The sequence below is a fragment of the Nicotiana tabacum genome, chromosome 17 (assembly GCF_000715075.1).
Source record: "Nicotiana tabacum cultivar K326 chromosome 17, ASM71507v2, whole genome shotgun sequence".
In the NCBI taxonomy this organism is placed as follows: domain Eukaryota; kingdom Viridiplantae; phylum Streptophyta; class Magnoliopsida; order Solanales; family Solanaceae; genus Nicotiana; species Nicotiana tabacum.
This window is the reverse complement of record NC_134096.1, coordinates 62,276,636-62,348,724: the sequence shown is the minus strand read 5'-3', so window position 1 is coordinate 62,348,724 and position 72,089 is coordinate 62,276,636.

Here is a 72,089-nt window from a genome sequence, read left to right as displayed (position 1 = left end):
AGTTATAGTTCACTTTCAGTAATTCCAGCAAAGAATAAACATGCTTTCAAATCCAACATTTTAAGTCAAATCAGTTTTATATAGTTCAAGTTCGTGTAATCCGGATATAAAATCTTTTAGAGTATTTTACAACAATGACAGATAACAACTAAATGCAACAACAAATGAAAAGCAAGTACAACCTCTCAGGGCAACAATCACTCAACTCATCACAACAGCTCAACCACTCGACTCTCAGCCCTCAGCACTCACACTCAATAGGTACCCGCGCTCACTGGGGATGTACAGACTCCGGAGGGGTTCCTACAGCCCAAGCGCCATAATCCGCACGGAATACTCACGTGCTGAACGGACAACTCACGTGCTATAATATCCTGCACGGATAACTCACGTGCCATATATATCCTTACCTCACCGACATGCCCTCGACCTTACTTAGTCCTCAACCTCTCTAGTCTCCTGGGCTCTCGAAAATCATAAAGATCAGCCCAAACAAAGATAACATAGTAAATCAACAATTATCAAGAAAGACCGAGGTATGATGCTAAAGTAAAATCATGACTGAGTACAAGACAATAATTAGAAAATAATTCAACAAGTACGCGACCTCTGTGGGTCCCAACAGTTCTATCACATAGCCTAAGCATGATTTTTAACATGGTTTACAGTCAAATTTCTTTAACACAAAGATAGCTTATAGCTAACAACAGGTTATTTGACTTTACAGTTTCACGGGAAGGACCAAGTTACAATCCCTTCGGTGCACGCCCACACGCCCGTCACCTAGCATGTGCGTCACCTCCAAAATAATCACATGACACAAAATTCGGGGTTTCATACCCTCACGACCAGATTTATAACTTTTACTTACCTCAAAATATGAAATTCTTTACTCTGCTATGCCTTTGCCTCATAAATCGGCCTCTTAATGCCTCGAATCTAGTCACAAATAATTCGTTTCAGTCAATAAAATTTATTGGAATTAATTCCATAAGAAAATACTAATTTTTTTTTATAAAAATCCGAAATTTAGCTCAAACATCGCCCGTGGGACCCACATCTCGGAATCCAACAAAAGTTACAAAATTCGAAAGCCCATTCAACCACGAGTCTACCCATACTAATTTTACCAAAATTCGACCTCAACTCGACCCTCAAATGTACAAATCTTATTTCCAAAATTTTAAGTTCAAATCTCCGATTTACACCTCAAAAACATGTATTCTAATCGGATTATTTGATGATAATTCAATATTATGGAGTAGAAATGATCTCAAGGGACTTACCTCAAGTTTCCCTTGAAAATCTATCATAAATCGCCTCTCCTCAAGCTCCAATTTGTCAAAAATGGCGAATAGGATGAAGTCCCCTGCTTTATAATTCTGCCCAGACAACCCTCGATTCTGCCTCGATCCTGCCTCGATCCTGTTCCTCGATCCTGGGCCTCGATTCTAACCCTCGATCCTGGCCCTTGATCATGCCCCTCGACCCTGGCCTTCGATCGTGGCTTTGATCCTGGGCCCTCGATCATGGCCCTCGACCCTGGCCTGCGATCCTGCTTTCGATCCTGGGCCCTCGACCCTGTTTTCGATCGTGGCTTCGATCCTAGGCTCGATCATGGCCCTATTCTAGGCTCGATTCTGGGAGATGGAATTTGCAGCAGAAGGAAATTGCAGCAGCTATTTTAGTCCACCTTTTGATTCGTTAACCATCCGAAACTCACCCGAGGCCCTTGGGACCTCAACCAAATATACCAACAAGTCCTAAAACATCATACGAACTTAGTCTAGTCTTCAAATCACATCCAACAACACTAAAAATACGAATCACACATAGATTCAAGGCTAATGAACTTTGAAACTTTCCATTTCTACAAACAACGCCGAAACCTATCAAATCACGTCTGATTGATCTCATATTTTGCACATAAGTTTTAAATGACATAACAGACCTATTAAAATTTTCAGAATCGAATTTCGACCCCGATATCAAAAAGTAAACCCTCCGGTTAAACTTTTCAAAAATCCAACTTTCGACATTTCAATCCTAATTCCTCTATGGACGCCCAAAAGTTTTTTCGGACATGCTCCTAAGACCAAAATCACCATACGGAGCTATTTAGAATCATAAAATTTCAGATCCGAGGTCGTTTGCACGTAAGTCAACATCCGGTCAACTATTTTAACTTAAGCTTCCAACATAAAATTCATTCTTCCAAGCTAACTCCGAAATACTTTAAAACCAAAACCGACAATTCACACAAGTCATAATACCTCGTAGGAAGTTATTCAAGACTTCAAATAGTTGAAAGGAATGTAAATGCTCAAAATGACTGGTCGGGTCGTTACAATATCCAAATCCATACCATAACCGTTTTCAAATTTTTTTAGCCTTACGTCGTACACATTATATGTATAACTTTCTAGCAACTTTAACTTAGTCCATGATCCATTTCAATATTTATTCTTCTTAAATCATAAGGATTCGTTCACTCATAAGTTGACTGCTCTTTCAATATGGGGCACATATAGAGTTGCTTTGAGATCATTTTTCATTATTTCAACAGAATAAAATAAGACATACATCGACTAGAAAAACTCAAGATTATTTTTCCACGTCATTTTTTTCCTTCTCTAACAACCTATATTGCTTCTTATAGCTTCCAAGATTACGCCTTTTGTGCATCTCATGCCTTAATATTTTCACGCTTACCCATTTAAGTCCACATACTTATCCTCGCATGCCTTGGTATGCATCATTAGAGATTGAATTGTTTTTGTTGTACCACATTCATCATATGGAGGTACTCAAGGTTGTCATTCCCATCTTTTACATATGGTATGCTTCGTCTATCCTCAACTCGTACTTACACACAGTGTTTTAAAAGGCTTTTTCGGGGCGAGCCTTGAGGCGAGGCACACCAAAAATGCCCTGGGGCGATGGTGTGGGGAGAAAGTCTCAAGAGGCGTACCCCCGGGCCTTTGAGGCGAGTTATTTTAGCGAGGCGTAAGCCCCAGAGAGTTTTTCAAATCAAAATAAAATTTGTTGAATAAGTCCTTCATATAATACCCAAATGTTCAAAATTCAGCTTGGTAATTTCTCAAAAGTTTTAAAAAGGAACTAAAATGTATTAAATTTAAAAGTCAAGACCTTTTTTATTGATTGAAGCCCCAATTCATGGTCTTTTACAATTCTTTATCTTGTCTGCTAGTCTGCTAATATCTCCCAAAAGCAACGAATATTTAATTTTGTTTTTACAAATACAAAGAGAACTCCATTCTCCTTCGTAGCAGCAAGTTCAAAGTTCAAATTGAAGGTTAGTCATCATTTTTGTTCCTCCATGTAGAAAACTTAATTCTTTTCGACTCAAGTTACTTGAGCTTCTAAGTAGCGTATAATAGATTGTTTTGACTAGTTTTTTGTAGGGATGAAGCACATCTATATATATAGATATTTTCCCCATATATTTATAGTTTTCTTTATTTTTTATGTAATTTTAACTGCTTATAAATATTTACTGTAATTATATTATTTTATAAAATATTAAAAATTAAATACCTATGGGGCTTACGCCTCGAAGAGGCATATGTAAAACGCTTCGCCTTATGCCCACGCCTTTTAAAACACTGCTTACACATGTCACTTTATTTCTTGTGTGTCACTTATATTACATATGACACCATCATGACGATAACCTATCATGCTTAGGGGAAACCCGATGTCTAGTATAATTAAGGGTCATCTCTCTCGTCTTGTAACATTCCCCTTTCGGCTGATCAAGAAGTCTTTTTTTTTAAAATTTTGGTAAGGTGTCTTTGGTCATTATTGACACTATCTTAACTATGCCATACTTCTTATGAGTCATACTATGTTTATCACAAACTTGACTGATTCACATTCACTTATCAGTTAGATCCATATCACCTCTCCATATCTTGTCATGTTAATTTAAAATGCAACATCTTCATTTACAATATTTTTTTGTACCTTTGCTAAACTCGTTAATGGTGATTACCATAGTAAACAGTCGCTCCAACATCTTGACCAACAATCTTGAATTGAAATCTAGGGTCTAACATAGGTGCCCTTATTCGCATCCTTTAGTAAAATTCTTTATAAGTCATGACACCATCCTGAAAGTACTAGCTGACATCATCACCTTATTTTCTTTTATGATTTCTTAGTATTCGACTGATGATTTATTAGTATTCGACTGATAATTCTTATTCACCAAAGTCATACGCGTTGACTGTATCAGTGCCAATCTATTCTCAACTTATCCTTCCATTTTGAACAAATCTAACACTTTCTGGCTATCAACCCAAACATCTTGTATTATAACCTGAACCTTGAGCTTTATTCTCGTCACTTCTATATCTTCCTCAACAAGTAATCAATACAATAGAGAATCCGTACTCTCACTTCAGGCACAAGCGCACGATCTAGATTATGAAGAAAGTGAAACTACCTAGATGTCATTGTAGCCTCCCCGATATCAGTGTGGCCGGCAACACATTGATAACAGGGACTTTACTTGACACGACTCCATAGACTTCCTTGGACTCGACTTAGAACCTAGTGCTTTGATACCAAGTGTCACGACCTAAAATCCTAACATGTCGTGATGGTGCATATCGATGGTACTAGGCAAGCCGATTCTCAAAAATACTTCCAATGTTTCACAAAAGATAAGTCAAAAGCTTTTACATGACACCGTTTTCATAAAAACAGGAGTTAATCTCAAAATACAGTGCGGAAAAATAGCCCGAAACATCGGGTGTCACCAAGCCATGAGAATCTAAACAACCAGTCTAAGAAACAGTGACTACAAGATTCTGTGTCAAAATACCAATACAGAAAAGAAAAGATAACAAGGAAGGAGAGACAAGGACTGCGAACGCCGACAGCTACCATGTGAATCTCCGATACTCAACCACGCACGAGATCAACGTCCTCCGTGACCGAAAACACCTGGATCTGCACACGAAGTTCAAGGTGTAGCGTGAGTACACCAACTCAGTATGTAACAATAATAATTAAGGAACTAAAATGTAGTGACGAGCTATACAAATACAGTTCATTTCAGTAATTTCAACAATAAAAGTAGACATGTTTAATTCCGGCAATTTAAGTCAAGCCAGTTACACATTACCAAGTTCAGGCAAAATCGGATACAATATTTTCGAGAAGTTTTAGAACAATGACATAAATCATCTAAGTGCAGCAACAAATGAAACAAGTGCAACCTCTTAGGGAAACAGTCCCTCAAGCTCTCTCAATATCTCAACACTCGACTCTCAGCCCTCAATATTCATACTCAATAGGTACCTTCGCTCACTGGGGGTGTACAGACTCCGGGGGGCTTCTACAGCCCAAACGCTATAGTCCGCACGGACAACTCACGTGCTATAGTATCATATCAAGATCCACATGGACAACTCACATGCTACAGTATCATATCAGAATATACACGGACAACTCACGTGCTATAGTATAAACATCATGATCCGCACGAACAACTCACGTGCTATGGTATCAATACCTCACAAACAGGGTCTCGGCCCCACTCAGTCATCAACCTCTATAGTTTCATGGCCCTCCGTAATAAAGGGGAATCAGCCCAAAACAGAATGATATAATGTATCAACAGGGAATAACAAAGACTGAGGTATAATATGCAAGTAATATTACGACTGAGTACAAGTAACAATAAGCAGGAAGGTTCAACAGGTATCACAACCACTGGTTTTTTTTACAACACCAACACATAGCCTAAGCATGATTTCTAACATGATTCACTATCAAGTTTCTATAGCACAGAAAGGGCACATAGCTAACAATAAGCTTATTCATCTTTCCAGTTTTACAGAATGGACCAAGTCCCAATTCCCATGGTGCACGCCCATCACCTAGCATGTGCGTCACTTCCAAAATACTAACATAATACAATAATTCGGGGTTTCATTTACCTCAAACCGTGCAAAACTATACACCAAAGTGCCTTTGCCTCTCAAATCGGTCTCCAAACTCCCCGAATCTAGCCACAAGCAGTATAATACAATTAATATAGGCTAAAGGAATCAATTCCATAAGAAAAATACGAAATTATAAGCCAAAATCCGAAATTTGCTCAAACTGACTCCCGGGCACACATCTCGAAATCCAACAAAAGTCACAAAACCTAAAAAACCATTCACTCACGAGTCTAAGCATATCAAATTTATCAAAATCCAAAACCCTTTTGGTCATCCAAATCCCCAAAATTCACTCTCCAATTCTCTAGCTCTAAACTCCCAAATTTCACCTCAAAAACTCACCAACTAGGTGTAAAATCAGTGGGGAAACATCATTATTGAAGATAAATGGACACAAGGAGCTTACCTCAGAAATCACTTCAAAATCCCTCTAAAAATACTCCAAAATCCGAGCTCAAAGTGGTGAAAATGGTGAAAAATCTCGAAGTCCCGTATTTATATGGCCCAGGCCTTTCGCACCTGCAGAACCGCTTCTGCGGTTATACCTACGCTTATGAGGAAACCACTTAATCTACTAGGCTCGCACCTGCGCTCCAGGTCTCGCACCTACGGAGGCGCTTCTGTGGCCCTTCGTACGCTTTTGTGGAAATGCCCAAGCCTTCAAACTTCGCATCTATGGAGCCATTCACGCATTTGCGGGTTCATAGATGCGCATTCTCCTACGCAGTTGCGCCCCCTTCCCTTCCTGGATTTTCTCGCTTCTGCGGCCTTCCTCTTCGCTTCTGCGGGCTCGCACATGCGATTAAACTTCCACAGGTGCGATTACACCAGCTGAGTACAAACTTCAGCAGTCTTCCAACTTCAAAACTTGGTCTGTTAACCACCCGAAATCAACCCGAGGCCCCCGTGACCTCAACCAAACATACCAACATGTCTTATAACCCAATTCAAACTTTGTCGAATCCTTAAATCAGCTCAAACAACCTCAAAACACGAATTACACACGGATTCAAGCCTAATGAACTTCGAAATTTCCAAATTCTACAAACGACGCCAAAACCTATCAAATCACGTCCGATTGACCTCAAATTTTGCACACAAGTCATAAATGGCACCACGAACCTACTCCAATTTCCGAAAATCCAATCCGACCTCTATATGAAAAATTCCACTCTCGGTCAAATTTGCCAAAATTCCAACTTTCACGAATTCAAGCCTAACTCTACTACAGACCTTCAAATCACATTCCGGACGCGCCCATAAGTCCAAAATCACCTAACAGAGCTAACAGAACCATCAAAATTCAAATTCGAGGTCGTTTACACATAAGTTGACATCCGGTCGACTTTTCCAACTTAAGCTTCTAATTAAGAGACTAAGTGTCTCAATTCACTCCGAAATAATTCCGGACCCGAACCAACTAACCCGGTAAGTCATTTAACAGCTGTAGAAGACAAAAGAAGCAGAAAATGGGGAAACAGGGCTACAACTCTCGAAACAACTGGCCGGGTCGTTACATCCTACCCCTCTTAAATAAACGTTCGTCCTCGAACGTGTATAGAGACATACCTGAAGTGGTGAAAATATGAGGATAACTGCTGCTCATATCTTGCTCGGTCTCCCAAGTCGCCTCCTCGACCGGCTGACCCCTCCACTAAACCTTTATAGAAGCAATATTCTTCGACCTCAACTTTCGAACATGCATATCGAAGATCGCCACCGGCTCCTCAACATAAGATAAAACCTTGTCCAACTGGACTGAGCTGAAATCAACACGTGAGATAGATCGCCATGATACTTTCGGAGCATAGAAACATGGAATACTGGATGAACTCCTACTATACTGGTAGGCAAGGAAAGCTCATAAGAAACCTCACCAACACGTCGCAACACCTCAAATGGGCCGATAAACCTCGGGCACAACTTGCCCTTCTTTCTAAACCTCATAACACCTTTCATGGGTGACACCCGGAGTAAGACCCGCTCTCCAATCATGAATGCAATATCGTGAACCTTCCGATCCACAAAACTCTTCTGTCTGGACTGGGTTGTGTGTAGTCTATTCTGAATCACCTTAACCTTCTCCAGAGCATCCTGAACCAAGTCTATACTCAATAATCTAGCCTCGTCTTGCTCGAACCAACCCACTGGAGACCTACACCGCCTACCATACAGAGCCTTATACGGTGCCATTTGGATGCTCGACTGATAACTATTGTTTTAGGCAAACTCCGCTAGTGGCAAGAACTGATCCCACGAACCCCCAAACTCCATTATGCACGCAGAGAGCATATCCTCTAATATCTGTATAGTGCGCTCGGACTGTCGATCCGTCTGAGGGTGAAATGTTATGCTCAACTCCACTCGAGTACCCAACTCATGCTGCACGACTCTCCAGAACCGTAATGTAAACTACATGCCTTGGTCAGAGATGATAGATATTGGTACGCCATGAAGCATGACAATCTTGCATATATACACTTGAGCCAGCTGCTCGGAAGAATAGGTAGTCATCACAGGAATGAAATGAGCTGACTTGGTCAGCCTGTCCACAATCATCCATACTGTATCAAACTCCCGCTGAGTCCATGGAAGCCCAACAACAAAATCTATAGTGGTCCGCTCCCACTTCCACTCCGAAATATCTAACTTCTGAAGCAACCCACCTGGTCGCTGATGCTCATACTTCACCTGCTGGCAATTTAGGCACCGAGCTATATACTTCACTATATTCTTCTTCATTCTCTTCCACCAGTAATGCTGTCTCAAGTCCTAATACATCTTCGCGGCACTCAGATGAATAGAATACTGCAAACTGTGAGGCTCCTAGAGAATCAACTCACGCAAACTATCTACATTGGCCACACATAGCCTGCCCTGCATCCTCAATTCACCATCATCCCCAAAGGTGACCTCCTTAGCATCACCATGCTGGACCACATCCTTAAGGACAAGCATGTGGGGGTCATCATACTGACGCTCCCTGATACGATCATAAAGAAAAGATCGAGAGATCACACAAGCTAATACTCGACTCGGCTCAGAAACATCCAATCTAACAAACTAGATGGATAAGGCCTGAACATCCAATGCCAATGGCCTCTCTATTGCTGGAAGATATGCTAAGCTGCCCAAAATCTCCGTCCGGTGACTCAAGGCATAAGCCACCACATTGGCCTTCCCGGGATGGTACAAAATGGTGATATCATAGTCCTTAAGAAGCTCCAACCACCTCCGCTGATGCAAGTTAAGATCCTTCTGTTTGAAAAAATGCTGGAAACTCTGGTGATCAGTGTAAATCTCACAATGGATACCGTACAAATAGTGCTGCAAGATCTTCAAGGCATGAACAATAGCTGCTAACTCAAGATCGTGGACATGGTAGTTTTTTTCATGGGGCTTCAACTGGCGCGAAACATATGCAATCACTCTGCCCTACTGCATCAGAACACACCCAATACCGATTCGAGAAGCATCACAATACACTGTGTAAGAACCAGAAGCTGATGGTAGAACCAGAACTGGAGTCGTGATCAAAGCAGTCTTGAGCTTCTGAAATCTCTCCTCGCACTCATCCGACTACCTGAAAGGAGCACCCTTTTGGGTCAATTTGGTTAAGGGCGATGCGATAGATGAGAAACCCTCTACAAAACGACGGTAATAACCAGCCAAACCAAGAAAACTCTGAATCTCCATGGCTGAGGACGGTCTGGGCCAACTCCGAACCGCCTCTATCTTCTTCAGATCCACCTGAATATCCTCACTGGACACCACGTGCCCCAAGAACGCCACTGAACTGAGCCAAAACTCACACTTGGAGAACTTTGCAGATAGCTTCTCCTCCCTCAACCGCTGCAACACGATCCTCAGATGCTGGGCATGCTCCTCCTGGCTACAAGAGTACACCAGGATATCATCAATGAATACAATAACAAACGAGTCAAGATAAGGCTGAAACACACTGTTCATCAGATGCATGAACGCTGCTGGGGCATTGGTCAGCCAAAAAGACATCACAAGGAACTCATAATGGCCATACCGGGTCCTGAAAGTTGTCTTAAGAATATCCGAGTCCCGAATCTTCAACTGGTGATATCCTTACCACAAATCAATCTTGGAAAACACCCTCGCCCCCTGAAGCTGGTCAAATACAATATCAATACGCGGTAAATGATACTTGTTCTTGATTGTGACCTTGTTCAGCTGCCTATAATCAATGCACATTCTCATAGTACCATCCTTATTCTTCACAAATAGAACTGGTGCAACCCAAGGTGACATGCAAGGCCGAATAAACCCCTTATCAAGGAGTTCCTGAAGCTGCTCCTTCAATTCCTTCAACTCCGCCGGTGCCATACGATACAGTGGAATAGAAATGGGCTGAGTTCCCGGAACCAAATCAATACCGAAGTCAAAATCCCTGTCAGGCGGCATGCCCGACAGGTCTGCAGGAAACACATTCGAAAAATCTCGCACCACCAGAACAAAATCAATAGAAGGGGTCTCTGCACTAATATCACTCACAAAGGCCAGATAAGATAGGAAACCCTTCTCAACCTTCCGCTGAGCCTTCAAGTATGAAACCACTCTACTGGGAACATAGTCTATAGAGACGCTCCACTCAACCCTCAGCAGCCCCGACATCGCCAATGTCACGGTCTTAGAGTGACAATCTAGAACCGCATAACATGGAGACAACCATTCCATACCCAAAATCACGTCAAAATCGACCATACTAAGCAATAAGAGATCTACTTTGGTCTCTAGACTAATGGTCACCACACATGACCGATATACTCGGTCCACAATAATAGTATAGCCCACTAGAGTAGATACATGAACAGATGAAACTAGGGACTCACGGGGCATATCCAGATAATGAGCGAAATACGAGGACCCATATGAATAAGTGGAACCATGGTCAAATAATATAGAGGCATCTCTGTGGAAAACTGAGACAATACCTGTGATCATAGCATCCGAAGCAATGGCATCTGGTTTGGCAGGGAGAGCATAGAAACGGGCTTGGCCACCCCCTGATGGGCCTCCCCCTCTAGGGCGACCCCTAGCTGAATGAGCCCCACCCTGAGCTGGCTGGGCGGGTGGTAGAGCTGCTGGTGCTGGTGCCATCGGCCGAGAACTCTGCTATGGAGTCCCACTCAACAACCTAGGGCAATCTCTCTTAATGTGACCAAAATCTCCGCACTCGAAACAACCCCTCCTCTGACGGAATTGCTGCTCCTGATACCCCGAGGAACTACCCATAGACACCTGAGCTGACGAGGAAGGGTGAGAACTCTACACTGGCAGTGCACTGAATGAAGACTGGCCCTGCTGATAACTGTGTGAACCATGGCCAGATGATGCACCACGATGAACTGGGCGAGTCATCTGAGCATTTCTGAAAGGACGACCCCTACCATAGTGGAACTAACCCACAGAAGGAACACCTCTGAATCCACCATGTCCACGAGGCCTCTTGTACTCCCTCTCAACCCGCTCCTGGCTATGAACCATCTTAATCTGATGAGAAATGTCGACAACCTCATCAAAAGTAGCACCAGACAGTCTCTCTCTAGTCATAAGCAATTGCAGCTAAACAGTGAGGTCATCTATGAACCTCCTTATCCTCTCCCTGTCGATGGGAACCAACCAGAGAGCATGACAGGCCAACTCAGAAAATCTCATCTCATACTGCGTCACAGACATATCACCCTGACGAAGCTGCTCGAACTGCACAACTCCTTTATGCGGGACTGAGGCACGAACTTCTCCAGGAAGAGAACAGAGAACTGCTGCCAGGTAAGGGGTGCTGCGCCGACTAGCCTATAACTCTCATGAGCCTCCCACCAACTGAAGGCATCCACAGAGAACTGAAAAGTAGTGAACGAGACCCCATTGGTCTATAGAATACCTGTTGTACGGAGTATCCTCTGACACCTGTCCAAGAAGCCATGTGCATCCTCTCCCTCGGTACCACTAAAAGATAGAGGCTGGACTCTCCCAAACCTCTCCAATATACGCTGCTCATCATTAGGCATGACAAGAACTACATAGTCCTAAGAAGCTGAAACCGGCTGGGTTGTTGGTGCCCTAAGTGTCTGGAGTCCCTGTACCACCTTCTCTGGTGTGCGGGCGGCGAGAGTCTAAGTACCTCCCCCGACCTGAGAAGTGGCTGCTGCGGCCGAAATAGAGACCGCCTGAGCAAGACTGGTGCATATGGTCAGAATATGAGCTAAGGCCTCCTGAAGGCCTGGAACCACAATGGACACATGTGGTGCCTGAGCTGGTCCCACAGGCTCATCCACAATTGGAGCCTGCTCCTGAACTGGGGCAACTGGTGGTTCTGCAGGTGCTGCCCTAGTTGCTGTGCGAGCTGCACCTCTACCCCTACCGCGGCCTCGACCTCTCGCGGCCTCGACTGGTGCTACTGGTGGCTTCCTATCCCGCCCCGCAGTATGCGTCTTCATCATCTATGAGAGAATTAGAACAACATAAATTTAGTTACCAGAATCAAAAGATTCGCACGACAAGAATTCAAAAATGTGGAATTTCCTAAGGGTTCGGTAGCCTCTCGAATATAAGTACATACTTCTCATGACAAAACCTACTCATGACTCGTGAGACCTATGTAACCTAGGCTCTAATACCAACTTGTCACGACCCAAAATCTTAACCTGTCGTGATGGCGCCTATCGATGATACTAGGCAAGCCGATTCTCAAAAATACTTCTAATGTTTCACAAAAGATAAGTCAAAAGCTTTTACATGACACCGTTTTCGTAAAAACAAGAGTTAAACTCAAAATACAGTGCGAAAAAATAGCCCCAATCATCGGGTGTCACCAAGCCATGAGCATCTAAACAACCAGTCTAAGAAATATTGTCTACAAGATTCTGTGTCAAAATACCAATACAAAAAATAAAAGATAACAAGGAAGGAGAGACAAGGACTGCGAACGTCGGCAACTACCACGTGAATCTCTGATACTCAACCACGCACGAGATCAACGTCCTCCGTGACCGAAAACACCTGGATCTGCACACGAAGTGCAGGGTGTAGCGTGAGCACACCAACTCAGTATGTAACAATAATAATTAAGGAACTAAAAGGTAGTGACAAGCTATACAAATACAATTCATTTCAGTAATTTCAGCAATGAAAGTATACATGTTTAATTTCCGGCAATTTAAGTCAAGTCAATTACACATTACCAAGTTCAGGTAAAACGGGATATAATATTTTTCCAGAAGTTTCATAATAATGACATAAATCATCTAAGTGCCGCAACAAATGAAACAAGTGCAACCTCTCAGGTCAACAATCCCTCAAGCTCTCTCAGTAGCTCAACACTCAGCTCTTAGCCATCAATACTCACACTCAATAGGTACCTGCGCTCACTGGGGATGCACAGACTCCGGAGGTGCTCCTACATCCCAAGCGCTATAATCCGCACGGACAACTCACGTGCTATAGTATCATATCAAGATCCACACGGACAACTCACATGCTACAATATCATATCAGAATCAGCATAGACAACTCATGTGCTATAGTATAAATATCATGATCCGCACGGACAACTCACGTGCTATGGTATCAGTACCTCACAAACAGGCCCTCGACCTCACTCAGTCACCAACCTTTCTAGTCTCATGGCCCTCAGTTATAAAGGGGAATCAACCCAAAAGAGAATGATATAATGTATTAAGAGTGAATAATAGAAACTGAGGTATAATATGCAAGTAATACTGCGACTGAGTACAAGTAATAATAAGCAGGAAGGTTCAACATGTATCACAACCACTGTGGTCTTTACAGCACGAACACATATCCTAAGCATGATTTCTAACATGATTCACTGTCAAAGTTCTATAGCACAGAAAGGGCACATAGCTAACAACAAGCTTATTCAACTTTCCAGTTTCACGGAATGGACCAAGTCCCAATTCCCATGGTGCACGCTCACAAGCCCGTCACATAGCATGTGCGTCACCTCCAATATACTCACATAATACAATAATTCGGGGTTTCACCCTCAGGACCAGATTTAAAACGTTTACTTACCTCGAACCGCACAAAACTCTACTCCAAAGTGCCTTTTCTCTTGAATCGATCTCCAATTCCCCGAATCTAGCCACAAGCAGTACAATACAATTAATATAGGCTAAAGGAATCAATTCCATAAGAAAAACACGAAATTAATAGCCAAAATCTGAAATTGGCTCAAACCGGCCTCCGGGCTCACGTCTTGAAATCTGACAAAAGTCATAAACCCTGAAAGCCCATTCACTCACGAGTTTAACCATACCAAATTTATCAAAATCCGATACCATTTGGTCATCCAAATTCCCAAAATTCACTCTCCAATTCTCTAGCCCTAAACCCCCAAATTTTACCTCAAAAACTCACCAACTAGGTGTAAAATCAGTGAGAAAACATCATTATTGAAGATAAATGGACACAAGGAGCGTACCTAAGTAATCACTTCAAAATCCCTCTACAAATACTCCAAAATTCGAGCTCAAAGTGGTGAAAATGGTGAAAAATCTCAAAGTCCCGTATTTATATGCTCTGCCCAGGCCTTTCGCACCCGCTACCTCTCATCCGCATCTGCGGAACCGCTTCTGCAGTTATACCTCCGCTTCTGCGGAAACCACTTAAGCCACTGGACTCGCACCTGCGCTCCAGGTCTCGCACCTGCGGAGGTGCTTCTGCGGCCCTTTGTACGTTTTTGCCGAAATGCCTAAGCCTTCAAACTCCGTCTCTGCGAAGCCATTCATGCATCTGCGGGCTCACAGATTCCTACACACATGCGTCCCCTTCCCTTCCTGGCCTTGATCGCTTCTGCTGCCTTCCTCTTCGCTTCTGCGGGCTCGCACCTGTAATTAAACTTCTGCAGGTGCGATTAACGGAGCTAACGTAACCATTAAAATTCAAATCGGACGTCGTTTACACATAAGTCGACATCCGATCGAATTTTACAACTTAAACTTCTAATTAAGAGACTAAGTTTCTCAATTCACTAAGAAATCACTCCGGAGCCGAGCCAACAAACCCAGTAAGTCATTTAATAGCCGTAGAATACAAACGAAGCAGAAAATGGGGAAACACGGCTACAACTCTCAAAATGACCGGCCGAGTCATTACACCAAGTTTGTCACGACCCAAAATCACGTGGCCGACACCCAAAACACTACCCGACCCGAGCGAACTAAACCTTGTGATACACCTAAATTATACGTATGAAAATCAATTTAACTGTGGAATCTCCTTGAAGATCATATACATTTTCAAGTTAAACGAAAAAATATTTTCAAATTCAAAATCACACATGACGCTTTTCATGATAATACAATGAGACTAAGTAAAATAAATATATTTTCATGTATGTCGTGTACAATCCCATTACTATAACTTTTCACAACTATCTATGGAGCCTTTATACCAAAGAATAGAATTAAACACTTAGGCTAATACCCGACTTTCATAAATCAAGAAAATAACATGATAACTACCACGAAATAGGAGTGGTGCCTTACCATATACCTCAGGAAGAGAGTCATCCTAGCCCTGACCATATGCCACGTATCATACCTCATCCTGAAACATGTAAAGTAAGTGGGGCACTAGAGGGCCCCCCTAAGGGTTAAGTACACCACAACGATACTCAATAAGTGTCATAGACTCTCTCTAACTTAAGTTCTTGGGTTGAACTTTATAAAAATAATGCACAAATATTTGATATAAAACGATAAGAATTTTCTTCAACTCATGATCCTTGTCATTTTAAATAAAATCCAAGTGAAATACAACCCACAATATAAACTTTTAAAACATTTATATCAACCCAAGATTTTGGATAAAAAGCATACAAAATCATTCCATTTGCTTTAAGTCATTGAAATCACTTTCGCTCCTTAGGCCTAAATATAGGAAAATCGTCCTTACCTTTCACTGGGAGTACTATACCATCACCGACATAAGAAGGTCAACTAGGTTATGTACCTAGCGGCAAGTATCATATACCCTACTTGCTCATGTCATCTCATCGTAGTGCCGTATGAATAAACTTGTTCATGCTAATACTAGAACAAAATAGTACCCTCTCGAGGGGGAGTACTATGCCGTAGTCTATACCACAAATTGGCCATCTACTCATACACCGGCACGTGTAGTTTCATAACGACGAACACAATATATCCGAAGTCAATCACGGCGAACACAAGTAACTCCCAAAATATTTGATACTTCAAAAATTGATTCATAGCATAGTAGCCTTAAATGATCTATTTTTATCAAATCATAGCATTAATAGAAAATCTAAGCCATTTGACCAAAATTTAAATAAACAAACCTTTTACATGTTAAAACCTTTAGCAATTTAACATCAATCTTTGAAAGATACCACAAGTGATATTCTATTTATAAATTTTCAAAATAAATACTTTCCATGAAAACTTATCTTTAGCACTCAAATATGTATACTCTTATCAATGCGTAAGTTTTGATAAAAACTTATAACGTTTACTTTAAGTGTCATTTTGCCAACAAGATTTAAAATAAAACTTTATAAAACAACATGACACCACGTATGCAACGTAATATTTTAGTACATGAAGACATCCGTACTTGGTTGTCCCCACAAGCACGAAAGAAAATTTTCAAACAACTTAAGCATTAACTTGAAACATGCTTTTAGAGAAAATCCCTCAAGAAGAGTAAGTTTTAATCAACATACCTCGCTTTCGTTTAAATAATATTCACAGGCTTTTAATCTTCTTCCATTATTCCAAAGTTGATTAAAATGCTCAAGCATCACCAACAAGTCGATATCTGCAATTAGATATCCCAATTACATCAAAATATGACCTAAAATATTGATCAATATCCATTTATGGATCATAAGTTGGCTACAACCCTCCAACAACTCAAATCGCCGAATAGAGTCACATGCTAGCCTATTCAACTTCATTCTTATATTTTACTACCCATTCAAAGTCATTAATGATACTATATCAATTGCCCAATGCCACCAAATTACTATTCATCGTCTTCCATAATCAACACTTGCAAAATATACAATTCGGGTGATTACTTAGTTGATCAGTTCCAACTTTTGCTAACATTTAATTCAATAGGTTCATTGTATTCATTAATTTCATTGCCAAGATTACTCTTCATCTTCTCTATTATTTTATCAAAAGTACTATTCATTCCATAAACTAGAGTTAATATTTCAACCATTAAAACTTGTAACAAATGCGTCAAATACTTTTAACTACTCAAAATAAACGAGTTTGAAGCATTAGAATTACCTCTAGTAGATCAATCTTGACAAATCACAACTTTGGTGATTTTTGTGTTCTTGAGGATTTGATGATGAAATCTAGTATTTGGATGCAAGAATGATATTAGAACTCATGTATATTGAGTTAAGAATCAACCCAAAACATCATTAACAACTTACCTTAGTTGGTTAAACTTTATTTTAGCTTAAAATCACCTCTTCACCTCAAGAACCCTAACCCCCAATACTCAAAATACTCACTTCCCCAGATTTTGTACTTATAGGCCCAAATTTATGGGTTTCAGAAGCGGCCCCGGATGCTTCGCATCCCCACTTCACTCCTCTTCGAAGCTCGGACGCGGACACGGACGCTATGGCAGTAGTTCAGTGTCAGCCTTTGGTAATTTGACCATAACTTCTTGTAAGAATATCCAAATGACAAACGGTTTGAAGAGTTATAAAGTAGACTCGATGATCTTTCATTTGATAGGTTGTCCATCACATAACTCCTTATATATATATATATATATATATATATATATATATATATATATATATATATATATATATCTAGATATGATCGTCCAAATTTAGGTCTTGTGCGTACTCATTTGGATCTTTAGTCTATCATATAATTTCCAACTTGACTTGGACTTAGGGCTCTCCTTAGACCCCACATCACTTATAATATGCCTCGTACACTTATTATCATATCCAATTAATATCCATCATATTAATAGTCATCGTTTGCACACAAAATAATGTAATTAGCACACATCAACTTTCTTAATAGCGCTTAAGTATTTTGAAATTTTTCGGGGTGCTACACCAGCTGTCAAATTTGAAAGAAATCCAAAGGTTAACTGGAAGACTGACCTCTCTAAACATGTTCATTTCCCGGTCTTCGAAAAAATGCCATCACTTCTTCTCACTTTTGAAGAAGAAGAAAAACTTTGAATGGACTTCGGAATGCCAACAGGCACTAAAAGACTTGAAAGGGTATTTATCAAGCCCTCCGTTACTATCAAAATCGGAGGAAGGAGAACATTTGCTAATTTACTTAGCGGTCTCGGAGGTAGCGGTAAGTGTCGTTCTAGTCCGGGAAGACCAAGGTACGCAATCTCCTATCTATTATATTTGCAAAATTTTAACGGGAGCGGAAACTCATTACCCGCAACTCGAAAAATTGGCCTTAGCTCTCGTAGTCGCCGCTCGAAAGCTTAGGCCTTATTTCAAATGCCACCCAATAGCCGTGGTGACAACCTTTCCCCTGCGGAATATCCTTCACAAACCTGAATTGTCAGGTCGACTGGACAAGTGGGCAGTCAAAATGAGTGAATTTGGCATCGAGTATAAACTTAGGACTGCTATTAAATAAATCACAAGTTTTGGACGACTTTGTGGCTGATTTCAGTCCCGGACTACTACATTTGGCCACAAAAGAAGTAATGATGGTGTCGGAAACGACATCAAGAGTCTGGACCTTTTTCATGGATGGGGCTTCCAACGTGAAAGGGTCCGGGCTCGGGGTAGTATTAATTACGTCATCGGGAGAAACCCTGAGGCAGGCCATAAAAACTGTTCCCTTGAGTAATAATGAAGTCGTGTATGAGTCTTTGATTGCAGGACTTGAACTGCCCCAGGGACTAGACTCCGAGGTCATTGAAATCAAATACGATTCCAAACTGGTGGTAAATCAGGTATACGGGATCTTCGACACCAAAAAGGAATGCATGCAACAATATGTGGTGAAAGTTTAGAATCTGCTCGCACGATTCAGGGAATGGTAAATCACCCACATCTCGAGAGAAGAAATACATCCAATTTGGTCTGGGACTGGAAAAATGAAATAATCAACTATCTTGAACACGGAAAACTGCTCGAAGATTCGAAGGCATCCTGGGCACTCCGCATCAAAGTAGCTCGCTACAGCTTCTGGGAAGCTAGTTGTATAGAAAATCATCCTAAGGCTCGTTGACATGATGTTTAGGAGCCTCCGAGGCTAATTATGTCATGATAGAAGTCCACGAAGGAGTCTGCGGAAATCACTCAGGTGAGGACTCGTTAGTGTTAAAGTTAGTTACGGTAGGATACTACTAGCCTCGGATGGCACAAGATGCTAAGTTATTCATTCAGAAAGCGACAAGTGTCAACGCCATGCTTTGTTAGTACACCAATCGACAGAGCTATTACACTCGGTATTATCACCATGTCCATTCATAAAATGGGAGATGGATATAGTCGGTTCGCTGCCACCGGCTCCCAGAAAGGTAAGGTTTCTTTTGATTTTAAATGATTACTTCTCTAAGTAGGTTGAAGCAGGTCCTTATAAAAAAATCGGCGAGTATGAATTGGTTGATTTCCTGAGGGAGAACATAATTTGCAGGTTCGGAATACCAAAGGAGATAGCCCGTGACAATGGGCCACAATTCATAGGCGTGAAGGTCAAACAATTCCTTGAGGATTTGAAAATCAAAAAAATCACATCTTTACCATACCATCCGAGTGCAAATGGACAAGCAAAGTCGAAAAACAAGGTGATTATTCAAAACCTCAAAAAAGAGATTGGAAGCAGCCAAAGGCAAATGGCCCGACGAGTTACCGGGAGTGCTATGGGCGTATCGGACAACGACCAAGTCAAGCTCGTGAGAGATACCTTTCTCTCTCGTATACGGAGTAGAATCTCTAATCCCGGTGGAAATGGGAGAACCTACCATGAGATACTTCCGGGCAGACGAAGAAACAAACAACGAAGCATTGCTAGTCAAATGAAGCTGCTTGACGAACGCAGGGACTTGATGCACATAAAGATGGTGGCCTAAAAACAAAGAATAGAATGATACTATAGTCGAAGGGCCAATCTCCGTTATTTTAAAGTAGGAGACTTGGTTTTAAGGAAAGTGACTCAAAACACCCGAGAACTCAACGGAGGGAAGATGGGTCCGACTTGGGAAGGCCCCTACCGGGTTTCAATTGTCACCAGAAAATGATCATATGAACTGGAAAACCAAGACAGAGTAAAATTGCCGAGAAACTATAATGTGTCCCACCTTAAAGGTATTATTGCTGATGAGCACCACTTATACTGAAAGTATGTGCTGCAATGTTTTCCCCTTCGTCTAGTTTTTGTTCCAATTGGGTTTTTCAAGCAAGATTTTTAACGAGGCAACAATGAAAAACATCCTACGAAGGAAACATCATCAGCAGAAATAAGACATTTAAATGTCAAGGCATGGAAATAATAAACCACAACGGGATGGTTAGATAGTCTTTGGCTCGATAGCAAAGTTCCTAACGGGAAACAAAGCTTGCTATAGGACCAAAAGCTATTTGACCGTTCACGAGTTCTTCTTCACTACAAGCCACTAGGGGGTGGTTAGATAATCTTTGGCTCGGTAACAAAGTTTCTAATGGGAAACAAATCTTGCTATCAGACCAAAGATTATACAACAATTCACTAGTGGAATCCTTAAAGGAGCTAGACTTTCAGTATTTCAATTAACATTTGAACACTAGGGGGGGGGGGGAATGATATGATAATACGACAACCTGATTGCCACAGAAACCGGGACTGCAAAATCTGGGAACACAAATGTCTCATCGGGACCAGGGACTATGCAGCCAGCCCCGTAGAAATAAGTTGTACAAATTAGCCACAAGTAATGGCAGTTTCATTTTCAGCAGAACGAATGCTTATGTACCTTTGAAGATAGAAGGAATAAAATAAAGTCCTTTTATTTTTATCTTGTTTCTTGTCCAAACGATGAATTAATTTTATCATTTGAAAGTTAATCAAGTACTTCAAATGCTAGTGCCAGAATGAACAGGAGACGTCCTCTTCAAGAGCACCGTAAACATAAGAGGGCCCTCTCTTATGAAACCCTCACATTAAAGGGTTGGTTCCGGAAGCGTTTATTCCCGGAACCCAACTGCTATCGGGGAAAAATGCACCCGAAAGCCTTGCATAATTCGACATAAAAAAGTAAACTTCGTGCTATGCTTAAATGAAAAACACTTTTATATAACAAGCGTTCCAAGAAGTACAAGTACAAAAGTATGAAAAGAAAACAACAAAGTAAAAAGAAAGCGAAAAACTAAACTACTGCATCCCCAGAACTTGGGGGAAGAGAAGCATTTGCGCCCCCAGGAGAAGTAGGCGGATCTGCCGTCGGCTCGGAATCTTGGCCTTCATCATCCTCCTCAAGTTCCTTCTCAATTCCCGAGAATTCAAAACTGGAACTAGAAGAGTCAGTTGCATCAGGTCGAGCTGGGAGGTGCCTTCAGGCGGTTGACTCCAACTCTCAGGCCTTGGCTATCTCGACATCAAAATAAATGATTCTCGCTTTGGCCTCTTCCAAGGGTTTCTCCTCATGCTATACATAGAATGTGTTTTCTCAATAGTGAGAGAATCCGCTCGGTGCTGGATCTTTGATTTAAACCGATCAACCTCGGTCGAAAGGCTATCCCACTCGGATCTCATGGCCCTAACGCTGAGATCAAGGTCATGGATAGTGGTGATATGAACCTTATTGTGTTCCATGACCCTTTTATACTTCTCATCCATCTGGACACGCTTCTCCTCAGCAGAAACAACCTCTTCAGCTTTGGAGTTTAAGGCTACCTCAAAGTTATTCAATATCTTAGTAAAGGCAGCCTCGCGCTCGGTAGCAGCAAGCACATCATTTTGGACCTCAAACCATTTAGCCTTGGCTTCTTGAGTCTGTACATTTAACTAGGAGGATTTTTGGCTGAGGGCCATAACTTCCTGCTCACTCTGCTACAACCGAGCCTCCAACTCACCAGCTTTAACAACTTGTGCTTCCAACATCGGGAGGCGAGTAGCAACTTGGTCCCACTCGGCCAACAGTTGATCCCGCTTGGACGTAAGCTTTTCATTATCAAGGATTAACTTTTGAAGGCCCTCGAAAGCAAGGAAGTTAGCATGCGAAGTAAAAACTCAAATAAGAAATCCTATCATAGCAAGTCAAGAGGAAACAAACAGTAAAAGGAACAAGTATCACATTGCTGCTACGTTGTGCATACCATTGTTTATCATACACTCCCTCGAAAGAGAGTGTATTTTCTTCTTGTCTTTTTCTGAAGCTAGCGACTTCAGTTAATTAGCGAGTTCCACAGTCCGGGACAATATATGGCACTCGATAGATACCATGAGGGAGACACTCCTCCTCCTCAAGGGATTTGCAGAAGGGGCCAAATAGTTGTGCACAAAATTCCCATGGTCTAGGGACTGGGGAGAAGGGACGTCCTCCTCTCAGGTGTCTGCGGACGGTGGGGGTGATGTAGTAGTTGCTGGTGACGAAGGTATGACTGGCATAGTAGGAGATGAAGATGATGGTGTTGTGGTTTGAGAAATAGTTGTGGCAAAGGCAATTCTAGTTATAGGTTTCTCACCAATCGAAGATGGAAGAGGCCCGATACTCAGCCTCACAGTATCGGGAGCAACAACTGGGACTGGAAATGGAGAACTGGCATTCTCCTCTAAGTCATACTCTCCCCAGAGCGCTTAGGCATCGTCCTCAGTTGGGGTTATAAGATCTTCAGATTGAGCATTCTGTTGAGCTGATGAAGGTCGTTGTCTCCTTTGTAGGGAATCCCCTTTATCACTGGCTTCCCCATCATCATCAATTACCACAGTGACTGGGGCTGACTCAGGCATGACTTTTTACATCATCTTTTGGTTTCTTGCTCTCCGACCGGGGACTCCGAGAGGAAGCACTTGCACCAAAAACGGATATGGTGGCACCTGTTCAGTGAAGGCCTACTTCAACAACCTCGCAACCTCTGCGGGATCAGAAAAACATCCTCCCCGGGGATGGTAACAGTGCCCTGCGGAAGACCTGAATTCAACTGAAAAAGAAGTTAACCAATTTTCTTAAACACAAAAATGAGATAAAGACAAGATTAGTTTCGCGAGTCAACTTACCATGGTTTTTAGCATTCCATCTGTATTTGGGGGCCATTTTTTTCCACCGGTGGGTCTCAGGCATGGTAATGTACATAATATTTTGAACCCACTGGTCCAAGCCTTTAACCGTTGGTGGTGTCCACCGAGTTGCTGAAATTATGAAAAGAGAAGGATCCATATCAACACAAAACAACCTTTTTTCAGAGAAAAGACAGACGTTGAACTTACGTGTACGAGTCCATGACTTAGGGAAATATGGAGTTGTGGCCGTGATAATATCCCTGGTGGAAACAACAACGAACCGCTCCATCCATCCACGGTCATTGTCATCATCCATGTTGGTGAGCAAAGCATGGTGGCCGCGTTTGCTAAAGTTTATTACTCCCCCTCGAAAAATCTTGGGAGAGTAGAGGTTCATCATGCGAGCCAAGGTGAACTCTTCCTTTGTATCCTAGCATAGCCGTTGTAGACAGGCTACCATCTGTCACACCGAAGGGCCCATCTGTGCCAAACAAATCTGGTATTTGTGGCACAACTCCAAAATCACGAGGTCAACTCCACTGCTCAAAGAGAACGTACCCAAAGTGAATGGGTACTTATAAACGTATATAATTCCCTTTTTAGGGAAGGTTACTCTCTCCACCAGTTTGGGAGCAATGATGTTCATATCATGGCAATCACAATCCTCCTTCACAACAGGAATGCTAGAAGGACGTATAGAAGAAGGGTACACGCCAACAACCCATGTACAAGAACTTGTAGAAGGAAAATTCTCTTCGAAGTCCTTGGCTGTGTTGAGTCTTCTGGGAATGATGGTGCTCACCGTAGGAGGGGCAACATCATCGGTGTTTCCTTTGTTTTTAAGAGAACTTGAATTCTTGGAGGATGAAGTCATGGTTAGCAGAAAGTAATAAGAGGTCTTTGAAGAAGAAGATTAAAGAAGAGTGAAAGCAAGAAAGAGTTGAATGCAAAGAAGTTGAGAGAGTTTGAAGAACTATGAAGTGTAAAAGAAGAAGAATGATGCGTATAAGGAAATAAATAGACAACTAAAATTGTGGCCATGATTACCTCGAGAGCCGGCAAAAATATTGCTAAATCGTGGAGTGATGCGTATTCAGGGTATTAAATACGGAGAGACGTGCGTCTAATCAAGCGTCAGAAACTTTTCAGAAGGGATAAAAAATATTTCCTCCAAGAAATGAATCTTCACCAACTTCCCGATGACACAAAGATGTGCCACCGGCAAGCAGGGGGACTATTTGTATACGGTAAAATTGGTTCATATTAACTACTCGAATAATAGAGCGACACGTGGAACAAGATACAGACTAAAAATGAGGCAAGGGGGAACCAAGGCCGGGGACAGAAGCTTCGGTTGGCACCGGGAAGACTCCGAAAGGAATATTGCTAACGAGGACAAACAAATATTTGCCACACGACGACATTTAATGAAGAATATTCCTCAGTATTAAATATATAAACTGTTATAGAGAATTTTAGCATTCATATCTTGCCATTACACATTCATCATTAGTCCCTATAACTGTCATTTAAGAGGGGCTTGATCCTAGGACCTTGTTCCCTAGGTGTAACTATAAATAATGACTTCAACAGCCATTGTAGGATACGAAAATTCTGACAAATTTATGCTATACATTATTCTAAGTATAATAATACTTATTTTCAGTATATTGATATTCTTATTGCTGTCTTTGGAAGCTTTGCTCCCATAACCAAACTGTTTGCTGTCTTATCTCGATTTCAACGCTAAGTCTTACATTTTATTTAATTTATTTATTATTTTGGGATCAAATTGATTCACTTGTCTATAAACCACGTTATAAATTTAATTGTACCGTTTTACGTATAAATATGCATGACAATTTAATTAAATAAATGTCGTCTTTACAAAGTTAACTCGTTTTAAACTTTTTTTTAGGGTTGTAGGTTAGGAGGTAGTTGAGTCGTGCCTTACTTCGTACCATTGTGGGACTAGCCATGTAGGGTTTTTGTCTAAGATAGCTAGTGACAATGTTATGTCTTACTATTTCGTTTTTTAGTGCATGTCCTATTTACTAGCTATCGCTTTTGCTTTGCATCTTTCTTCTAGATTTCATTGTGTTCCTATTTTTCTTATGATTGTAGTGGTGATACTAATATTGTCTCCCTTTGCTTTGCATCTTTCTTTTAGATTTCATGGTGTTCCTATTTTTCCTATGATTGCTGTTGTGATACTAATATTGTCTCCTTTTTATCCTTTTGTCTTTTTGTTTTTTTGAGCCGAGGGTCTTTCGAAAATAACCTCTCTACTTGTTCGAAATACGGATAAGGTCTGCATACATACTACCCTTCCCAAACACTATTAGTAAATTTTACTGGGTTGTTGTTGCTTTAGGTTACTCGTAAAACTAGAGTGAGTAAATGACTTTTCAGGACAAGGTTAGCGGGCAACTTGTACCTCCCGATCTCATTTTGTACCTCCCGGTTCCCACTGTCCCTCACTGTCTAAGCATGGTTGCCGGCGGCCGGTGGCCGGCTCATATTATCACTATGGCGCTCAACTGTAGCTTTAGTTCTGTTAAATTCTCTACTGTATCCCATTAATTTGAATCATGCGAAGAAGCTGGGTCTGGATCTCCCCATTAAAGTAGCTGTGAATCAGAGGCCAACTTGTGATGTTATGATTTTTGTACTTTTGGGTTTGGTTTTCTCTCTCTAAAGATCGGGATGTTAGGAAAAAAAATTCTTAACATCCACTTTGTTGCTTAGCTTTATATGAAGCATCTTCCACTAGCAAAGTATATTGCGATTGTGAGTAAGGCATGCACTTTCGAGTTTTGCTTAATATTAAGATTGTTTTTAGTTCGATTAATCGTTAAAGACAAGGATACTTTCATATTTGTTACAGTTGCTGAATGTTAATTGCACGTTGTGATTTACTGCTGAGAGAATTTATATGTATGTAGCTCCTGCTAGAAATGCTAGAAAGAAAAGATAATTTAGTTTGTGTAAAAGTAGAGAATTAATTTAGTTACATTTAGATCATGTATGATTCATTGAACTTGCGTAGAACGTCTTCTTTAGAATATTCAATAAAAGAATAAATCGAAATTCGCAGAGAAATAACTGGAGAATCGTGAATATTTTGAGTTAGAAATGCACAAGTGATAGTTAATTTTAAATCTAGATGTAGCTTAAACAGAATAGGCGAGTTGCACTAATTTGAATTTCTGAAGTTCTGGTTTTCCTATTTGGGTCTTTGCCATCTTATTTTTGCTTGGTGAATCAATGACCATCATTGTTTTGTTTCAAAGAATAAAAAGATTGTGGACAGGAAATGTATCGTAGATATTAGATATCTTATAACTTTTTTTTGGATTTAAATACTACTTTTCTGGCTTCTTTGTTTCTTAATTCATGTGCAAGGTGTTTTTGCCACCCTCACATGAATTTCATGATAGTGGTACCTGATAAGTGGAGATTTTGACTGCTTATTAGCACCTTTTAGTTTTAGTTTTAGTCCGAAATTATTGACTTGTGTTTTCGAAACTAATGAAATTGTGCAAATTGCAGAAATGCTGGAAGTTTGGTCTCCCATGATGAAATATGACTCAAAAGGAGTGTTCCGAAACATAAGGCAATAAAAGGCGCAAAAGCAAAGATGTGCGTTCCGCAGAAGAAATTGCGGACCACATAATTCCATTTGCGGGCGCAACCCAAGCAGCAGAACCCAACAGGCTTTTCAGCAATGTGCGGACCGCACATGAATTGTGCGGCCGCAGAACTGGGTTTTCACTAACAAAGATTCAAAGTTTAGAGAATATGCAAGAAGACCAAGTCTTGAAGCCTTTGTGAAGTGCAGACCGCACAAGAAATGTGCGGCCGCAGTCTAGAAATGTGCGACCGCAAAATTCTCCTTCCTGCCAACTGAAGAAATTTGCGGATCGCACATGGAATTGTGCGACCGCATAACCTCCCGAGGGGCATTTTTGTCCGCGATTTTTCGCCCTGTATAAATAGACGAGTTTCATAAAATTAGGTCAAATTTGAATATTAAAAATTAGATTTCATCATTTTAATCTTTCATGGGTTTAATTAGCTTTTCTTCAAATCCCATTATGAGTAGCTAGATTTTACTAGGGTTGTGACCCAACCCTAGTGTGTAAACCTTATGGGTGATTAATTTATCCTTGTTTATGATTGAGTGTTGATTATATATTTAGCTTAGTTCATACTTCAATTTTAGAATTAATGGTTGCAAACATTGATTCGTGCCTATTTGACTTAGTTTCTACTTGAGAAAGAGAGACCTAGTTTATGATAACTTGATTAATAAGGAATTAGGTTAATTGAGAAATTAATTAGCCTAATTAAAGGGTTCAAACTAGAGATAGTAAAAACCCGATTTGAGCTCATATCAACTATTTTATTTGACACCCATTTGGACTTGAGAAAGCCAAATTGGGCAAAATCACTCTCTGACCGAGAGGTAAATATTGAGTGGGTAACGTAGAGTTGAGAGCTATAATACACCCCAATTAACAAAATAAGTATTAACGTCTTTATCCCATTAGGCAAACACCTAAGTTATCGTCACAATCCTAGGCCTTTAAACTATTTGAAAAAATATCTAAAACATTCATCTCTAGTTTATTTACCTTAGCTTGCAATCATTAGAGTTTTAATAGAAGTAGAAATCAAAACTCTATTGTGAAAGTGCAATTTAGGTAGTCCATTCAGTTGATTCAAATATATACTCCTGACACCCCTTATAACTCCCAGTGGATTCGACCCCGACTCATATTTGGGTAATTATTATTGCATTCTAGCATATCATATCTCTTATTGGGGTGTGTTGTGGACGTCATCAGTATGTTGCACCAAATCTTTAGCAAATGACAACCTCTTAATATGGAAAATGACATCACTCAACCTATATGATATAACAAAAGCTTTTATGTTATCTTAAGTAGTTTCGAGTGTAGCTGCTATGTGTTTTCTCTTTCTTTCGCCGGTTTGGATCAGCATTATCAAAGGCGCGCTTAAAGCACACTTAAGCCTTGAAGTGAGGCTCAAAACATGTTTAGCGCTTCGCCTCGCTTATCAGGCACTTCAGTGTTGTCGTCAAGACTCTAAGGCATACTTTTCCTTGCCAATGAGCATAATCTTAAAGAGGCAACACTAACAATTGATATTTCATTTTATCATAATTTTTTTTTTAATTTCTTTGTCCATAAATTTAGTATTCATACTAATAGATATTAGTGTTGGACTACACATACATATTTGTAATTTTTCTCCATTTGCATCTTTCTTCATTAAAGCCCATGCTTTATTTGTGTTTAAAGCCCTAACAGACCTTAGAGTTTTTTTTTGCTCTTTTCGTGTTTGACAACACTGGTTTGGATTATAACGTTCAACACAGAATTCTGATTCCATTCAATCGTTGGGAGTGGTTGTAATTGAGATGGATCTTAGCCACTAAAGCTTTAGTTAGAGTCTATGCTGTTGATCACGATTTAGACGTACTTTTAGGGCATGTGTGTTGTGCAAATTATATGCTTAGCACACAAACGCTACTTTGACGGGTACTTCTATCTCATATTTGTTGGGAAAATTAACCCCCACAGAAATAATATTCATGGTATACGATTATAATAAATGCGGATTACTAAAATACTGTAACCAACTGTAATAATAAGAAAAACAAGGACACCGAAATTTTTACGTGGAAAACTCTTCTGAATATGAGAAAAATCACGGCCCCAGAGGAGCAACTGATTTCACTATAGAGATGATTTTACAATTTGTGGTATCGAGTAAAATACTACAAGACCACTAAACACTCCAAAGAAATAACTCTCTTTTGATTTTTCCACCTCATTACAATACCGCTCAAACTCTCTATATTTTTCCTCACAGAGTATTTTGCTTCTTACTCTGTAAATCACTCTCTTTCTCTTTATTTTGGTGTGATTACAAATGAAGATAGATGCACCTATTTATAGTTGAAGAATGCCCATATTGATGTATGCAATGACATCAATATTCACTTCAAAAGCTATTTGCCCAAATTGAACTTCTAAATTGGTTGGCTTGACAAAACCAAAAGAAAGCTTCATCTTCTTTCACATGGGCCATGTGATGGACCCAATAAATCTCCCACTCCAGTCTCATGCACCTGAAGGAGGTAACACCAGAGTTTCTAGTTTGAGTGCATGCCGACAAGTTCTTTGCATAACTCGAACTTGTCTCTTGGTACCACCTTGGTCAGCATATCCAAAGGATTCTTACCTATATGGATTTCTTGACCTGCATAGATCCATCCTCTATCCTTTCTCGAATCCAGTGATATCTCACGTCGATATGCTTCGTCCTTGCATGATATAATGATGTTTTTGCTTAGGTCTATTGCACTTTGACTGTCACAATAGATGACATACTCCTTTTGATGTAATCCAAGCTCTCGAAGGAATTATTTTAGCCAAACCATCTCCTTTCCAGCTTTAGTAGCGGCAATATACTCTGCTTCAGTTGTAGAGAGTGCAACACACTTCTGCAACTTCGACTGCCATGATATAGCTCCCCCTGAAAAAGTGAACAGGTATCCTATAGTAGATTTACGATTATCAAGATCACCTACCATATGAGCATTTGTGTAGCCCTTCAAGACTGGATCTGATATCCCAAAACACAAGCATTCATCTGAGGTTCTTTTTAGATACCTAAGTAACCACTTCACAACTTTCCAATGTTCTTTTCCGAGATTATCAAGAAACCGACAAACAGTACCGACAACATGAGCAATATCAGGTCTGGTACATACCATTGCATACATTAGGATCCCGACGACAGATGAATATAGAACTTTAGCCATACTTTCTTTATCTTCCTTTGTTGTAGGACACATTGTCTTGCTCAACTTCATATGACCAGCAAGAGGCATGCTAATTGGTTTAGCACTCATCATGTTGAAGCGCTTAAGTATACGTTCAATATACTTACGTTGTGACAGCAACAACTTACTATTTGTCCTATCTCGGACAATCTCCATTCCTAGAATTTGCCGTGCTGGACCCAAGTCTTTCATGTCAAATGACTTGGACAAATATTCCTTCAACTTGGCAATCATCTTCTTGTCTTGTCCTACAATCAACATGTTATCCACATAAAACAACAAGATGATAAAGTTATTGTTAGAGAATTTCTTATAGTATACACATGGATCTGAAAAAGTCTTTGTGTACGTTTGATTTCTCATGAATGAGTCAAACTTCTTGTACCACTGCCTAGGCGCTTGTTTCAGCCCATAAAGGCTCCTTTTCAACTTGCACACCATGTGTTTCTTCGCCTTTACTTCAAAACCTTCTGGCTACTCCATATAGATCTCTTCTTCCAAATCTCCATGCAGAAACGTAGTTTTCACGTCCAACTACTCCACTTCAAGATCTACGCTAGGTGCCAAGCTCAAGATTGTTCGAATAGAAGTCATTTTGACAACAAGTGAGAAAATTTCATCAAAATAAATATCTTTCTTCTGTTCGAAACCTTTTACCACCAACCGAGCTTTGTGTCTAGCCAACTTGCCATTTCCATCTTTCTTGAGCTTAAAGACCCATTTGCACTTGAGCAGTCTTTTGCCTTTTGGAAGTTCAACCAGTTCGTACGTATCATTCTTCTGTAAAGTATTCATCTCTTCTTGCATCGCTTCCATCTACTGGATTTGTTTCAGATGAGATAGAACCTCCTTAAAATTATCTAGCTCCATGATATCGCCCAAACTCACACCACTAATTTAAGTTGCGAGGCGGTCGAAACAATAATAAAAGCCCAACGCAAGTCGGGGTCAATTCCACAGGGAGTTAGAATTGGGATTAGGTATATATTTAGTATAATTGTACAATATGCCATAGATTACACTTCCACATTCTTGTTTGTTGTTTCTACTTCTACTTTAAATTATTGATTGCAATTATAAAACTAGCAGACAATATTTTTAGTTTTAGTTGTTTTCCAAATGATAAAAGATCTAGGGTCGTGACTTCCACCTAGGTGGTTATCTAATGGGTTGTAAACTCTTGGGCAAGTGTGATTGGTCGGGGTTGTAATATAGCAATCACACGCAATTACCCACTCTATACCTCTCGGTAGTTTGAGTGATTTTGCCCACTTTGGCTTTCTCAAGTCCAAATGGGTATTGCACAAAATAAGTGATAAATGCTCAAGTCGGGTCTTACTATCTCTAGATTCAACCCTTTAATTGGGGCTATCAATTTCTTGAGTTAACCACAATTTCTTATTAGCCATATTTTCCTAGACTTAGTCTCTCTTTCTCAAGTAGAGACTAAGTTAATTAGGCATGAATCAATATTTGCAACCATTAATCCTTGAATTCAAGCAAGAACTAGGCTAAATATCACTAACCCAATCACAAACAAGTCCTAACTCAAACACCCATTATGCGGTCCGCACTGTGGGCTTTTTGCCTTGTTTTGGTCCTTGTTTACTTTTGACTCCTTTATGAGTTGATTTTGACTCCTTTGGGTCGTTTTCCAATGTTCCTGTACAAAAGCACATTTCATTAGTTTTCGGTAATACCTTTCAGTATTTTTAAAGCTAAAACGCAAGTAAAAAAGAGCAAATAAACTGTCAAAATCCCTACTTATTAACTCCCCCCCAAACTTAAGCTCTTTCTTGTCCTCAAGCAATTAAGGTAATTCGCACCTCCACTAGAAAAAAAAGGATATTTTAGCTGGCTTAAGGTGAATAAATCACACATCAATTGGGACCAACAATTACCCATGACACATATGAATTACCAACAGCGCAATGGTTTGAATATTTGAGTATTATAGTTCTAATGCGACACTAAATCATCAAGAGTTGACTCTATTCATCAAGGACGCTCGCTCTTTCACGTAAGTCATTTTGGATCCCAAACTCCTCCTACTCTACTCTCCATTAGCAAATCTCACTTTAGAATGTACCACTAGAATCAAGGATTGCGAAAAGTGCGGTCATCTCTATCAAAAGAATGTCACAAGTCCGGCTCTAAGTACCTTAAGTTTGCCCCTCATGTAAATCACCACTAATGTAAGCTCACTCAACCTGAAATCATGTAGGGCTTTTGTGGGATGTAATTAAGGCTTTTGAACCAAGGTAGGACTTGTTGGAATAGAATGGTTTCATCTTTCCTCAAGCACACCATTTTCTCTTTTCGTCTCATACTTTTTCGACTCTTTGAGTCATTTTCTTTTTCCTCGGGGGAACTAGTGAGACGTAACGTCACTCTTTCTTGATCATGACATTTATTTTTCTCCTTTGTAAATCTACTCCATGCCTATCATCATTGTTTCCTTTGAATCCCTTCAACTTTCTACCTTATTCACTTTATTTTTGGAATTTTTCTTTTTCTTTTTTCTTTCTTTTATTTGCCTTCCCTTTTCTTCATTTCTTTCTTTTCTTTGTATCTTTTATCACTTCCAAACTCCTCGTCTCTCCCCCAAACTTATGGTTTTGACAATTGTTTCTCAAGAATGCTAAGGAAAGATCGGGTGCCAAGAGAGGGTCATTACAAAACGGATAAAGGCTAGTAACGTAGTTATTGAACGAAAAAGGGCTTTGGCTCAAAGGGGTTGACTAGGGATATAACTTTGGTAGGCTATGGAAGATTTCAAATTTCAAATTTCAAATTGAATAAAATAGAGCCTACAATCATTTCTCAAGCCAAGCTACACTTAGAATTTTGCCTAGAAAAACAGTCGGGACAAGTTCTAGACTATTAGCACGGGTACTTGGACTTGCAATTCAATACCTCACCTTTGACGCTACTGGATTGCTAAAGAGAACAGAGTCGAGGGCCCACAATAACCCTAGTTGATATTGAGAATCAGAAATGGTTCGACCGAACAACTCGATGACTGTTTAAGTCAACACAAGGGTCAAAAGGTCACAACTAGAGCTAATTTATGCCAACAACTTGTTTTTAACCATAAGGTCGTGGGTAAATGTGTTGGTACCAAGTGAAGCATGTTAGATACCATTTTATTCATTACTACTATATTTGCCTAAACATAAAAGAAAACGGACTCAATCCCTTAATAAAGTTGTCACGCCATCTATCGTTGGGAAGAGCCACCCGGTTCACACAAAATTCACCTTTGGAAAGAACCGTGGCAGTAAGAAAACCAAAGGTTTGTTGTTCACTCAAACGTAAAAAAGAAGCTAACAAATCAAAAAGAAGTTACTAAAATAAATAAGAAGTTATACTACTAAGAAAGACAAACTAAAGAAGCTAAACTACAAAAAACAAGGCTAACGAATATACAAACCGAGAGGAAAATGAATATAAACATCAAGGGAAAGGGAAGAATATATACATAACCAAAGAGAAAATAAAGATAAAAGAAAAATAGTATAAGAGTTATTACAGACCAAATATCAATGTCAAATCAATCAAAATAGACCAAGCCCCTAATATAAATGAGCATTGTCCCCAATGCTTATCAAAAATAAGAACAAGAAGCGGTAGCGAGTTAAGAGAACTCCCTATGTGGTCTCAGTCTGCATGACTTTCTCAGCACCCTCGGTCTCCTCTAGCTGTATCCCATCATCACCTGGCTGAGGGACAACAGGGTTGCTGAGCATCTGTATCATCTCCTCAGCGGTATGGGCAGTCGCAACCGGCTCCTCAGACTGGCCGGCAGCTGCCTCTAGTGCCTCGGGTACTGCTGGTGCTGCCTCTATGAGTAAATCCAGTGGTAGATCTCTGGCAGATGCAAACTTGGTAACTGTTGTTGTCAACTTATCCACCGACTTCTTTGAAGCTTGAGACTTCTGCATTTTCTTTACCTGCTTGCCCAACTCCTCAATGACATCCCCATGTGCCACCAAAGTTTCCATAATGGTCTTCTAGTTGTGAAAATCTTTTTCAATGTTTCCTCCACCGACGGAGGTACCTGTGGTGCAGCATGGGCAGAAGACTATGCTGCAACAACACTGGATATGTCAGAAAACATTGAAGTAGCTTCCTGCATCCAGTTGTTGAGACTCACCAATGTCTGGGAGACTCGCAACATAGTCAGTGGATAAGTAGATGAAGCTGGCGCTGATAATGGAGCTGATGGTCTGGAAGAAGATAGTGATGGCATGCCTGTTGTCCCAGTGGAAAGAACCGGCTGTTGTGGAAGGCTCAACAGCTGAATCAGTGACTACTACCGCTGGCTCCTCAGACTGTCCAGCGGAGGTAGTTTCCTTACCCTTGAACTTCGGGTTGTGAGCACCCTGCAGGTGGTACCATGAGAAAAGATTCTTGGCCTTTACTTTTGTATCATATTTCCTCGGCTCCACCTTTTGATTGTTGAAGTATTCTGTGAGGATGTTCGGGTACGGGTATGATCTCTCAATATTCTGCACAGCTAATGTGATGTTGATGGACATGATGGTACCAACATTAATTGAATACCCAGCTATAATCGAAGCCACCAGGACTGCACGGGGAAGTGGGAGGTTGTTCTCATTTAGGCACGGATCAATGAGGCTGCACACAAATGTTTGCCACCTTTTTGCTTCAAAATTTAGGGTGGTCCGAACTATGGGAACCCCTACTATAAGCCACAGAGGTGTTGATCCTCGAATAGCCAAAATCTTGTCTAGCCACAAGCGAGCTGCATCACCCATAGCCAACTTCTCCAAGTATTGGACTGCTTCTACTTCTTCAAATCCCATATAAGAGTTCAAAGCACAAGAGTAGAATTGGATTTTCAGATTTTTGACTTTTGTCACCTTGGTACCCTTCTTAATGTGAGCCACATTGGCATAAAATTCTTTAACCAAGTGCTCATTTGCATCGAGGACGCTTTGGGTGAACCATTTCCATCCCTTTCTCTCCTGGAACTGTCTGAGGACATTTGGGTTGTGTTTGTCCAAATCCTTCATCAAGAATTGTCGCTCAAGAGTGAGCGATCTTTGGGGCCACCACTCTCTAAATCTGTCGAAACCAGCCAGGCTGACAAATCTGTTTTCCCACATCTCCTTTTTCTTCGACCTCTCTAAACCCCCCACTATAGCATCACCCCCTATACCATCATCATCATCAACAACATTGATTGGTGCAGTCGGGGCATGTGAGGAAGAGGGCTCAGAATTATGGCTACCCTCTTCCGAACCATTAAAAGAACTAGCAGCGGAAGATAATTCATCAACCAAGTAGAATCTACCCGGGACTTGTTGAGATTGGGTGTTAGGTGGGGCTTGGTCAGAGTTTCCCTTAGACACTTCCCTAGACAGGAGATACTCACTGGTGTCTGATGATTCAAGGACTCTGTTGGCTGTAGCCTTCTTGCTTATCACTCTCTGGATGGCTAGTGGTAGGTTACTCTTGCTTCGTCCTCAGCCTCGGGAGGGTTCTGCCCTCCCTTTTGATGAATCTCCTCTACCACGTGATCTAACTATTGTCTACAATTATAACAATAAGAATCAGTTAGAGTTCAGTTAATAGGACTTAAATACATGCATGACAGTTGCAGGCGAGTTGTGGATAAATAGTCTCAGGAAAGGCAGTGCGGACCACACAAAAGTGAGTGCGGCCGTAGACTGCCAAGTGTGGATTGCACAACCAAAAGTGCGGACCGCACAATTTTGAGTGCGGACGCACAACACCAGGTTCAGACTACTGGGCCTCTAATTATTTAACAGTGCGGACCGCACAATTTCACTGCGGACCACATATTTTTGAGTGCGGTCCGCACAATTCAAGCATACAGATGCCCTAACTTAGAGACCGCGGACCGCACAAAAGTGTGTGTGGCCGCACAATTTGGATTAATACGACACTGCTTTATGATTCATACAAGTTTTGCAAGAATTAGACATGGCCCTAACAATTAAGCATGATTAACTATTTACCCATGCCCCAATTAACAATTATGAACCTATCCACATGATTTTAAGCAAAGATGACTAACTATTGACATTTTTAAGCATGAAATTAACCCTAGAAAAAAGAACAAAACTAAGAAAAGATGAAAAATCTAAAGATGTAATGAACATACCAGTGATGGAGGATGCATGTGAGAATCTAAGAGATGAAATGCTTGAAGTTTGAGAATTAGTGGAGGAGACACTGTGTTTGCTTAGGGCTTGAAGGTTCAAAGAATGTAAAGTTTAAAAAGTTGAGAAAAGCCCTATTTATACTTTGACCCGTTGGGCCAAATCTACCTAGGTACGGCCGCATAATTTTGAGTGCGGTATGCACTCATTACCTGTTCCTTCGAAGACGTTCTGCGGACCGCACAAAAGTTAGTGCGATCGCAGAATTTGTGCAGATCACACAGTTTTGTGTGCGGCCACATTTTGTTAAGGATTTTTGACAGGTCAAACTTCAGAGAGCATGCAATTTTTATCTTCTAGTTGTGCGATCGCACATAGAATTGTGTGGCCGCCGAGTGATTGTGCGGTCCGCAAAATATTGGTGCAGTCCGAACTTTTGTGACACTTAGCCAATTTGTTTCTTGCACAGTCCCTGCAAGGCACACCCGTTCCTGCATACACTTCAAAACTAGTTATCACAAAACAAATCTATCTAACAAAGAAGAAAAACAAGAAAAAGAAAAAGATACATGGGTTGCTTCCCAAGAAGCGCCTGATTTAATATCGTGGCATGATGCAGATTACCAATCATTTGAAATGAAGAGCCGCCACAATATGTCCATCATCAACCTTGACAAGATAATGATTAACCCGGTGCCCATTGGCTCTAAACACCTCATCATTCTTATTTTTCAAATCTAGAGCACCAAAGGGGGTTACATTTACCACTTCATAGGGGCCACTTTAAATAGCACAAGATCACCATCTTTAAATTCCTCTTTAAATTCCTTTTGTGGATGTACTTGTCATAGAGGTACTTCATCTTCTCCTTGGAAAGAGACGAGCTTGTGTAGGCATGATACCGGAATTCATCAAGCTCATTCAATTGTGACATCCTTAGATTTGTCGCGACATCCCATTCAAGGTTCAACTTTTTCAAAGCCCACATGGCCTTATGCTCAAGTTCTACCGGAAGATGGCATGCCTTCCCGAACACTAATCGGTATGGAGATATCCCAATCAGTGTTTTGTAGGCCGTTCTATAAGCTCGAAGACTATCATCAAGTTTTCTTGACCAATCTGTCTGGTTGGCATTGACTTTCTTTGACAAAATACTCTTTATCTTCCGGTTGGAGACTTCAACTTGTTCGCTTGCTTGAGGATGGTAGGGGGTCGATGCTTTGTGAGTAACACCATACTTTATAAGTAAGGTATCAAAAGCTTTGTTGTAAAAGTGCGATCCCCCACACTCCTTGCTTCATTGTTGGGCAAAGCAATGGCCTCAACCCATTTAGATACATAATCCACCGCAACTAGAATGTAGGTGTTCCCACAAGAGCTAACAAACAGAACCATAAAATCAATACCCCACACATCAAAAATATCTATCTCCAAAATGGTGGTAAGGGGCATCTCATTTTTCTTAGAAATCCCACCGACCCTTTGACATTCATTACAACGCTTTACGAGATCGCTAGCGTCCTTGTAAAGAGTAGGCCAATAGAATCCACAACTCAACACTTTTGTTGCCGTTTTAGCTCCACCATGGTGACCACCTTATGGCGAAGAGTGTCAAGCCTCAAGAATTTCTATTTGTTCTTCCTCCGGCACACATCATCGGATCACACCATCGGTACATATCTGGAAAAGATACGACTCATCCCAATAGTAGTCAAGGCAATTCCGTTTGAGCCTCTTCCTTTGGTTTGAAGAGAACTCATTTGGTACAATTCCACTCACAATATAATTGGCAAAGTCGGCGAACCATGGCATCCCAGTCATAGAAATGGCTAGGAGTTGCTCATCGGGAAATGAACCATTTATCTCAAGGCCATCATGTGGCCTCACCCCCTCCTCCAAACGAGACAAGTGGCCTGCCACTTGGTTTTCACTACCTTTGCGGTCTTGAATCTCTAGATAAAACTCTTATAAAATAAGCACCCACCACATAAGTCATATCGAAGCGCCGCATGGTCGGTGTGAAAAATCACCTTTGTACCCATCAAGTACAGGCAGAACTTCTCCATAGCAAATACAATAGCAAGGAGCTCTTTTTCGGTCACTGTGTAGTTGACTTGGGCATCATTCATAGTCTTTCTTGCATAATAGATCGGATGGAAGATTTTGTTGATACGCTGCCCCAAAACTGCTCCGACCACCACATCACTTGCGTTACACATGAGCTCAAATGGAAAGCTCCAATCCGGTGTGGTGATAATAGGAGTAGTAGTCAACTTGAACTTAAGCAACTCAAATGCCTTCATGTAATCTTCATTGAAATGGAACTTGGCATCCTTCTCCAAACGTTTACACAAAGGGTTCACCACCTTAGAAAATTTCTTGATGAATCGGTGATAGAACCCCGCATGACCCAAAAAGCTCCCCACCCCCTTCACGTATGTAGGGGGAGAGAGTTTGGAGATCCCTTCAACTTTGGCCTTATCAACCTCAATACCATACTTTGAAATCCTATGACCGAGGACAATGCCTTCCTATAGTCCATGCACACTCTCCACCCGGTGACAGTTCTTGTGGGGATCAATTCGTTCTTTCATTATTTATCACAGTCATGTCTCCTTTCTTTGGGACACATTGCACCGGAGAAATCCATAAGCTATCAGAGATGGGGTAAACAATATCGGTATCCAACCACTTTATGATCTCCTTATTCACTACCTCTTGCATTGCTTCATTCAATCTTCTTTGATGCTCCATAGAGGGTTTGGCATCCTCCTCCAAAATAATCTTGTGCATGCAAAAGGCGGGGCTTATACCCCTAATATCTGCCAATGTCCAACCTATAACTTTCTTCATATTTTGGAGCACCGCCAAAGTAAAATCTACCTGCACGTTAGTCAAGAAAGAGGAAATAATAACAGGTAAAGTGGAACAAGGGCCAAGAAACTCATACCTGAGATGTGAAGGCAAAGACTTTAACTCCAAGGTGGGAGGCTCCTCGATTGAGGGCTTTGTTGGAGGAGTCTTCCGGTTCATAAGATCTAAGGATAATTTTTGGGATTCATAAGTATACGACCCCATTCCTTGTAATGCATTTACACATTCCACATAGTCATCCTTCTCATCATCATCATGATTGAACAATACGGACTCTAAAGTATCATCAATATTCATCATGACACTAGCATCATCAACGATCACATCGGTCACTAAGTCCACAAACGAACAAACTTCGTTGTTATTCGGTTGCCTCATAGATTTGCACACATGGAAAATCACATTTTCATCGCCCACCCGAAAGGTAAGCTCACCGGCTTCCACATCAACAAGAGCCTTCCCCGTAGAAAGGAAAGGTCTACCCAAGATAATAGGCACTTCATAGTCAACCTCACAATCAAGGATCACAAAGTCCGCTGGAAGGATGAACTTATCAACACGGACTAACACATCATCAATAATTCCCAATGGCTTCTTCATAGTCCGATCCGCCATTTGAAACCTCATAGATGTGGGTCTTGGTTTCCAAATTCCCAAAGTTTTGAACACAGAGTAGGGCATCAAGTTGATACTTGCCCCCAAATCACAAAAATCTTTGGCAAACTCTGCGCTCCCAATAGTGCAAGGGATTGTGAAAGCACATGTCTTCCAATTTCGGAGCCATTGAGTGCACAATAGCACTCACTTGATGTGTCATCTTGATAGTTTCACAATTCGTCGACCTCTTCTTGGTGACCAAGTCCTTCATGAACTTTTCATAACCCGACATTTGTTCCAACGCCTCAACCAATAGTACATTGATAGACAAACTCTTCATTATGTCAATAAACATTTTGAATTAGTTCTCACTATTTTGCTTTGCAAGACTTTGAGGGTATGGCGGAGGAGGCCTTGGCATTGGTGCCTTAGCCTTTGGCACTACCGGTTCCGGTATGTCAATCATGTGCTCCCTAGACGGGTTCACCTCTTCTTGCGTCTCCTCCACATTTTCATTAATATTAATTATCACTTCGTCATTAGCTTGAACCACATTGCTTGGAATTTCATCTTCTTGAACCACAATATCATCATCCACAATTCTTCTTTGATTTGAGGTGGTTGCATCTCCACCTTTTCCACTTCTCATAGTCACGGTCATAGCATGTCCCGTATTATTCCCACCTTTTGGGTTCACCACCGTATCACTTGGTAGTGCCGTCTTAGGACGAGTGTTCAATGCTTATGAGATTTGGCCAAGTTGAACCTCTAAATTGTGGATTGAAGTGTTGTGGGAGGCTAATTGAGCATCGGAGTCGGCATTTTTCTTCATCATTTGTTTGAACATATTTTCAATCCGTCCTATCTCATTGTTAGAATAGCTCGGGCCTTGAGAATGATAGAGAGGTGGATTGTTCGGTTGTTGGAACATCGGGGGGCCTTTGAAAACCCGACCCCCGGATATTGTTGTTGTTCCACCCTCCTTAATTACCTCCCCAATTACTTTGATTGTTGCCACCCCAATTGCCTTGGTTTCCTTGATTATTCCAATTGCCTTGGTTTTCTTGATTATTCCAATTGCCTTGGTTTCCTTGATTATTCCAATTGCCTTGATTATTGTTATTTCCCCAATTGCCTTGATTGTTGTTGCCATCACTCCAATTGCCTTGGTGGACTTGATTGTTCCAATTTCCTTGATTTCCTTGTGATCTCCATTGTTGTTGATTTTGAGCATAGTTTCTTTGACCTTGATAATTGTTGACGTATTGCACTTCTTCTTCTTGCTCATTATATGAATCACCTTGGTCATACCCACTATCATCTTGCATGAATTGTTCCAGACGGCTTTGCCCTTGTTGACCTTTTTGTCGTATCTTGTTCATCATCATATTTACACCTTCCATCGCATTCACTTGTTTCGGCCCTTGAATTTGTTACAACTGAGCGTTGGCCAATTGGTTCATTGTGGTTGTTAACTCTGCGATAGCTTGCCCATGATAATGTAGTTCCTTGTGTAGGTGAATGACATTGGGGTCACCTTGCGGAATATTGGCACTACTTTGCCATGCCGATGAGCTATCCACCATCTTATCCAAAATTTCACAAGCTTTGGCATAAGGTGTGTTCATGAAGTTCCCGCTGGCGATTTGATTTACCACACATTGATTTGTTGTGTTGATACCCCTATAGAAGGTTTGTTAGATCATGGCCTCGGTCATATTATTATTCGGTCACATTTTAACCATGGTACGATATCTTTCCCAAATCTCATGCAATGGCTCATTGGGCTTTTGCTTGAACGCTAGAATTTCATCCCGTAGTGCAGCCATGTGCCCCGGAGAGAAGAATTTGGCAATGAATTTTTCGGCCAACGCATCCCATGTATGGATGGAATGATTGGGAAATCTCTCTAGCCAGTCCAATGCTTTTCCCCGAAAGAGAAAGGAAATAGCCTCAACATCAGCGCGTCCTCAGAAACATTGGTTTGCTTGCTCCCCCAACAAGTATCGACGAACCACTTGAGATTCTTCTAAGCATTTTGATTTGGATCCCCGATGAAGAATCCCCATTGCTCAAGTAGTGTAAGCATCACGTTGGTGATTTGGAAGTTGCACGCCCTAATGTGGAGCGGGACTATAGCACTTGCATAACCCTCATTTGGAAACACCCGGTGCGCTGCCGCTCTTGGTGGAGATAGGGGGAGGACGGGAACATTATCATTAGGCGGTCGACCTCACCTATTTGCTTGAGGTTTGGGAAGAACCTCATCTCCTTGATCATCGTCCACTTCCTCCCCCAATGGCGAATTACCAATGGGCTCGTTGCTGAGAGCCATTCTCGTACCTATAAGCAATTCAAAAACTAAATTAGTGACTCAGAAGGAAAGGAAGACAAATCACACAAAAACCTAGATATATAGCTAAATCCATTTAACTCCCCCGCAACGGCGCCAAAAATTGATGTCGCCCAAACTCACACCACTAATTTAGGTTGCGAGGCGGTCGATGCAATAATAAAAGCCCAACGCAAGTCGGGATCGATTCCATAAGGAGTTAGAATTGGGATTAGGTATATATTTAGTGTAATTGTACAATATGCCTAAGATTACACTTCCACATTCTTGTTTGTTATTACTACTTCTACTTTAAACTATTGATTGCAATTATAAAACTAGCAGACAATATTTTTTGTTTTGGTTGTTTTCCAAATGATAAAAGATCTAGGGTCGTGACTTCGTGGTTATCTAATGGGTTGTAAACTCTAAGGAAAGTTTGATTGGTCGGGGTTGTAATATAGCAATCACACGCAATTACCCACTCTATACCTCTCGGTAGTTTGAGTGATTTTGCCCACTTTGGCTTTCTCAAGTCCAAATAGGTATTGCACAAAATAAGTGTTAAATGCTCAAGTCGGGTCTTACTATCTCTAGATTCAAACCTTTAATTGGGGCTATCAATTTTTTGAGTTAACCCCAATTTCTTTTTAGCCAAGGTTTCCTATACTTAGTATCTCTTTCTCAAGTATAGACTAAGTCAATTAGGCATGAATCAATATTTACAACCATTAATCCTTGAATTCAAGAAAGAACTAGGCTAAATAACACTAACTCAATCACAAACAAGTCCTAACTCAAACACCCATTAAGTGCCCACACTAGGGTTGGGTCACAACCCTAGCTAGAAATTTAGCTACCCATGAAAAATGAAGAAATACAAGAAGAAATTAAGATAAGATGCATAATAATTGATTAGGGAAAGAAAATCTAATGTTTAAATGCTAAGCTAGTACAAAGTTGCCAAATATAGTAAATAAAAACAATCTCAGTGTTCAGGTGCACCCAACTTAACCTAAAAATGACAAAAAGTTCTATTTATACTAAGCTAAAAATATCTGACAAAAATGCCCCTGCGAAGGTTGTGCGGCCGTATAATTTTTTGTGCGGTCTGCACAAATGAGCTTCTGCGGCCGCACAATTATAGTACGGTCCACATTCTTGGAACTTGGGCTTGGCACTTTGGGATTTCTGCGGACTACATAAAAATGAGTGCGGTCGCGCTTCTGATTGTGCGGCCACACAAAAATAGTGCGGTCCGCATTCCAACATGAATCTGAAGTCCCATCTCTCTGATCTTTGTCTGCTGCGGACCGCATAATATTGAGTGCAGCCGCACTTGACATTTTGCGGCCGCACAATTATGGTGCGGTCCGCACTCCTTCAACTTGCCCAAAACCAACTCTTTGAATCTCCTCTTCTGCGGCCACATAATATTTGTGCGGTCCGCATACTCTGAAGAAGAGCTGACATCGCTTTTCCTTTGTTTTGCGGCCGCACACAGTATTGTGCGGTCCGCACTGTGGGTCTTTTGCCTTGTTTTGATCCTTGTCCACTTTTGACTCCTTTATGAGTTGATTTTGACTCCATTGACTCGTTTCTCAATATTTCTGTACAAAAGCACATTTTATTAGTTTTCGGGAATACCTTTAAACATTTTTAAAGCTAAAATGCAAGTAAAAGAGAGCAAATAAGCAGTCAAAATTCCTACTTATCACTCCCCCTCATCAGTGTCGAGGATATACTCCGAAGAAGGATACCTTGTGGACTCTACCTTCTCTCTTTCAGATCTTCTCAAAAGTTGTTGTACTTCTTCTTCTTCTTCTTGTTGCTCTCCTTCTTCCTCTTGTGGACTAGGGTACTCTCCCTTCTCAGCAACCTCTTCATCTACACCTTCCGTGTGCCATTCTTCACATGTGGAAGGATTACGTACAGGTACAATAGGAGTAGTAACAGAGTTAGTAACTGTACCATTATCATTTTTGGTATTTGTTGATTGATCACTATCAATCCCGACCACATCTTGTATGAATACCACATCTCTGCTCTGATGATCTTTTTCCTTTCTAGGTCCCACAATCTGTAGCCAAACTCTTCATCTCCATAACCTATGAAGATGCAGGGAATAACTTTGTCATCCAGCTTCGTTCTTTGCTCCTTCGACACATGTGCAAAAGCTTTACATCCAAACACTTTTAGATAGGAGTAGGACACCTCTTTGTAGGTCCAAACTTTCTCTGGAATGTCAAACTCCAATGGAACTGATGGACTTCTATTAATCAAGTAACAAGATGTGCGAGTTGCTTAACCCCAAAATGACTTAGGTAGTTTTGCCATTTTGAGCATACTTCTCACTTTTTCGACAATGGTGCGATTTATCCTTTCAGCTACACCATTGTGTTGTGGGTTCCAGGAACTGTCTTCTCATGTATGATTCCATGGCTTGAGCAGTAGTATTCAAACTCCTTTTAAGTACACTCTCCTCCATTGTCTGTCCTGAGACGCTTTAATTTTTGACTTGTCTCCCTTTCCACCAGAGCATGAAATTTCTGAAATACTTGAAATACCTGGTCTTTGGTTCTAAAGAAATAAAGCCACAATTTTCGTGAAGCATCATCAATAAATGTGAGAAAATATTTGTTACCTCCCATTGATTCTACATCCATTGGACCAGAAACATCATAATATACTAAATCAAGTATATTCGATTTTCTTCCATGAGTTGCTTGAAACGATACCCTGTGTTGTTTTCCAAATAAACAATAATCACAAGAATTCACAGTTGTACCTTTTGCAAATGAGATGAGTGACTTTTTGGATAGGATCTGCAGTCCCTTCTCACTCATATGGCCCAATCTCCGGTATCATCTACATCCGCATGTAATCCATCTTCACATATCTCAACGGTTGTCTTGTACAATGTGTAGGGAGCAACTCCTTTAGCAATCACCAATGATCCCTTGGTGAGTCTCCACTTCCTATTGGCGAAGTGATTCTTGTACCCGTCTCGATCTAGAGCGATCCTTGAAATCAAATTCATTCGCAGATCTGGTACGTGTCGCACATCTTTTAAAACTAATGTGCATCCGACATTTGTCTTGATACAAATGTATCCAATCCCCACAATCTTTGAATGACTGGTATTTCCCATCTTGACCATTCCAAAGTCTCCTACTTTGTACCTACAGAAGAATTCTCTTACCGGTGTGGCATGGTAGGATGATGCTGTATAAACCACCCATTTTGACTCTTGGCTTGCTAAGTGCATGCATTCCTCCTCCTCGTGAATGAAGAGAACCACTGAATCATAGTTGTGCACTGCAGCAGTTGTGTTGTCATCATTCTTCTGGCCACTGCTCTAGCGTCGACCTTTCTTTGGGCAATCGCTTTTAAAGTGATCGGGTTGACCGCAACTGTAGAAATTTCTACCCTTTGACCGGTTCCTGGACTTTCCACGAGCTTTGGATTTATCATGGATACTCGATGCTCTATAAAAACTTCTTCCTCTATTTTCCATGATAAGAGCTTGCCCCTGATTTTTGGGCTTCTTCCTCATCTTATCATTGAGTAGGATGGTTGATGTGACCTCCTTTAAATCGATGGTATCTCTACCATGCAGGATGGTTGTTGCCAAATTATCATAGGAAGATGGCAACGAGTTTAAAAGCATGATAGCCTTATCTACTTCAGTGATTGTTTCTCCAAGATTTGCCTGCTGCGTGATTAATCCATTGAACATATTTAAATGGGACAAGAAATTTGTACCTTCACTCATATGGATGACATAAAGTTGTGTAATGACCCGGTCGGTCGTTTTGAGTATTACAACTCCATTTCTCCATTTACTGCTCAAATTATGCCCTACGATTGTTATTCGACTTGCCAGAGTAATTGGTTCAGGTCTGACGAGGTTTTTGAATGATGTGGAACGCTTAGTTCCAAGCTTCAAAACTTAAGTTGAAAAGGTTTTGTGGTGCCGAGGTAGATTAATTAGTACAAAGGTTGTAGAAATTTCTCGCGGCGAGCGCTTGGACTTTTTGGATTAAACAATGCACCGATGTGTAAAGGAAAATTTTTGCTGGAAAGGGTCATTTCTGCGGGCCACTATGCTGTCGCAGAATCACTCTGTGGACTGCATAATGACCGCATAGTAAGGCAGCCTTGCCCAGTTCTGGAGGCCACATTTCGCGGCCATTTCCGGAGCCGCAGAAGCATTATGCTGTCGCATATGCGACCGCAGAGTGTGTTTCTGGGCTTACTTTTTCTGGTTTTATAAACCCGACCCCATTCTTATAAAACACTATTATGGGTCATTTTGAGGGGTTTCATCTGATATTTTAGAGAGAGGTGAGATAATTTTAGAGAGAGAAAATGAAGACTTAGTCATTTACCCATCAATTCTTGTTTAAGGTTTGAAGATTTCACAAGTATCTTGCTAGGGCTTCAAAGAGGTATGAATTTCGTTCCCCAATTCTTCAATTTTAGGTTTGGAGTAAAAGATGGGTGATTAAGAGTATGATTCTTGGGTGTGAGAGTATTATTTATACATACACATACCAATAATGTTAGTGAAAAGATTGTTGAGTTCAAATGGGTAAAGATTGAGTTAAAAATGATAGAAATCTTCAAAGACTTTAACTTAAGATTTGAGGGTCGAATTGATGTCGGAATTTGGTGAAATTTCTATGGTTGGACTCGTGGTTGGATGAGAGTTCATATTTTGTAACTTTTGTCGGGTTCCGAGATGTGGGCCCTACGAGCAATTTTTGAATTAAATTTCAGATTTTTGTTGGAAAAATTAGTATGTTCATATGGAATAAATTCCTATGATTTATATTGAATCGAATTAATTGTGGCTAGATACAAGGCTTTTGGAGACCAATTCATGAGGTAAAGGCATAGCGGAGTGAGAAATTACACGGTTTGAGGCAAGTAACACTTCTAAACTTGGTTCTGAGGGTATGAATCCCTGAATTACATGTTGTATGAATTGTTTGGAGATGACGCACACACTAGGTGACGGGCATGTGAGTGTGCATCATATGAATTATGACTTATTTGATTCCGTGGAGTTGCATAATTAAATACATGACATTATCCGCACATTCTCCACGTGTTAGAGAAATTAAGGTGAGACTCATGTTAAAGATCATGATTTTGCTACACGCCGATATATTTTGGGACCCATATGGGTCGTATTGTTATTGAACTATTTGTTTAAATTTACAATGTTGTACCTAGTCAAATCTACCACTTGCATATCATATATCAGTCTCTGTTGTCATTCATTGATACTTCATATCATCACGTCGGGTTGATTTTTCATGTCATTAAAATCCCAAGAGACTGGAGATTTTGAGTGATAGTTATGTTTATTTATTATGCCTGGATCTAGCTATTATATCGCTTGGGCTAAAGGAGCCCCTCCGGAGTCTGCACCCCCACAGTGAGCGTAGTTGATATATATATATATATATATATATATATCTGGGATGGATCTTTCTTGAGATATATATTGAGGGATGGATCTTCCCTAGGCATGGATCTTGCCCGAAGCATTTATATTTAGGGATGGATTTTCCCTGGACATGGATCTTGTCCGAATCATTGATATTCGGGGATGGATCTTCCCCTGGGCTGGATTGGCCTTATACAGTACTGAGTGACTAACTGTTAGTTGATGGATATACATATATATTTGGGATGGATCTTCCCTGGGCTGGATTGGCCATATACAGTACTGTGTAATTGAGTATTTTAGATTGTGAGTGCACAAAGTTTTCAGTAAGGTGCATCACATACGGTATGTACATTGTCATGTAGATACAGAGAATTCATATTCCTCACATTGTTCATAATTGATCTATTTTATTTGTACTAAGAGTAACTGTTGAACATGAAAGTATGCCTACATTTCTGTATTGTTATTTATATACTGGATTGTACCTGTTGAGCTCGTCACTACTTTCAGCTCAAAGGTTAGTCTTGTTACTTATTGAGTTGGTTGTACTCATACTACACTCTGCACCTCGTGTGCAGATCCAGGTACTCCCGAATACGGCGGTTGCTAGATTTCAGAATTTATTCTGTGGAGATTATCAAGGTAGCTGCTTGGCGTCCGCAGACTTTGACTCCCTTCATTATTTTTAGTTATTGTACTGTTCTATATTTTCAGACAGTGATTTAGTTCTATATTTTTAGTCCGATCTTGTACTCATTTGGATGCTCATGTACTCAGTGACACTGGGTTTTGGAAGTGTTTATATATGTATTTGTGAAATTTCTTCCGCTGAATTTAAATATTATGTTTTCAAACTTAAAAGATGTGGTGGTTTATTGAGATTGTCGACTTGCCTAGTATTGAGATAGGCGCCATCACGACATGTGAGATTTTGGGTCGTGACAAGTTGCTTTCTCAAAAAACAACTTGTTTGTTAAGGATTTGGACATGTATAGACTTTCTAGTCTTTTCCAAATACCACATGCACTATTTTCATCCCCCACATTATTGAGTACTTCATCGGACAAGTGCAGTCTGATTGCACTATCCGCCTTTTTATCCATATCTGCCCATTCCTCGTCTTTCATGGTTTTCGGCTTTGCCTCTTTTCCATCCAGTACAATGTCCAACCCTTGTTGGATGAGCAGGTCCTTCATCCTTCTTTGCCATATGGAGAAACCGTCATTACCGTTGAATCTTGTTACTTCATACTTTACTCCTGACATTTTTTTGTCACAGAGTAAAATTGACTGTAAATAATATTTCTGTGAATGAGCAGAACTTGTGCCCTGATACCAGTTGTTGGGAAAATTAAACCCCACAGAAATAATATTCACGGTATACGACTATAATAAATGCGGATTACTAAAATACTGTAACAAACGATAATAATAAGAGAAACAAGAACCCCGAGATTTTTACGTGGAAAATCCTTCTGAATATGGGAAAAACCACGGCCCGAGAGGAGCAACTGATTTCACTATTGCGAGGATTTTACAATTTGTGGTACCGAGTAAAATACTCCAAGACCACTAAACACTCAAAAGAAATAATCCTCTTTTGATTTTTCCACCTCATTACAATACCGCTCAAAGTCTCTATATTTTTTTCTCACAGAGTATTTTGCTTCTTACTCTGTAAATCACTTTCTTTCTCTTTATTTTGGTGTGATTACAAATGAAGGTAGAGACACCTATTTATAGTTGAAAAATGCCCATATTGATGTATGCAATGACATCAATATTCACTTCAAAAGCTAGTTGCCCAAATTGAACTTTTAAATTGGTTGGCTTGACAAAAGCAAAAGGAAGTTTCATCTTCTTTTACATGGCCATGGGATGGACCCAATAATATTAACTTCAAATCTTTTCAATGTCAAGTTACTTTTCAAGCATTGTAGGTTAAACTCATGAGTTCCTGAATCCTAACAATTGCAAATAATAGAGATGAGATTATGGATATAATTGCTAAAGATTCAGATGGATATTCTTGTTCATTGGATAATGTACATGTATTAGTGGTTTGATTTACGTTTTCCAGTAGTCAGATGTAAGTTTCTTTATCTGAAGTTTCTTGTGCCAGATCTAGAGATCCATGAAGAAGCTTGTATCATATGGAACCATATTGGTTTGCCACAGTTAATGTTATGACCTCCAACGTAAGTTATGTCTCTCTTTGATTGAAATTCAATTCCATGGTGCGTACCTACTGGAATGTGAAATTGACTTTGAAATACAGAGTGTAGTATGAGTATAACCGATCCAATATACTCAATAAGTAACAGGACTAATCCTGGGCTGAAAGCAGTGACAAGCTCAGAAAGGTACAATCCAAATTTAGATAATAACAGTACCGATATAACAGAGAAATGACAGTAATAACTCAGAGAAATCCTATAATCAATTCGTACACAATACAGAAATATAGACATGCTTTCAAGTTCAATAATTTAACCTCAATACTGATAAAATATGCCAAGTATAGCCATCATGAGAAATTTCACGTCTCTATGTCTACAAGTCAAATATGCATATCACATGTAATGCAACACAGTAATAAACTCATGTACTCATGCTCACAGAATACTAAATCTCACTGAGCATGCTTAATCGCTTAGCACACTCAATCAGCACTCAACGGTACCCGCGCTCACTGCTAGTATGTCAGACTCCGGAGGGGCGGATCCTGCCCAAGCGCTAATATAAGCCAACATGGTATGTTGCGGTGTGCATCCCAATCCCATAATGAATCAATAAAGTCTGATGTGGCGTGCAACCCGATCTCATAAATATCACTCACATTAGGCTCTCAGGCCCCAACTCAGTCATCAATTTCTCCAGTCTCTCGGGCTCACAAATCTCATGCCAATTAGCCCAAACAATGATAACATGATGTAATATAAATGATAACAGAGACTGACAGATGATATTCTAATGATGAATGTGACTGAGTATATAATTGCAATTTAAGCAAATAACTCACCAACAGAAATGATCTCAGTGGGTACCAACAGAATAAACATATAACCTAAACATGATTTCTAATATGGATCACAACTCAATAACTCTAACACACAGGAATTACATTAATAGAGACAAGATTTGATAACTACAGAGTACCACAGAATCAACCGAGTCATAATTTCCACGGAGCACGCCCATATGCCCGTCACCTAGCATGTGCGTCACCTCAACACCAACCATATAACACGTAATCCAGGGATTCATACCCTCAGTACCAAGTTTAGAAGTGTTACTTACCTCAAAGTGCGCAACTCAATGCTCCAACAAACCCTTTCCTCGCGAATCAGCCTCTGAACGACTCGAATCTAACTACAAACAACTTAATACAATCAGTAAAAGCTATAGGAATCGATTCCATATAATAAAGCTAAGTTCTTTAACCAAATTCAAAAAGTCAACCAAAAGCTCAACCCCATGACCATGACTTGGAACCCGACAAAATTCACAAAATTCGAATACCCATTCAATAACGAGTCCAACCATACCCGTGAACGCATACCCGACCACAAATCGACCTTCAAACCCCCAAATCTCATTCTCTAATCCCTAGTCCAAAATTGCTCAAAATTCACCTTAAAACACATAATCTAGGTGTAGAAATCAATGGGTATTCCATATTATTGGACAAAAGTGATAAAAAATGGCTAACCTCTTGATTTATTGAAATCTTTCTAAAATCTCGTCTCTAACCGAGCTCCCCAAGTTCAAATGTGAAATAATACTCTAACCCTCATTTTTGAAATTAAATAGTTTGCCCAAGTGTTCCTTTTCGGGATGCGGAAATTCCCTCGCGATCGCGAAGAACAAAGCTTACTGCCCTCAAAAAATGGTCTACGCGAACACGGACACTCAGCCATGAACGCGATGTTTAGCAACTTAGACTTACACGATCGCGGACTCGGACATGCGATCACGAAGTACAAATGCGTGAACTTCCCAGACCTCTCTTTCCTCTTTGCGGACGTGCCCCATCACCCGCATTCGCAATGCATAACTAACCAAACTTCTGCGATCGCAAAAATGAACTCGTGAACGCATTGAACAAAAATCCTCCTGTCAAATATAACCCTACGCTATCGCGACCCCCTTCACGTTATCGCGTAAGAGGAAACCAGATACCAACAATTCAGCAACTCCATTGTGAGCACCTAATTTTAGCCCTAATATAAAATTACTCCTAAAAAATTCAAAAAACAGCTTTAATTTATTTTTCTATATTTTTACTTAGTTTTCTTTGTACGTATTCATGTTTGATGCATTTTTAAGTTGCATTTTAAATCCTAAAGAAAATACAAAAATATTTTTAATTTTTATATTTTTTAGATTTTAATTGCATAATCAATTGCATTTGTAAAACACTAAAATACCCACACAAAATAAATACATTAGTAACTCTACATGTATTGGTTAGCTAAATTAATTAGTTAATTATAGAAAAATAGGTTCATTAGGTTAATTTTACAAATTAGTCGGAATTAGAAGTGTTAAATAAAATGATTAGTCTTGCAAAATACAAAGAAAGAAAAGAGAAGGGGTCTCATTACAGCTTGGGGCCAGGTGCTTCTAGTGGCCCATTTTCCTTCCATTCGCCCAAGCCCGCTACCCGCCGGCCCAATATCCCCCTTCATCCCTAAAATAGACCCTAATTTGCCCTCTCTCTTGGAACCACAACAGAGAATTGGCGCACTCCCCCCACTTCCTTCATTCCCATGAAGAAGAGATCAGATTCCCCCTTACACATAAAAAACCCTAGCCGTCGACTTCTTCTTATCCATTCCCTCCGAGCAGCTGTCCCCTCTCCCACCTCAGTATCAGCAAAGGGACCGAAAGAACACACACATACACACACAAAAGCTTCGAACAAGAGGAGTGAAAGGGATCTGGATAGCCGCTTCAATTTTTGCTGGTTTTACACTACATTTTTTTGAAAGTTTTAAGGCTTAATCTGGCTGGAATCATATTATTTCTGCTGTTGTTTTACTCGAATCTGTTGCTGAACTCCTACCCTACTGCTCCCTTCAGCTTTTATTTAGCTGCGTTAGCTTTGTTTCCTACCGATCCAGGTACTAATTTTATTCTTAGATTATGTATTGCCATGCAGATGTTTTAGCATTATAAAACTTGCCTCAGTCTGTTCATCTATATGTTCGCAGAATACTCCTTCACTGTTTAACCTTAAATTCGAGTTGGACCGAGTACACTGAGAAATAAGGATATGAGGTGAATTCATAAATAACTGTATGTGTTGTTTGGACATTTTTCGAATTCCTTGGATTTTGAATTTTGGAATTCTGTTTTTTTTGTGTGTGCAGAATTAGTATGAAATGAACCTGTAATGACTATATTTTGGGTTATAGTGATTAGCAAAATTAGTATGTGAGTGACTGTTGTTTGTATATATTTCCTAAGAGTCAACTAGCTCATTTATCTAGCATATAACAGAAACATGAAATTAGTTTTAGATTGGGGAATCTTATAGTTCATAAATGCCAATTGCTGAATCTCCGTGATTTTGAGTTGAACAGAGTTCTTAGACCATGAATTGTGTTTGTCTTGGTGACCATGGCTAGCACTCAGTACTGGTGGGCTTGTTACAGAAGCCCAAACTCTTTGAAACATTGTAAAGTTTCTTTGAAATCACTGTAGGCGCATATGAGCTTATATAAAAAATGACTGCCAAAGCAATTCTAGTAATTCTAATGCTTTTCTCCAAAATAACTTTGTTAATAATTTAAAAGAATGAACTACTCTCCACATATGAAGATCCATGAATTCTAGACTTCACACTTAATCCTGATCATAGAAAGAAATACTAATGAATATCGTAGCTTGCTTTAGGCGCGATTAATAAATCATCGTGATTATGGGTACGGTTCCCGTGGCATGGTCACGATACGTACATCCCAATTCGAGTGTGCGTTCTACGTGACTCTACCATAACTTCAAATAATAATAAAAATAAACATGTTGTAAGTCACGGGCGTGACGCGATTCACAATGTGTACAAAAACAATAGGTGCGCGACATCACAACTTATTTAAATAAATTTCATAAATATTAAAAGCGGTATAAAAGCGGTAATGCACAAAGGTTCTAAAACATGTAATAATTCAGATAATTAGGCCAATTATTAATAGTTGAGCGACCGTGCTAAAATCACGGAACTCGGGAATGCCTAACATCTTCTCCCGGGTTAACAGAATTCCTTATCCGATCTTCTGTGTTCGCGGACCATGAATAGAGTCAATTTCCTCGATTTGGGATTTTGAAATAAACCGGTGACTTGGGACACCATAAATATTTCAAGTGGTGACTCTGATTAAACAAATAATCCCATTTCGATTAATGTCACTTTAATTGGAAAAAACTTTTCTATCTCCCTCCCCTCGGGAAAAAGGAGGTGTGACAGCTCTGGCGACTCTGCTGGGGATAAGAACCCAGAATCTCTGGTTCAGAATTCAGAATTCGAGCTTAGAATAGCTGTTATGATTGTCTTTCATGATTGTCTGTTTTTTACGTTTTTGAGCCTAATGTGCTAAATGTCGCTCTTTTTTTTACCGCTTTGATATTGTGTGAATTATATACAAACTACTGCGAAACCCTTCTTTTCTCTGAGTCTTCTAAATCTTCTGGGAAGCGTGCGCTTCGCATGGCTTCTTTTTTGTTAGAGTCATATCCTAATTTTAGAACAAGGTTCGGACAAGTTGCAAAGCCGGTGAAGCTTCTGTATTCCCGGTACGCTGCCCCCCTCGGCTCGAGATATCCGTTCGGGTAAGCCAGGTCTAGAATAATACACCCAGGATTTAAACTTAGAATAACAAAGCCTCATGCCAGATCCCTAGTATGAACGTTGGTTTGCATCACGTGCATTTAACTTTGGGGACTCAACACAGGTGTTGGGTCCGTTTAGGACAGGTGTACCCAAATTAAAAGACTATCCTGATGCATTACGTTCTACTTGTGTATTCATTTGCTTCGGGTTGTATGTTGACCGACTTCTATAATAGGGAAAGAAAATCAAGAAGAAAAAAAACAACAAGAGTAAGGTAGGTATTTGAAACATTTCGAAACTCTGCCGAAATTTTGAAAAAAAAGGAGAGAAAATAAGCCAATGTTTCAAAGGTCATGTTTCCTCAGTTCCGTCAAAACTGGCAGAACTACGCAGGTCTGATTCTCACCGGATGTGAGATATGTAGGCAAACCTCATCGGTTCCGGCCCAAATTTAGAAAGTCTTTCTTTTAGACCTAAATTGTTTTTTTTTTTTAAAAAAACAAAAACATTTTCCTTTTAATTTCTTCTCAAAATCCAAAAATATTTTTATTCTTCTTTCGAAAATTGAAAAGAAAATTCAAGATTCAAAAATATTTTCTTTTTTCTTTAGAAGTATTTCTTTCATAAATTCATAATAAAAGTCCAAAAATCGAAAAATATTTCCTTTCTTCTTTAGAAGTTTTTTCTTTCGAAATTTCAGGAAACAAAAAAGTCAAAATTAAAAAAAAATAATGCTTTCTTTCTTCTTTAGAAGTCTTTCTTTTCAAAATTCTTTAAAAAAAAAACAAACAAATCGAAATCCAAAAATGTTTTATTTCTTCTTTATAAGTCTTTCTTTCGGAAATTAGAAATAAAAAAGAGAGTTAGTTTATTTCCTTTATTCTTGATATTCCCGAACTACGCAAGATCTGATTCATGTTCCCACATGATACGTAGGCAACCCACATCAGGTTCGATCGAACGAAAAAACAAAAAAGAAACAAAAGAGAAAGGAAAGAAACAAAAAAAAAAAGAGAAAAGAGAGAAAAGGAAAAAATAAAGAGTGTTTATTCTAACATGCTTGTTGTTCTGAAATAAAAAGCTAGTTAAAGGTGGTCGGTTTGTTGGTTTGCAATGGCTAGTCCAGGATCCTTCGAAAATAAAAGCATCTTCTCAACCAATGGAACAAACACAACTGTTGTTGATCCAAGGTCACGGAAAGGCAAATAGGCAAGTTGGCGGTGAAAAATAAAACAAATGGCGACAAATGTGGGGTTGACTTTACCAGATTTGAGCAATAGGACATGGCCTGCTCGGGATAATTGTCAAAATTTGAGTGTTGAATCTAAAGCAATCAAAACGGTTAAATGTCGTAGTAATGCTGATGTGCAAATTTGTGGCTAAATGTCAAGCTTAGCAATTGAAAAGTCATTCCCTCCTCACTAGGAAGGAATCTTGGTAGCTTGTTTTGATGTTTTTTCTATTATCTAGGTTATTCCAGGGTGTGATCTAAATTTTATTTGTTTTATTAAGTCAAACCCTTCTATCCCTCTATTTTGTTTGTGTGAGTCTTGTCTGTCTGTTTTGTTGCTATTTTCATTAGCCGGGTTATTTTAGGGTTGTAACTCGGATTTTAGGTTGTTTGTCTTGTTGTTTACTCAATGAAATACAGTTTGTCCTTTTGTGTCATTCCATGCTTGGTTCTTTTCCCGCTAGTTTTAGTGATATGACATGCATGCGGAATTTTTGGCCAAATCTTAGAAAACTGATTTAAGCTTGAATTGGATAAATGAGAAAAAGGAACTTTTGAGGATGATTAAAGAGTTGAAACACTTTGGAATTAAGCTCGAATAAAATGACCAGTGGAGGTTAATGATCTTTACCTTCAAATCATTGTGAAGGTCGGGTTTGAGAAAGAATCAATTGAAGTTTATTAGAAAGTTTGACATTAATGGGTGAAAAGTGTCTTCCGGCCATGACACACCAAGAAGACAGACATGTTCATCAATGTTGTGTCGCGAAAGGAAACCATGATTGGCACTCTAGAGGCTAGGAGGCCCTTGTTCTGCTACCCAAACACTTTATACCCTTTGTTACACATTTTGAGCCTGTGTTATTTTCTTTGATCACCCTCTTTTAGAATCAAGTTTAGAGTCAAAAATTCAAAAAAAAAAAATGTTCATGCTACCAAAGTACAAACTGGGAAACTCTTAGAAAATTCAAGTGAAAAAGAAAAAGAAAAAAGAACATTCGAAGGTCCATGCCCCTAGAAAATAGAAGTTGGGGCAGTTTGTTTTGAAAACAAAAAAAAAAGAGAAGAAAGAAGGAAAAAATGAGAAAAAAGAAAGAAAAAGAAAAAGAATGAAAGATGAAAAAAAAAGTTAGTTCAGAGGTTTGAACTACGTTAGACCTGATTTCTTAAAAAAAGGATACGTAGGCAGCCTTATACGGTTCGGTCCAACCAAATAAGAGTAAAAAAAAAAATCCAAAAAATCCCCGATATCTGAAACTGGGGCAAAGATTTTATTTCACTTTTGAAAGAGTCGATTCCAAGAGTTGTAAGTCTACAACCCTATATTTTGAGTCTACTTTGAACCTTCATGTCAACCATTCTTTCCAACCCTATCCAAAAAACCTTTCAAAAAAGACCTCCTGATATGCCTTCAAGAATGTTAAGAGAAGCATGCAATGAGCAAAAGTTGTCACGTGACATAGAACACTGTCAAGTTGCTCACACACGAAAGTAAAAGAAAAAAATAAAAAATAAAAATGAGAGAGTCTTACTAGTAAAAACCCTCACGGGCACTGTAAGGCGATGGTAAGAAGAGATAAATAAATGAGAGAGGCTTGTTGGTGAAAACCCATCGGGGCACCACTAGTCGATAGTGAGTCGTGAAGTTGATGCAAAGGATTGGCACGAACAAGCCCGGCTTAAGGTCATAAGAATAGTAAAAGAAAAGATTAGATTAGTTTGATAGATCGGCCATTAAGTCCAAAATGCATGTCATGATTCATTAAGGCTAGCTATTTTTTTTTTAAAAAACTCTTCCTTATGTCCTTCTCGACATGGGCATTTCTTGTTAATATTGTTTCTTGGTATCATTGTGTCCTTCACTCTGAGTCAGTCCTTGTCAAAACAAGCAAGAAAAGATTTCAAAATCTGCTACTAGCTTTTCAGTTGCACAAAGTTAATTTGGCCAGCACAGTCAGGTGTCACAGTCAACATGCCTTGAGGATTCATGCAAAGGCTTCCCCCCAAAATACCCTTGTCAGCCTACTTGGCTAAAGCAAGCAAAGATAACCTCGAGGTTAATCAGGGGCTCGAATTCTCTATAGTACCGAACAATTACTATGAAGTGTGCACATCGTGCAAAAGGCTCTTACCAGTTGTGATTCTCTCTGACAGACAAATTGCTCCAAAAGCAAAGCCATTCAAGATATTAGAAAAGGTTATCCAAGAAAAGAAATCTCTTTTTTGAGATAAGGCTGATTGAGCCACAAATACAAATGGTACTGAGTGTGAAACAATCAGGGTTGATGCAGAGCAAAAAGTCTCTTGAAACTGACTCAAGCTGATTGAGCAAAAGCCAAGCTGCCCAAGACTCAAGGCCACAAACCGACCACCACTTTTAAAACTGACAAAATTTCCTTTGTTTGAAACAGGAACAAATCAGTGCAAGGAAAGTGGTTCAAAAAAAAAAAGAGAAGAGAAGAGCTGACAAAGGGAAGTTTCTCAAATCTTTGCCTTTATTTGTTTTGCTAGTGTGCATAAAATATTTCCATTGCTCTTCACATTTTTTCTCCTAGGATAAAAAGTCCTAGTCTGATGGATTTTCTCCCAATAAAAATCTTAGTCTGATGAATTTTTCTCCTAAGATAGAAAACCTAGTCTGATGAAATTTCTCCTAGGATTAACGTCTTAGGCTGATGAATCTTTCTCCTAAGATAATAAAAAAGAGACCTAGTCTGATGAATTTTCTCCTAGGATCGAAATCTTAGTCTGATGAATCTTTCTCCTAAGATTGAAGGCCTAGTCTGATGAACTTTCTCCTAGGATTGAAATCTTAGTCTGATGAATCATTCTCCTAAGATACCAAAAAAAAAAAGAGACCTAGTCTGATGAATTTTCTCCTAGGATCAAAATATTAGTCTGATGAATCTTTCTCCTAAGATAATAAAAAAAGAGGACCTAATCTGATGAATTTTCTCTTACAAAATCTTAGTTTGATGAATCTTTCTCTTAAGATAGAAGACCTAGTCTGATAAACTTTCTCCTAGGATCAAAATCTTAGTCTGATGAATCTTTCTCCTAAGATACCATAAAAAAAAGACCTAGTCTGATGAATTTTTTCCTAGGATAATAAGTTTAAAAAAAGGGAAGTCTGGATTAAAAAAAAAGGGTCAATTTTTAGTTTTCTTAAGTTATCAATCTTTAGTTTTCTTGAAATCAGGGGTCCCGCCTGGAGAATAGGGTCAGTTTTTAGTTTAGTCAAGCTTAGTTTATAGTTTTCCGCAAGCTCAATCTCAAATTTAGGAGACGCACTTTCTAGTTTGGGTTTTTCAGATTTTTATTTCTTAAGGAGACGCACATCCTAGTCGAGTCTTCAATTTTACTCTCATCATTGCATCCTTTATCAATAGCATAGGTAATTTATAGTTCTGCTAATAACTCACAAATCCTCCTAGTGTAAACTGGGGCAGAAAAAGTTTCTTTTGTTGTTTCCGTTTTGCTGTAGTGGCAGGCGCCCACCTGGAGAACGAGAGAATTTATTTCAGTGTTAAGTCAACATCAGGCACCCACCTGGAAAACGAGGGAATTCATTTCAGGTTTTAAGTCAGCATCAGGCGCCCACCTGGAGAATGAGGGAATTCATTTCAAGTGTTAAGTCAACATCAGGCACCCACCTGGAAAACGAGGGAATTCATTTCAAGTTTTTAAATAAGCAGGCGCTCACCTGGATAATGAGGGAATTTATTTCAAGTTTTAAGTAAGCATCAGGCGCCCACCTGGAGAATGAGGGAATTTGTTTCAATTTTCAAGTCATTAGCAGGTGCCCACCTGGAGAACGAGGGAATTCATTTCAAATTTCAAGTCAGTTGCAGGCGCCCACCTGAAGAACGAGGGAAGTCATTTCAGAATTCAATTCAAGTTAGAAGTAGTAGAAGCTCGCCTCAAGAATGTGAGCTGACACTCCGAGATGACCGAAGGAAGAAGTCTCAATCCAGAATAAAAAAAAGAAAAGAAGAGTAGTTAATCCAAAATGCAGAAGCCGATGAAAGATGTGAACTGCTCAAGACATGGCTGAAGTCACAAGCTTTGCATGTCCCGTCTTGATCTGAAAAGCTGAAGAAGAAAGAACTAGCACCTGCAGCTAGCAAGCATCAAGGTTCAAATCAAAAGTTCGCATGAAGAACCATTCGAGACTCAAGATCAAGCTTCAGAAGACTCATAGATAGGAATTTTGTAACTCGTAGCTGATAGGCTTAGTTATTCTTTTTCATTTTGACTTTGGTGCAATAGGGAGCTCACCAAGAAAGAGCAGCAGCAGCAGCAGCAGTGAAATCACAGCTTCTCGATAGTCCCAGCTACCTAAACTTCCACAACTACACTGACCTGATTCCTTTATAGCCAAGGATATGTAGGCAACCTCCGAAGCAAGATTCGGTCAAACTTTTCAAAAAACGCTTCCCATGGAGTATCCAAACAGGCAAAAATTGCTCGTAATTGCTCACTTTATCTTTGCCCGAAAACTCTTCATGTTTCCAAGCAAAGAGGGACAGCTGTGAACACCTAATTTTTGCCCTAATATAAAATTACTCCTAAAAAATTTAAAAAATAGCTTTAAATTATTTTTCTATATTTTTACTTATTTTGCTTTGTACGTATTCATGTTTGATGCATTTTTAAGTTGCATTTTAAATCCTAAAGAAAATACAAAAATATTTCTAATTTTTACATTTTTTAGATTTTAATTGCATAATCAATTGCATTTGTAAAACACTAAAATACCCAAAAAACAAAATACATTAGTAACTCTACATGCATTAGGTCATTAAGTTAATTTTACAAATTAGTTGGAATTAAGAGTGTTAAATAAATTGATTAGTCTTGCAAAATACAAAGAAAAAAAGAGAAGGCTATAGGGTCTCATTACAGCTTTGGGCCAGGTGCTTCTAGTGGCCAATTAATCCTTATACCTAGACCTATATATTTTCCACCCATCCACACTTTAGGGGGAGAGAGACGGAAATAGGAGGATAGATAGTGAGAAATAGAGTGGAAAAAAGGGCACAAAAGAGGGCAGAAAACAGATTCCCCCCTTACACATAAAAAACCCTAGCCGCCGACTTCTTCTTATCCATTCCCTCCGAGCAGCTGTCCCCTCTCCCACCTCAGTCTCAGCAAAGGGACCGAAAGCACACACACACAAGAGCTTCGAACAAGAGGAGTGAAAGGGATTTGGATAGCCGCTTCAATTTTTGCTGGTTTTGCACTACATTGTTTTTGAAAGTTTTAAGGCTTAATCGGGCTGGAACCATATTATTTCTGCTGTTGTTTTACTCAAATCCGTTGCTGAACTCCTACCCTACTGCTTCCTTCATCTTTTATTTAGCTGCGTTAGCTTTGTTTCCTACCGATCCAGGTACTAATTTCATTCTTAGATTATGTATTGCCATGCAGATGTTTTAGCATTATAAAATTTACCTCAGTCTGTTCATCTATATGTTCGCTGAATACTCCTTCACTGTTTAACCTTAAATTCGAATTGGACCGAGTACACTGAGAAATAAAGATATGAGGTGAATTCATAAATAACTGTATGTGTTGTTTAGACATTATTCGAATTCCTTGGATTTTGAATTTTGGAATTCTGTTTTTTTTGTGTGTGCAGAATTAGTATGAAATGAACCTGTAATGACTATATTTTGGGTTATAGTGATTAGCAAAATTAGTATGTGAGTGACTGTTATTTGTATATATTTCCTAAGAGTCAACTAGCTCATTTATCTAGCATATAACATAAACATGAAATTAGTTTTAGATTGGGGAATCTTATAGTTCATAAATGCCAATTGTTGAATCTCCGTGATTTTGAGTTGAACAGAGTTCTTAGACCATGAATTGTGTTTGTCTTGGTGACCATGGCTAGCACTCAGTACTGGTGGGCTTGTTACAGGAGCCCAAAATCTTTGAAACATTATAAAGTTTCTTTGAAATCACTATAGGTGCATATGAGCTTATATAAAAAATGACTGCCAAAGCAATTCTAGTAATTCTAATGCTTTTCTCCAAAATAACTTTGTTAATAATTTAAAAGAATGAACTACTCTCCACATAAGAAGATCCATGAATTCTAGACTTCACACTTAATCCTGATCATAGAAAGAAATACTAATGAATATTGTAGCTTGCTTTAGGCGCGATTAATAAATCATCGTGATTATGGGTACGGTTTCCATGTCATGGTCACGATACGTAAATCCCAATTCGAGTGTGCGTTCCACGTGACTCGACCATAACTTCAAATAATAATAAAAATAAACATGTTGTAAGTCGCGGGCGTGACGCGATTCACAATGTGTACAAAAATAATAGGTGCGCGACATCGCAACTTATTTAAATAAATTCCATAAATATTAAAAGCGGTATAAAAGCGGTAATACACAAAAGGTTCTAAAACATGTAATAATTCAGATAATTAGGCCAATTATTAATAGTTGAGCGACCGTGCTAAAACTACGGAACTCGGGAATGCCTAACATTTTCTCCCGGGTTACCAGAATTACGTACCCGGTCTTCTGTGTTTGCGGACCATGAATAGAGTTAATTTCCTCGATTTGGGATTTTAAAATAAACCGGTGACTTGGGACACCATAAATATTTCAAGTGGCGACTCTGATTAAACAAATAATTTCATTTCGATTAATGTCACTTTAATTGGAAAAACTCCCCTATCTCCCTCCCCTCGGGATAAAGGAGGTGTGACATCCATAAAGCCAAACTCAATCCGCAATCAATCTGTATCTCACCCGAGACCCCCGGGACCCCATCTAAATATGCCAACACATCCTAAATATCATACGAACTTAATCGAGGCTTTAAATCACATCACATAATATCAAAAACACGAATCACACCCCAATTCAAGTATAATAAAACTAATGGATTTTCAACTTCTATAATCGATGCCGAAACCTATCAAACAAACTCTGATTTACCTCAAATTTTGTACACACGTCATAAATGACACAACAGACCTATTCCAACTTCCGAAACTAAAATCTGAGTCCGATAATAACAAAGTCAACTCTCAGCCAAACTTCTTAACTTTCTAACTTTCTCAATTCAAGACAAAACAACCTACAGACCTCCAAATCAAAATCCGTACATACTCCTAAGTCCAAAATCACCATATGAAGCTGTAAGAACCATCAAAACTCCGTTTCGGATTCATTTACTCATATGTCAATATCCGTTCAATTCTTTCAACTTAGGCTTCCAACTTTGGGACTAAATATCCCAATTCTCTTCGAAATATCTCCGGAACCAAACCAACTACCCCGACAAGTCACATAACAAGAAACAAATATAGAATAAGTAATAAATGGGGGAACGAAGCTACAATACTCAAAACAATCGGCCATGTCATTACACTTGATCCGCCTTCTTCACATAATCTTCATCATTATTGCTTGCCATGGTTAAAAATAGATATGTGTTAAAAATTGAAGCCTCGTGCGTTGAACGTGAGCACAGGTTATATGTATTAGAGCCCTGCGTCAAAAGTGAACAGAGATAAAAGTGGAGTCCATGCGTTAAAAGTGAACATGGGTTAAAAGTATTGGAGCCCTCAGTTAAAAGTCATGAACAAGGTTAAAAGTGAAGCTCATGCGCTAAAAGTAAGAATGAGTTACAAATTTAAATCCATAAGCATTGGTTAAAAAAGGTTTTGTTTTAAATATGCAATAGCAGGTATGTTGAAAACTATGATTGAAAGTTTATCTCCACGTATAGAACTCTAGACTCTTTTTTTTAACAATAATCTTCATTATCACCAAGTTTGCTACGCTTGATCTGAATCCGCCTTGAATTTGTCTTCAATCTCGCTCCAACCATTGGCTTTGATATCTCATGTTGGAATCGAAAATAACAAGGCAGTCATGCCAAAGCTAGCAAAGCAAACCTCAGAGACGATAAATCAGACGGCATGGAGAAGTATACTAAAGAGACAAAATACTTTAATATGGTTTGGTCAATTAATATACATATGATAAAACTAATATAAAAGAAAAATATCTATGAAGAGAAAAATCTCCCCCAAACAAAGCTCTTTTTATGACTATATTGTGAATGCTATTATGTTATTGTGTGAAGGGGGGATTCTCAATTTATAGAAGTAAAAAATTTCTCCTCCAAGGAAAAGAATAATCAAATATAGTAGAGATTTACATTTTCCTTTAGAAAAAACTAAAATCAATTATGGTAAACATTTTTCCTTCCTTCAAGAAAAAAGTAAAATCCAAATATGAAAAGAAAATCAGGACAAAATCCTAACACAAAGTTCGTACCCTAAGACTAGTTTAATATAATATTTTGAAGTTTGTAAGGGACAACAAATATGTTCTTTGCAAATATGAAGAATAGATGCTCCTGGAACACTAATAGAAATTTGATGAATGCTTAAGGTGACCTGATGCATGTATTAAACAAGTAGCCTTAAATTACTATAAGACACTTCTTGGGACATCAGCAACACCTCTACCTGCTAGGGGTGTACATAGGTCAGGTTAGTTCGGATTTTTCAATTATCAAACCAAACTAATGGTGTCGGATTTTTAAATTTATAAATCAAACCAACAAAGTCGAATTTTTCAATCTCGATTTTTCTCGGGTTTTTCGAATATTTTCGGGTTTTTTTCGATAAAGTCTTCATAGCATAAAATATATAACTTGTGCTCCAAATATTTCTTAAGTCCTAGTAAAATACAACTATATAATGTGGGGAACTTGTTTGACTATTTACCTTCATCAAAGTCGGAAGCAAAGGGCGAATTTTTTCAAGAAACTAACACAATAATATGAGATAATTCATAGTATTATACTAAAATATTCAATAACAAAGATAAAATAATAAAATTACATAAAACAAATATTGCTAATTAATAAGCCATAATAAAAATTAACATAATCTAAAAATACTATATAGGATCATGCTTAAATAAGTATAGCTAATAAGTACTAATATTAATTACATAACTAAGCACTAAAGAAAAAGATAGACTAAGTTATGCATTTTCATTATAAACCAATGTAAAACTAAAATAATTATCCAACACTATCGACATTCCTAGTATTAAATTGAATTTCTTTTGTTAGCATTAGTATTGATTTGAACTTTGTTTGAGTTACTACATTTATAGGCTTTAAAATTTATTTACCATTCAAGAATGTTAAGTTTAAATTTGAAATAATACGTTAAAAGAAAAAATTGTGAAAAAGTTTAAGAAATATTTATAAATTACATTACAATAAATATTTATACGTATAAAATATTTTTAAAAATTATATAGATGTACTATCAGGTTGGTTTGGTTTCGGTTTGACTTTTTTTAGTTAAAACCAAACCAAATCAATTATGATCGGGTTTTATTTTCCAATACCAAACCACATCTGGATTATTTTCCAATTTGACTCGGATTATCGATTTGGTGCGGTTTATCGATTTTTTTTGTACACCCCTACTACCTGCTATTAACCCTTTGGTTACTATTTACTAAGCAAGGTCTAGTGTTAAATAGCGAGCAACAATGAGAACTAATCAAACTAGTCACAGTAGATGAAGTGTACCATGCTTCAATGGGTAAAGACGGGCAGACCTATAGGATCAAGGGGGTTCAACTGAACCCGCTTCGCCGAAAAAACTTACTATTTACATATATAAATTCATACAGATTTCTGTATATGAACAAAAGTGAACCCGTTTGTTACGATTACAAGACGAAGCTCAGTGGTTGTGTGTGTTCAATTGCTGGTCAGAGTACCAGGTTCAAATCTTTTCGGCAACATATTCTGTTTTACTTGCGTTGATTTTCGTTTCCTTATGTTTGAAGTTCTTCTTCTTTTTCTTTGTTATACATGAAGGTTAGATTAGTTGTTTTTATTTACTTATTTATTGTTTTAGTTTTAAATTGTTTGTTTATTTTGTTTATATTTTATGTATGTTGTTTCAAAATTGCTACATTGTTACTTAACTAATTATAAGAGTAAAACATAAAAATTAAAATTGAAGACAAGCGGAAAAGTTTAAGTCTTACAAAAAAAATGATATAATTTGTATTCTTTAGTGTTAGTACTTGTTTCTTTCTTTGTTTTTCTTTATGTCTTGCCTATGTACAGAAATAAGATCCTCTTTTTTTTTTAATTATTTATTATAAGTAGGTAAATTTTGATATATTTTTATTTTATATAACTATTTATCTATTTTTAAATTTCTTACCACCTCAAACAATATTTTTCAGGGTATTGTGGGAATAGAAAAAAATATATCAATTCTTATTGTCGACTGCTATCGCGGTTCTAGAGTTTTCTTGAACCCGCTTATATAAAATGCTGGATCTGTCACTGGGTAAAGATTATATGAAAGTGTGACACCCCGTTAATTTTCGTGATTCATTTTAGAACTATGATATTCCATTGTTCGATTTAATCATATGAAGTTATTGGAGATAGTGAAATTCATGCAATTAACGTTACGAATATTCGGAAGTGGGATTTGAATTGTTAGAAAGGACTATTAAGTTATTGTCTTAATTAGAGTTTCTTATTAAGAGAGAATTGTTTGAAATACTTATAGAGACAATTATAATTATTTACTTCATAAATGGGTGCATAAATATGTATTTACATATAGAAATAATATTTATATATTGCGAGATATGAAAAACAACAATTGAATGGATACAATACACATAACGTCAAGCTTAGCTGATGACGCATTGTTTGTAAGCGGAAGAGCTTTTGGCGAAATTAAAAATGCATGAAAGGACAAAAAGAGATACGTAGAAAGTTTTTATCTTGTACAATTTTTCTTTCCTCTAATAATTCATTAGGTGGGATTCCACCAAAAACGCTTTATACTCCGTGAACATCATCATCTTCATTCTCGTTGAAACAAGGCAACAATTGTGAGACTTGTAAGATGAGGAGCATCACTTTCTTCCTCTCCCTTATGGTAATTGCGGATGTTTTGCTCTCTGCTTCTTCGGTTACCGCCGCGATGTACAGTAGTGGTATATCTTGGAACAGCAGTGCTGCCGGAGAATTGATGAACGAATTGGATGGTATTAACTGGCAGGTAAATCTTGCAAATGGTGAAAATAGTATATCTTACGAAGCTCTTCAGCGGCCGCCAATCTGCGACGGGAGAATCTATGGCAATTGCATAGGGGATAAGAAGCCTACACAGCGGCCATGTAACCTCTACAATTACTGCAAGCGTCCTGGTTAATTCATTGGTTTCCTTGCCTGAAGTTATATTGTTAATTCTGTTGAAGTGAGATTGTAAATATATGTTTCTCACTTCTTAATTTATTAGCTGAAGCATGAACGCGACCTGTCGCAAGATTTTAATATGGTTATATTTCTCATATTTGCTCTATACAAACACTAAATAAATCAATTTGGCAGTTATTATGTCTGCGTTTAATTTATTTCTTGTTCCCCCATATATACTTTTGGACCTGTGAAGATGAGGCGGAATGATTGAAGAGTGAGCAATTCCAAGATGCTAAATATATCATTTCCACTTTTGCTGCTGCAATAGAGGAGATAGTTAAAAGACTTAGATAATACACCGGGTTTACATAAGAAAAAGTTCACTTAGAGAAAAGAGATTAGACTAGTCATTGCATTTAGCTTCCTCTCCTCTCTTTGGTTACTCCCGTGTCTATTTATTCCTTGACTGCAACAACAAAGTGCAGAAATGTATCCTCTCTTAATTCTCAGCTTTTTTATAACAATCACAATTAGCCGTCTAACAGAGTAAATTGTGACAAAATTCATAATTTGATTGTTTGTGCACCTTGCGACCAAAATGGGGTTCCAAGTGGATCTCAACGATGGTTATATTATCACATGCTAGTTAGAAGTTGAAATTATTTTTGAAATTTGTGTTGAGTGTGTGAAAAAAATTGTCATTTAGAAATTGATAAAAAAGAAGAAGAAAGTTACATATAAGGTATATTTGTTTTTCAGTTGGCACAATCAATTATCTAATTCCACTTGTGCGCGGATACATTTGGGTGGACGTGAATAGAGTGAAGGGAAGAATTTGTCATCTCCACGTGAAGTGTCAAGTATCTAAAGGTGGCATTTTCATTTGTAACCCGCCTAGATTCGGTCAATAACTAAAAACAAGATGAGTAAAAATGACCTTGAGCCTATAATAACCCCTCAAAATGCTGGATTCTGATGGGTGGAAATAGTGTAACCTAGTGGATTTAAACATAGAGAACTATTGGGAGGATTGACCCATTAAGATACTTTTGAAAAAATTGTACTCACCAAAAATGGCGAATGGGCAATATGTAAAGATAACTTCGCTTTCACTAAGTTATTTCATAACAATACAATTACGATGGTTACTCTGAATTGGATTAGCTTCGAAAAGATGGAGTTCTCTTTTTCTTTGAAAGGGCAATGAATGTCTTATTGAGAGACTAAACTGAAAGTAATCTAAAAGGAGTCATCAAATCATGAGTTCTGACAATATAATATTAAAACTATTTGCCAGAGTAAAAATAGTTGCAGAAACGAACAAAAGGATGAACAAGTAGAAGTTTGTATTTTTCGCATTGTTTCTTTCCTTTCTAATAATAATAAACAATAATTCGTTAGGTGAGGTTCCCCGAAGAACCATTTGTACTCTAGCTATGATGATTTTTGTCGATGTTTATGGGGTCGGTGACCCCTAAATATAAGCCATAGGTCCGCCTCAGTAGACAAGTCTTACCTATCTATAGCTAGTTGTCTCGTGTATCTATCCGATTTAATATTGAAAGAATGCGCAATCTAACTGAGCCTGATTTTGAGAGAATTTTTATTTTTATTTACACACAGTGAGTTTATTAACTCAATTACATCAATATTCTCACAGAAAGCTTTTTCATATGCAAAACAATATTAGCTCACTTTTCTCCTATTACTTCTCCTTGATTTCCCCTTCTCTAATTCTGTCCTTCGTTTCTTTAGTTACTTCAGTACCATCTCTAGTCAGCTAGTCTAAAAAAACATAGTTCATGCAATTGTCCTCTTTTAAAGACTTAAATTATTGTAGGTCCTCATGTCGTTTAATTTGCAAGCGTTAAGTAAATGGACGTTAGATATTAACATTGTCCGATTAGATCAACTAGCTCGTTCTCTCAAGTAATGTGGGAAACTCTAACAAGGTCGAGTGATGTGTTGTGATTTGCAACCCAAAAGATAAAGGTGAAGGTCATCTTACGATCAAATAGCGACCACAGAAAATCTTATTCGGAGTGTTCTTTAACTTCACTTGGACTTAATGCAATAGTCAAAATAGATATAAAATCTTTTCAAGAACAAATAAAAGAGGTAATGCATATGAGAAACAAACAGGAACCGTTGTCAGGAAGAAATTTAAACTATATTAAGAGAAGGCAAGAATACTTGAGAGTTAACACATATATTCTGTTGAATAATGATAATTTACTTTGACTTCCATTCTTCTACTTTACTCTTCTACTTTACAGTCCTGCTATAGTACTAGTACTTTTTTTGGTCCTAATTTGTATAATATTCATTTTGTTAGCATAATTTTTGATAAAATTTTTATTGAGCTATATACAATGTATGACTGTTTGATAAATATAGAAGTTGGGTCATTGGAGTGGATGCAAGCCAAAATCCAAATTATCCAATGAAGTTAAACATTTTTGTAGTTTCAATGGACGAAAATGAAGAATGAAATATTGACATAATACTAATTAGGGGTGTTCAAATCGAACCAAAAAATCGCACCAAACCGAAAAGTCAAACCAAATCGATTAAAAAATCTGACTACGTTTGGTTTGATTTGATTTGGTATTGAGCAAAAAATTCGAACTAAGCCGACATATAAATATATAATTTTTATATATACTTTTAAAACTTTATATTGAATTTTCATTTAAAATAAAAAAATATTTGGGATCCTCTCATAGGATATAATATTTAATAGAACTATGAAGTGCATCCATTTTTATTTCCTTTAAATAATGGGTTGTATTATTTTCTTATCAAGTGTTATTGAAATGCATCAATTATCTCTTTGTTCTTCCATATTCATATGTCAAGATTTCTTATATCTTTTTCGAATTTAAATGGTGTTTCGATAATTTAAAATTAAATATAACATATCATTATTTAGGTATCATGTTCACTTTTATATTTAATTATTAAATTCGGTTAACCTTGAAAGCGTACATTAACGAAAAATTATTGTTAGACGGCTAAGAAAATAACTATCATGTGTTACTAAAAATAATTCTCTCATTAGAATATTTTAGATCATATGTTTATCAATTTTTTTAACTTTTACTAAACGTATATTCACTTAACAAAACTTTATCTATAACTTTAACAAAGTAAGATTGAAATAATATTCGTAATAGAAAAACCCGAAAAAATCCAAAAAAATCCAACAAAACTCAACAAATCCAAACCAATATAGTTGGTTTGATTTGGCTGTGATAAAAACTTGAAATTCAAAAATAGCCAGATTTACAAGTGCTAATTGAAAAATAGCCAAAATTTCAAAAGTAATCGAAATTTAGCCACTTTTCATGTAAAGATAAATTTGAACGAAAACACGGTTTAAAATACGGAAAATACTCCAGCATAATATACTGGTCCAGCATAATATGCTGGAAGTTCATACACATGTGCTCCAATCTTTAGTATATTATGCTGGAACTTTCCGTGTGTTGGAGTTCCAGCATAATATGCTGGAAGTTCATACACAAGTGCACCAATCTCCAGGATATTATGCTGGAACTTTCCGTGTTGCAGCAAAATAGTGGCTATTTTTCAATGACTTTGCAAACGCTGACTATATTTGAATTAGCAGTTCAAAAACTGGCTAGCACGTACTATTTTCACATTAATTAAGTCCAAACAATTAATGGTCTTCTTTTATGACTGCCTATTAAACCGCGGACACCAATGATGGGGTAAAGTACATGTATACGGTCGAAATCGGACATACCCGATTTCGTTGGCAGGGGAATTGCCTCGAGGATAACCTCATAATAGATCGGGCTCGAGCTCAAAGATAGAACATCAAACCTAGAAATCGAAGTGTTCATTGAGATCGAGGCCAGCAATAATCGGGATCAAGCATGACTGACTTCGAGTAAGGCGTAATAACGGAATGTCGAGATATCAGTAACCGGTAGAAGGTCACGGTGAAAATCCCGGAACAGATCAAATCAAAGCGGTTATTAGTGCCAATCATGGGATCTACTTCCGTTATTAGAGTTGTACCTTATTTAGGATTCCTCTATTATATAAAGAGGGATCCCACACTTGTAAGAAAAGAATATTTTTTTTCATTGATAAGAATATACACACACGCTGCCTTCTTTGTTTTACTTAATGTTCATCGTTGTTTGTTCCATCCTCTACTGTTCTTATTAACTAACCTTGAGACTATCTCGAATCGAGGTCGAGTCGTTGTTTGCAGACCGGTTTGATTTATTTTATTATCCAATTTATCTATTTAATTAATTATTTATCAATTGGTACTAGTTTAAATCACATATCCTTAAAACCACAATGTAAGTTTAATTGTTACTCAATTTTTAGGGTAAAAAGTTTGGCGCCCACCGTGGGGCTAAGAATAATAGTGATTGTTCAGTACTGATTCTGGTAAAACTCACTATTTTATGCTTGTTCTTGTCAAGTATCTTTGCTTTCAGGTTAAAACATGTCGAACTCACAAAACGCATCCACACACGGTGACAATGGCCTCGGATTCCACGGTGAAAACAAAAATGTGATTACTCCAGGAGTCGAGGTGCCACAGGCTAATCTCGGGGGAGTACCGGTTGCCAACCCAGTCGATGTCAGTTAGCACGTTACTCTAAATGCGGACCTAGGCGCAAATCTCGATGGGAGTGTATGCAGAGAAGGTCGATCTAGTGGCCAAGGAACACAGGGAAGAGGAGACGAAGGAGCCAGTCTCCAAGTGATATTCGAGATGCTTCAGGCTCAGCAAGCCGCTATTGCTCAGTTACAAAATCAACATAGATCTCCGAATAGGGTCGAGCCGGAAATTACTCGCCATACCGAGCCAGTACCGGAAAGGTCGAATGGTAATGAATTGGGTCCTGATCCTGCGGTAATGAAAATGCTCGAGGAGCTCACTAAAAGAATTGAATCAGGGGAGAAGAAAATCGAAGCCAACGATAAAAAAATGGATACATACAACTCTCGAGTTGATCAGATACCGGGGCACCGCCAATCTTGAAAGGCATGGATTCGAAGAAGTTTGTGCAAAAGTTGTTTCCTCCAAGTGCGGCTCCAAAGCCTATTCCAAAAACGTTTCGTATGCCAGACATACCCAAATATAATGGGACTACCGATCCCAACGAGCATGTTACTTCATATACATGTTCCATCAAGGGTAACGATTTAGAAGATGATGAAATCGAATCTGTGCTGTTGAAAAAATTCGGAGAGACCCTTTAGAAGGGAGCAATGATTTGGTATC